Below are 72,089 nucleotides of genomic sequence, written 5' to 3' on the forward strand. Positions count from 1 at the left end.
CATTTGTGCACCGCCGCCGTCAGTTCAGCCAGTTTGCCGTGGCATACGGAGCTCCATCGCAGTCTTTAACACTGGTAGCATGCCGCGACAGCGTGGACGTGAACCGTATGTGCAGTTGACGGATTTTGAGCGAGGGCGTATAGTGGGCATGCGGGAGGCCGGGTGGACGTACCGCCGAATTGCTCAACACGTGGGGCGTGAGGTCTCCACAGTACATCGATGTTGTCGCCAGTGGTCGGCGGAAGGTGCACGTGCCCGTCGACCTGGGACCGGACCGCAGCGACGCACGGATGCACGCCAAGACCGTAGGATCCTACGCAGTGCCGTAGGGGACCGCACCGCCACTTCCCAGCAAATTAGGAACACTGTTGCTCCTGGGGTATCGGCGAGGACCATTCGCAACCGTCTCCATGAAGCTGGGCTACGGTCCCGCACACCGGTGGCCGTCTTCCGCTCACGCCCCAACATCGTGCAGCCCGCCTCCAGTGGTGTCGCGACAGGCGTGAATGGAGGGACGAATGGAGACGTGTCGTCTTCAGCGATGAGAGTCGCTTCTGCCTTGGTGCCAATGATGGTCGTATGCGTGTTTGGCGCCGTGCAGGTGAGCGCCACAATCAGGACTGCATACGACCGAGGCACACAGGGCCAACACCCGGCATCATGGTGTGGGGAGCGATCTCCTACACTGGCCGTACACCACTGGTGATCGTCGAGGGGACACTGAATAGTGCACGGCACATCCAAACCGTCATCGAACCCATCGTTCTACCATTCCTAGACCGGCAAGGGAACTTGCTGTTCCAACAGGACAATGCACGTCCGCATGTATCCCGTGCCACCCAACGTGCTCTAGAAGGTGTAAGTCAACTACCCTGGCCAGCGAGATCTCCGGATCTGTCCCCCATTGAGCATGTTTGGGACTGGATGAAGCGTCGTCTCACGCGGTCTGCACGTCCAGCACGAACGCTGGTCCAACTGAGGCGCCAGGTGGAAATGGCATGGCAAGCCGTTCCACAGGACTACATCCAGCATCTCTACGATCGTCTCCATGGGAGAATAGCAGCCTGCATTGCTGCGAAAGGTGGATATACACTGTACTAGTGCCGACATTGTGCATGCTCTGTTGCCTGTGTCTATGTGCCTGTGGTTCTGTCAGTGTGATCATGTGATGTATCTGACCCCAGGAATGTGTCAATAAAGTTTCCCCTTCCTGGGACAATGAATTCACGGTGTTCTTATTTCAATTTCCAGGAGTGTATATGAGATACATGGCTTCTGTAAACTGGAACAGAAAAGAATCGAAGAACTTGAGATATGGTGCTACAGAAGAATGTTGAAAATTAGGTGGACTGATAATGTAAAGAATGAGGAGCTGCTCCGAAGAAAAAGAGAGGAGAGGAATATAGGGAAAAAACGTTGACAAAAAGAAGGGACAGGATGATCGTACATCTGTTAAGACATCAGGGAATAGTTTCCATTGTACTAGAAGCAGCTGTAGAGGGTAAAAACTGCAAAGGAAGACACAGATTTCAATGCATCCAGCAAATAATTGAGGACGCAGCTTCCAGTTACTACTCATAGATGAAAAGTTTGTCACAGGAAATAAATTCGTGGCGGGCCGCATCAAATCAGTCAGTAGATTGATAACAAGACAAAGCTCATTACACCACTCTTTAGCCTCTGCCCTCCTGCTATTTGGAATCTTGTAAATCCCAGTGCAAAAGCTCTGCGTCGTCTTGGTTTTGCTATGGCTGCTCCTTCGTGTTTCGACTTCGCAGTTACATCATCAACAGTCAAGATCTGCATCATTACAAAGGTTCAAATATCCCTGATGGATTTGTTGCTCATCTTACTTCCAAATACTAGTCCACGTCCGAAGTAAGTATTAACTGTCCGCCACTTCCTGGCGGAACGCTCATTTTTTAACCGTTTATGTTTGCCGTCTGAGTTATCGACCGTTTTAGCAAATGACGCGCCGGCTGTCGACCGCGTTTTACTTTTCATTCGCCAAAGCAATATGGCGAAGGCCATTCAATTTTTAGTTTTGGACCTAAGTTTCTGAATGGTGTCCTTTTTTTACTCTTTCTCCACGTCCTTGTTTTTAGCTGTCTTCTCTTATGTCAATTGGGACTGACATATGGTCGTTTTCTAACTCCTCTCTGACTTCGTGTTCTATAGTTTTGACTTGGTCGCGCATGACCCCAGTTGTTTTTGCGCCCTAAAGCAAAACAATATCAAACCAAACCACATCCGAAGTCAATGAGTCCTTCCGATCGACTCATTCTACTTCTCTGCTGACAACACGACCCTCCACGCCTCCATTTATACTGGCGACCCGCCAATCGCATCGTCTTGCGTCCGACTGCGCACTTCACATGGTGTCCGGATGCTTTTGATCAGACAATGTATACGAACTCCTAGGTGCGTGGCAGAGATTACTTTGTACTAATACTGGCGATGTTCTGTCCCATTCCATGTGCGTACTGACTAATGACGCCTACTTGATAAAGACCCTAAATCCAGGAGAACCAGACTAGAACTGGTCTACACCATTGGCGACAATTGTGACAGCCGTCTATTCGAATGCGTCCTCTATACGTTTATCTTTACACGAGTTGTAAGTTGCTGGCGAGGTGCAGTTATCTCTCAATATTAATAAGTGTAACCTCCTGCGTATAACAACGCGAAAATCCCAATTAATGTACGAGTACAAAATAAATGCCCAGTATTTGGAAGCGGTAACATACGTAAAGTATCTGGGTGTGACTATTCAAAATGATCTCAAATGGATGATCAGATTACACAAGTAACGGACAAGGCGAAGTCTAGATTGCGGTTTATTGGTAGAATACTGAAGCAACGCAGTCCTTCAACAAAGTAAATTGCTTACAATAGTTTACTTCGTCCAGTCTTAGAGTATCGCTCGTCTCTATGGGACCCTTACCAGTTGCTTCTGATTCAAGAGACTGAGAAGGTCCAAAGAAGAGCGGCAAGATTCGTGAATGGTACATTTAGCCATGGCGAGAGCGTTACAAATCTCATAGAAAGTTTGAAGTGGAACACACTTGCAGATAGATGACGCGCTAAACGGAAGAGGCTGCTCACTAAATTCCGAAATCCGATATTCGCCGAGGATTTAGAGCATATATTATTACCACCAACTTTCAAATAACGCGATGATTACCATTCAAAGATAAGGGAAATTAGAGCTCGTACTAAGGCGATCAGACAGTCTTTTTTTCCCTCGCGCGATCCGCGAATGGAACAGAGGGGGGACTTCGGCGCCAATTGTGCCCTCCGCCACACACCGCTTGGTGGCTAGCGGAGTATATATGTAGATGTAGATGTAGGTACCCATAGTGGAGTCTGGAGGGCTGCTGTGACGTTTTAACAGTCTTTCATAGTTTTGAGGTCAGAAGTTGTGACCACACTGATCACTCCAGTACAGAAAGCATACAAGAATTCGGTAGAATCTTTTCCGTGGTAGGACGTGAAATTATGCTCAGTACATTTTATTTTGCAGGCGGGTGTTGAGGCCTAGTAACTCTTATTTAGACTGAATCGCCAAGGAAACTGGTACAGGCATGCGTATTCAAGTATAGAGATATGTAAACAGGCAGAATACAGCGCTGCGATCGTCAAGTGTCCGGCGTAGTTTTTAGATCGGTTACTGCTGCTACAATGGCAGGTTATCAAGATTTAAGTGAATCTGAACGTGGTGTTATAGTCATCGCACGAGCTAAGGGACGCAGCGTCTCCGAGGTAGTGATTAAGTGGGGATTTTCCGTGCGACTATTCAAAAAATGGTTCAAATGGCTCTGACCACTATGGGACTTAACTTCTAAGGTCGTCAGTCCCCTAGAACTTAGAACTACTTAAACCTAACTAACCTAAGGACATCACATACATCCATGCCCGAGGCAGGATTCGAACCTGCGACCGTAGCAGTCACGCGGTTCCAGACTGTAGCGCCTTTAACCGCTTGGCCACACCGGCCGGCCGTGCGACTATTCCATGATTGTATCGTGAATATCAGGAATCCGAAAAACATCAAATCTCCGACATAGCTGAGGCCGGAAAATTATACAGCAAGAACAAGACCAAAGACCACTGAAGAGAATCGTTCAGTGTGGCAGAAGTGCTGTCCTTCTGCAAATTGCTGCAGATTTCAATGCTGGGCGATCAAAAAGTGTCAGCGTGCGAACCATTCAACGGAACATCATCGATGTGGGCTTTCTGAGCCGGAGGCCCACCCGTGTGCCCATGATGACTGCACGACATGAAGCTTTACGCCTCGCCTGGGCCCCGTCAATACGGACACTAGACTATTGATGACTGGAAACATGTTGCCTGATCGGACGAGTCTCGTTTCAAATTGTATGGAGCGAATGGACATGCACAGGTCTGAAGACAACCTCACAGATCCGTGGACTCCGCATGTCACCAGGGGACTATTCAAGCTGGTGGAGGCCCTGTAATAATGTGGGGCGTGTGCAGGTGGAATGATATTGGACTCCTAATACGTCTAGATATCGCTCTGACATGTGACACGTACGCAGGCATCCTGTCTGATCACCAGCATCCATTCATGTCCGTTGTGCATTCCGACGGACTTGGGCAATTCCAGCAGGACAATGTGACATCCCACACATCCAGAATTGCTACAAAGTGGCTCCCAGGAACACTCTCCTGAGTTTAAACACTTCCGCTGGCCACCGAACTGCCCAGACGTGAACCCATTATTGGGCATACTTTGGACGCCTTGCAACGTGCTTTTCAGAAGAGATCTCCACCCACTCGTACTCTACGGATTTATCGACATCCCTGGAGAATTCATGGAATCAGTTCCCTCCAGCAGTACTTTAGACGTTAGTCGAGTATATGTCACATCGTGTTGCGCCACTTCTGCGTGTTTGCGGGGGTCCTACATGATTTTAGACAGGTGTACTAGTTTCTTTGACTCTTCAGTGGATCTTGGAGTTATTACAGTTTGCTGCTGGAGTTATTGAATAAACAAGTCAATTTTGCAATGTTTAATTAAAGCTAACGAACTACACTTGGACGCTGACGGAAAGTTAAATTTGTTTGGTGTGACTCTTGAACTGTTATAGTGATTTTCAGATGTTTTGCCCTGTGTGACGTATTGCGAAACAACGGGATGAAATAAGGTGCATTCAAGACATTGGATACTAGGTATGTACGGAGACGAAGAAAGTACTCGGAGGTTTTTACGGATGAAGCGAGACGCCCTGGTTAGTAGAAGGGGTGAGACTGGCATTCACATTTCATGTCAGTAGGCCTATCGGTACCGTAGCGAGGCTAAGTCCAGCTGACATGACCCAAATTTCAAGAAACACGCCAGTGACCTGAGAGGCATTTCTTTGAGAAGGAGGCCACAACCAAAAGTAAGATCAAGACTGATTAATGGATAATAGGCGACAGGGGAAAGATACCATATAGTTTTCCCAAGCTGAACTCGAGTATTTACGCAAAAATTGTAGTAATTATTGAGGTAAGGAGAGTAAGATAACTTTGCGTGAAATGAAGGATCTTCACTGGCCATTTTGTACCATCTTTCAAGGGGAGGCAGTCTGACGGTTTCGAGCGACAGGAAGAGCTCTTGGCTAGCTGATCAGTTAAAAGGATTTGTTTAAAATTAAGAAGTAACCCATGCGCCGTTTCGACATGAAACGTAGAGGGTGAAATAACGTCTTTGCCTGTAGCTCAGCAAACGCCTACTTTGCGTCTCGTTAGGCGGCAGCAGCGTACTTTGTCGCGCTGACGTACCGACGCGTTGCATTAGTTCGCTCTCACTTGTCAGTCGTTTACCACGAACAGCTGGAGGATGGCCACCCGAGGGCAAGGGCTCTTAGGCATCTGGAACATGGACGCTATGAGCAGTTGCTGGAACTCAATATTATTTCCGCCAGCCACGGTGGTCTCGCGGTTAAGGCGCTCAGTCCGGAACCGCGCGACTGCTACGGTCGCAGGTTCGAATCCTGCCTCGGGCATGGATGTGTGTGATGTCCTTAGGTTAGTTATGTTTAAGTAGTTCTAAGTTCTAGGGGACTGATGACCACAGATGTTAAGTCCCATAGTGCTCAGAGCCATTTGAACCATTTTCAATATTATTTCCAGCGTGTGGTGGCGCTCTTCTGTCCCAAGAAGCACGTCGCTCGGATTTGGTGGATGATAGCCCTGGAACTTAACCTGCTATTTGTGGCTACAGAATTCACGGGCTAAGTTGAATTACTGAATCATATTCATTGGCGACCGTTGGAAAGGCTTGGTGAGGACAGTAGTGTGTAGACTGTACAAAAGTTCGGAGCTATCCGCTGTATTGTAGGGACTTTTATGTGTTTTAGTTCTGATTCTTTACCGGTGGCTAACCTGCAATTTGTGTCTGTTCATCGCACGTTCATTCTTGCTCAGGGGGTTTGAGGGTTTTTTTTTTTCCTCGATATTTATACGGCCCTGGTGACACTGAATTTGGTGCATATGACTAATGTAATTGCTTGTTGTTTTAGTGGCACTCTTGTCACTGTTATTGTTTAAATTTTATTTATGCATTTTTTTAAGCAATCAGCCTGAGTCATTTGTATTTTATCTAAGGAGATCACTTTTCCAATTTAGCTAAGTCCTATACGTTACGGTTGCCCATTTTTTGTTCGACTTTTTTGGCTTACAAGTTTCAGTTTTGTTTACTACTGATGCATTAGCTTCCTTGGATCATGTGTTAACTGAAAATTTAGTGTGCGTTCTTGTGATGACTGAATTTTCAGACTGTCTTGCTGAAATTGTCACAGAAGGTCGACGCAATGCCAAGCTTTCAAACATTAACTGAAAATTGTTTACATTTCAAACATTCATGATTCATTGGCAGTTTTCTTCCATTTACTTGAATTAGTCCAAGTGTCCATCTCAAAAGGAAATTCATAAGAAATTTTTTAGTTTTCTGTAAGAAGTATTATTTTTTGTTGTCTGGCACCTTACCACGCCCAGCTCCTCGCAGGCTTCAGCGTATGAGAAAGCGTAAAGTATAGAGTCTCTTCGCATTGAAGATTGTGATTTTGCATACTTACCTCTGATTTCATTGATATAATTACTGTCTTAATACTCCTAATAGTTAAGAGAGTCAACTATATCAGTCATTTTAAGAGAATGTTATGCTTTGTATCATTTTGACACATTACACCCAACGTTATTTGGTGAACATCGAAAGAATAAATAGGGCTATGTTCTGATACTATGACACTATTCTGGGATGTATTCCAGTGATGATCTGTAACGGTTCGTTTGCTCATTTTTGACATTGTTTTTATATTTTCTGTTTTCTGAAATACTATTCTATCTGTTATACAATTATTTACCATTTTGACTACCTGTTTTGATTTACCCTCCGCCATCTCCCCCCCCCCCCCCCCCCTCGCCCGTACGGTGGCTTGCGGGGTCTCTACGTAGATGTAGAAATGAGTTCCGGCCAGAAACTAGTCAGTGAGTGTATAAAGAAAAAGTGAAATTTGCAACATTGACTAGTTTTTTGTTGTATTGATTGATGGAAGTTGCTGACCTACAATTATCCCAGAATGCTGGAAGTTCGCAGTATATTTGAGTGGTTCCAGCAACACTCCACACAATAGCACCGCACAAACCGACTACGTAGTTCCCGTTGAGCATTTCCGCGCAAACGGCAAAGAACTGCTTGGCGGGGATGCATTCGCTGCTAGCAGTAAAAGATTTCCAGTGTGAGATTTCTGAGTGTAATTAGCCTGTTACAGGGCCCATGCCATTGGTGTACTTGCAATGACTCTTTTTGCCTTGTGCGTCATAATGTATCATGCGCCCTACATTACGACTATTTTACAACTGTAGCACAGTCCACAAATGATGAAAGCTCGCCGGTAAACGTTTAATTGCTAGTTAGTGGTCATATACACTATCTGATCAAAAGTATTGGGACAACACTACGTAATGTCACGAGATCAGGATCCGGCAGTGGCGGTTGGCACTGTATTCTAAGTGGATAACGAGCAGCAGCAGAATGAACTGGTGGAAAGAGCTCAGTCACATCGAACATGGTTTAATCGCTGGATGTCACCTGAGTAACGAATCCATCAGGGTACCAGTATTCCAGCTAGCTCAACGACTGTGCGTAGATAGAAAGAAGGGGGTGCAGTGATCATGGAACCTCGTAAACTGCAACTTTCTGTAGTCAGTCGCAAGCGAAGCTGGAGGTGGCGCGAATAACAACGGGAAACGGGTGGTTTGGAGTGATGAATCGCACTATACCCTGCAACCATCCACTTGTAGGGTGTGGGTTTCACGAATGCCTCGACAACGCTATCTGCAATCTAGTGTACTGCCAATAGTAAAGTGCGGAGTTGCTGTCATGGTATGGGGGTGTTTCCGGCGATTATGGTGTAGTCCTCTACTATGCTTAAAGAAAGCTAAACCCAAAAGGAAATGAACACTTTTTAAGCACTGTGTATTGTGTACAGCAAGTATAGAAGCAGTTCGGAGCAGCATCTGTGAGGCAATGGTTTGAGGACAATAACGTTCATGAAATGGACTTTCGTTCTCAGAGCCTCGAACTGAAATCAATAGAATACTTTTCGGATGTGTCAGAACATCAACTTTAGCTATGGACTCAGCGTTTTGGCTCTCGAGGAAAAGTGGGCTACCATTTCCCAATATATATTCAGACACCTCATTGAAATAGAGAACGTCTAATCAAAACAATCAAAACACCTTTCAGCCTTTTAGATGTGCAATTGTTATTTTACTGAGCAATCGGTTTCGGCGATATATTACATTATCTTCAAGCTCCATGACCAACGTGTAGGAAGATTCCCACCTCTGGTCCAGTAAAAAATGGTTCAAATGGCTCTCAGCACTATGGGACTTAACTTCTGAGGTTATCAGTCCCCTAGACTTAGAATTACTGAAACCTAACTAACCTAAGGACATCACAAACATCCATGCCCGAGGCAGGATTCGAACCTGCGACCGTAGCAGCAGCACGGTTTCGGACTAGAACCGCTCGCCCACAGCGGCCGGCTGTATTCGGTTTGTGCGGTGCGATTGTGTAAAGTGTTGCTGGAACAACTCAAATACACTCATGCTCATAAATTAAGGATAATGCTGATACATGGTGAAACAACGCTCTGTTGGGCGGTTTGCGGGTTTAAATCACCTTGGGGTATGACCATGTGTTGCTTTTGACCTGCGGTCGTCGCGCGGTGGCGCTGGCACCCGTCCACATACTCAGAGGTGTATTGGTGCAGTAAAAATAGGGCCAGCATTCAATGACTGGATTCAATAGATTTTTGAAAAAGCTATTATCCCTTCGATCATCACTTGCCTTGCCAACTGTTCACTTGCTGACTGAACAGTCGGCACGTGATGATCGAAGAAATCGCTGTGTCAAAAATCTACGATACCGATCTTTGAATGCTGGTCCCTATTTTGACCAGAGGTGGGAATCTTCCTACATGTCGGTCAGGGGGCCTGAAGATGGCGTAATATATCTCCGAAACTGATTGCTCAGTAAAGTAAAATTTGGAAATTTAGACGGCTGGAAGGTCTTTTGATTCGACGTACTGTACCCAACGACCGAGATCCGGCAACCGTCTGTATAAAGATGGATATACAGAGCCCTCACTGAAATTGTCCTCAGCAGTGTTCAGTTCGTCGTAAGGGCGTAGAGTGGACACAAACCATACTGATGTACCAACAGGTGTCCATATACTTCTGACCAGGTAGTGTACGTCCCAGAATTTTGTGACACTCACTACTCACCGCTAGAAGCGGGTGAATTCCTGACGTGGAAGTGTGTGCAACTTTGCGGAAGGCCGCGATGTCACTAATCACCAGAGGTACAGTGTGGTGCTGCGCACAGCTCGCTGCCCGGGCCCAATACCTAGCGCAGTAGATGATCGGGCGGCATTTTCCCTCCGGAGTGTCGGCATCCTGCAGAAGCAGTCTCTCTGCGGCAGTAGATGCAGCGATGCCTGCCAGTGGCGTTCGACGGTTGTTGGGCCTGGCTGATGCGCACTTTACGGCTTCGTGGCGGCTGCCGGCGCCGCCTCTGTCCCCGGCGGGGGCGCCGAGCTCGCGTCTTTACTGCCGCCACCGAGCCGGGGGGCGCAAGCCGTGCAGATGATCCAATGGCGGGCACTCCACGGAGCAGCTCCCCCTGCAAATAAAATCAGAAAGTGGACAAGTACAACGTGAATAGTCAGCCTCGTACCGTGCTGCGTGGCCTGTGTTGTATCTCCGCCAATTAGCGAGGACGACATCCAATCAGAGGGCAGTGATATGGCGGTGGAAGCAATTAGACGTCTCGATATACCGGATGGTTATAATCAAACCTTACCGTTCGAGTACCAAACTGAGTGGCATTAATGTCAAGGACTTGGGAAAGAGAAACAATGCAGAATCAATTACATTGAAACTGCTACGGTACATCATAGTATTACATATCTGTACCATTACTGCTACACTGCCCATCAGTGCCCAGAAGAGTCTGAAAGCGCATGATTGCATTCTGCACAGCAGAACGAAGTATGTCTGTAGGAATGTTGGCTACCTCTCTTGATATGCTGCGTTTCGGATCAGCGCAAGTGTGAATGTTACCCTGGTAAACCCTGTCCTTCAGGGAGCCCACGATCAGAAATCACAGGAAGTGAGATCAGATAATCGTGGCGGCCAAACATTTGGAAACGATCGGCTGACAATTCGATCGTTTCCAAATGTGTTCCGGAGAAGCAGATGAACTTCACGAGCGATGTGCGGTGGGGCCGCATCTTCCTTGAAAGCTATTGTTATGGCGGAGTTTTGAAATTTGTAAGACTGGATGTCATGAACTGCTACTGCTATATATATGATGACTATTAAGGTAAATACATCATTTGTTCTCTATCAAAATCTTTCATTTGCTAACTATCCCTATCAGTACTTAGTGCCTTCAGTAGTTTGAATCTTTTATTTAGCTGGCGGTAGTGAGCTCGCTGTATTGCAGTAGTGCGAGTAACGAAGATTTTTGGTGAGGTAAGTGGTTTGTGAAAGGTATAGGTTAATGTTAGTCAGGGCCATTCTTTTGTAGGGATTATTGAAAGTCAGATTGCGTTGCGCTAAAAATATTGTGTGTCAGTTTAAGCACAGTCATGTATAATTTTTCAAATGGGACGCTTCATATGTCGACCCTTAGCCGAGGATACCTCACTGGAAACTTCTGATTTTTTTCTTGTAGTTTGTGTAATTAGTGTAGCTATTGTTTATTGCTAGCGCATAATTGTAGAGAGAATCTCCTTTGTAGTTGCAGTCTTTCATTGTTGTTGTGGAATGCATGTAGATTTGCACCAAGTATTTCGCCGCAGCGCTTGCAATTAACTAGATATTATTTTCAGTGCTATGTTAAGGTGTTTTCTTATTTTACTCTTCCAATTGTGTTTTTCTGTGTTATTGTGATAATAATGGCGTGTGAAAAACGAAATACTAGGCTCCAAAGTAAACTGAGAAATGACAGTGAAGACGAAAGCAGTGTGTTAGCGCCGCCGAGTAATGAATTAACTAATGTTCAAAATAGTAATTTGGTAATTGTGCATAGGGAAATGGAGCGGGCTGCAAATAATGGTGTAGGTAGTGAAACAATTAGTGAACAGGGAAGCATTATCGATCGATCGGTCGGCAACAGCTCGCCTCAGGATTCAGAAATGACAGGACACAATCTTGCAAATACTGCAGATTCAGGTTTTGCGTCCTCACCGTTTTCTCAAATAAATCAAGACACATTTTCTGCTCTTCAAAATGCGAATATTGCCGGTTCAAATGCACTGCCGAATAGCACTGAGGAACATGTTTCAGACACCAGTGCACTGTTATTACAGTTAATGCAACAAATGGGACAAAGGCTACAAAGGCCGAAGTGGCCGTGCGGTTAAAGGCGCTGCAGTCTGGAACCGCAAGACCGCTACGGTCGTAGGTTCGAATCCTGCCTCGGGCATGGATGTTTGTGATGTCCTTAGGTTAGTTAGGTTTAACTATTTCTAAGTTCTAGGGGCCTAATGACCTCAGCAGTTGAGTCCCATAGTGCTCAGAGCCATTTGAAAGGCTACAAAAGTTAGACACAACGCTTGAACAAAATCAGAAACAAATAGGACAAAATCTTCAAAAGTTAGACTCAATGCAACAAAATCTTCGGAAGTTAGACACCACACTTGAACAAACACGTGAAGATTTAACTACTGAGCTACATAACATTGAATCGAAATGTCAAAAAGTCTGTAATGACGTAAAAACACAAATTTGTGAGCATTTTCAACCTATTTTTTCGCGGCATGAAAATGCATTACAGAATCACGAAGCAGCCATAAAAGAACTGCAAACCATTGTTCATGAAAATCATGAGACCTTGTGGGCTAAAATTGACTCAGTTGCATTTACCGATTCAGTTACGCAACTTGCAAAAACTCAGGAAAACTTAAAGGACACAGTAGATTCGATTTCAACACAAATGGACACTCTGAAACTAGGTTCAGAAAAACACACTGAGGAAATGTGCTCACTATCGGAGAAAGTAGCCGAACTTTCGGATCAGTTCACTAACTTATCTACAAAGGTAGATGATGATCTGAATGACACAAGACCTGTAGCCTTCACGGACACTGAAGAGTATGAACAAATTAGAAAATTCAAACAAAATCAAAATCAAATCAATACACAGTATAAAAGAGAAATCCGGGAAGTACAAGATCAATTGGCACAAGTAATACAAGAATTATGTATTTCAGAGGACACTCGCACCCCAATACGGGAAGAGGGACATAGAAATACGGAACAACCACAAAATAATAACACAGCGCATTTCGGAAATTATGAAAGAAATTGGCAAGGCGCATTGAATTTTGAAATGGAACCGCCGAAACGACGTAACAATGACCGATATGCGACTCGCCGACATGATGATTTTGACTATAAGCTGTTCATTACTACTAAATTCAAAACATTTAAGAATTCTGGCAACGAGATTCATTCACAAGCATGGCTCCATCAATTCTCTCATTGTTTTCCTCCCAACTGGTCGTTAGAACACAGATTAGAATTTATGTGTGGCTATTTAGAGAATGAACCAGCTGTAAGAATGCGATCGGTCATTCACGATTGTCATAGTGAAGGAGAATTTTACCATGCCTTCCTCTCAGCATATTGGTCTCAAGCTACACAAGACCGAGTAAAACATAGCATCATAATGATGAAACATTTCGAACAATCTGAATTTTCCAATCTTGTGAAATATTTTGAAGACATGTTGCACAAGAATCAGTACCTGTCAAACCCATACAGCCCCTCAGAACTCATCTGCATTTGCTTAATCAAATTACCTGAACATTTACGACATATTATTTCGGCAGGACGTTGCAAAGATGACATTGAAGCTTTTCAGGGACTGTTACAAGAACTGGAAATTGACACTGACAATCGCGGAACGCGAAAACAGGAACACAACAATTACAGGTCACATCTGTCACAATTCCGCGATGACAGAAATAATACACGACAAGGCTATTCTTACAGCGTAAATCGTGACCAAAACAGACACCCGTATTACAACCACTGGCAGAGTAATAGTTACAGATAAAGATCGCATTTCCGTAGTAATGAATATGACAGAGACAATCATAGAAACAGACAATTTGGCAACCAGAACTATTATTATCACGGGAGACAGAATAAGTTCAGACGCAACGGTCCACCGTGCAGTGATAATTCAGGGAGAAATTCTCCACCACTTAACCGACAAGAAAGAAACTACAGGAACTACCGACATGACGACAGACGATATAATCATAACGACAGACCTGAATTTCATCAGAACTGGCGGGATTTAAACAGGCCTGGGCCCTCTGGCCAAGGTGAATTTGTAGAAGTTAGACCTCCAAATCCCAATAACGATGCGCGCCAACAAAGAAACAGACAATGACTCGCACCACAGGCAGCCACGTGCGCCGGCTGGCTCAGAGAAAAATAACATAGACGCTAACATTGAGAAAAATTTTAGCATTCTTTATCGACGTATACCACATGATAATTGCGTCGAAGTTGAATCACTGCGTACTAGGAAGAGTAAAGGTTTACACCACATTTCACATGTAAAATCATTTATTGGGAGATAATCTGCTTTTTAACTTAGTCTTTACTATAAAATTTTTCACTTTACATTACTAGTATGCTTTGTCAGACTTAGAATCTGTTAACATGCAACAATGTCTGAAGTTAAGTACCCAGTCAAGAACCAAGATAACTTATTTAAACAGAAATTACGAATGCATTGTTATAGTGAACAGATGACACAGTGTTATTGTGTGTGGACATTCTTGCAACAAGTTTCACGATGACGTAACGACTATCAGGCTTACTTACTTAGAACTTATACTGCTATTGAGATATTAATGCAACATTTTCGTTTACTTGAAAAGATACTCTTTATTTGAAGTACATTCGGTGAGATTAAAGACGACTTAGCATTTGGTTTCTTTGATAGCTACACGATTATATCACGACGCTATTAATATGTGACACAATTTACAATGTTGCTTTTGCGGTGTATCTGTTTTATATCTGCAAAGTTTTTCTAAATTATTCTGGAAAGTAAAACATGTTTTAGTAGTAACTTTTGTGGTATAGCTGCAATGAGACTGCCTTTCCCGTAGCACAACAATACATTACAGCACAGTACTTTCTTCATCACGGCAATAAGCGTAGTAACTAAGATGTCTATACGCAAAGCATTTCACTTTTGTTTATCATGAGGTAAGTACATTGACTTTTGCAGAACTTAGCTTTCGGAGGACGATAAATACGACACTTCCACAGAGATTATCTTACAACAAGACGCAGTTTAGCACTACAGTACACGTATTTGAGTGATTAATTTTGTACTTAAAACATTTATTTTTAAAGATATTTGAAGTACAATGATACAAAGGTTTTCCGGGATACATTTCATTCCATTGCTGTAATCTGTAATACCTGAGGGTATTATTCATTAATCCTCAGGGGGGTACACGCTTACTTTGTGTACCATGTGTGTGGCAAGCACAAGGAGCCCTAGCTAATATTTGTGTTTGCTTATACAACTTTACACATTGGTACCATATTTCTCTAACACAGAATTACACAGCTATCTGATCATTTAACTGAGGGAGACAAATATTTATTTTACTACATCAGTGACAGATGTTTACGTAATTACACAGTTGGATAACTTCACACTTATGAAATTGTATTTTGTCTGTACTTTGTGAAGAGTTCATATATTTTTTCGGAACCATTGTGATACTATGAGAGCTTTGAATGATATATTTGGTATGGGATCATGATTTTTAAAGTACATTTGAGGTAGATGATACTTTTGACATGAGCAGAGAATTTTTTTAGGTTTTGAAATTATTGAAGGAAGCTACGACGATTTTGAGATTTGGCTCAGGTTTCATGATGTTATGATGACGATGTGTATTACGCTGTTGCGGTATGTTTATGATCAATAAGCTGAAGCTATATGAGGAATCTGATTATGCTATGTAGTTATTATGATGAAATAGTGAAGATGTGTCGACGAATATGTATATATGTAATAAGGTAAGGAATAATGAGTAGTGGTTAGGGACTCTGGTGTGTGAGAAAGGTTGTTGGAAACCAGGGATCGTACTTTAAGAGTTATGAAATGTATGTACCTGCGTGAATGTATCACAATGCCGGCGAAAATTTTTTGGGCACTGTTATATTTATAGAATTTTGTTTCAACACATTTGTAATGCAAATTCTCGACCTGTGAAATTTTTATATGAGACTGTCACTGTAGTGGAAACTGCTGTCGTAAATATTTCGGTAAGAAAGGTAAGTGACCATGACGTAATGCGTTGTGAGCGGCCAGGTGTGCCAGCCGCCTTGAGAAAAAGCCATTAGGTGGAGAAAAAAAGAGACCATTAACCTCGTTATTGACATGCCTTTGTAGAAAGCATTGCAAATACGACACACTCAAACTTGAAAACATATGATTACACAGTGTAGCTCTTAATTTATGATATTTACTAAAATGCCTAATGAAATGATAAGAAACATTTTCCATCTATTGTCTTTGTAGTTGAGAGATTGCTCATTTTGTTTAATATCTAGTTTCTAGCTGCAGCAGTATTGGTTAAAATAAAATTTAATAGATGTACTAATATAAATATTTTATGCCTACAGATCCAGTAAATAATTTTATGATCTATTAAAAAAAACGAAGGAGCATAAAAAGACATTTCCCTTCACATGAATTGCATACGGAATTTTCTTTTTAACTACTTGGTAATTTTTTTGGTAGAATAACTTCTTGTGGTGCACCACTTTAATTACATAGACATTAAGATGTGAATAGACATTTCCCTTGTCTGCAGTGTTGTCTTTAGCGTAATATTTATTTCTGTTTGAGCTTTGTCATGTTTACTTATAAGTTATTGCATTTGCTGCTGCTGTTTGCCAGGCATAATGTTACTGAATTTGACTTTGTATTACGCTGTTAAGCCAGTTTTACTACGAATTTATTTTTCTTGTTTGCTGCACAGTGCCTTATATTAGTTGTAATATTGCAATTGTTTTGCCAATTTGAATTTTTTGTCATTGATGTTTGTGTTAATTGTTTTGTGCTGCTGCATTGCCTCGTCCCTTAGTATATATATCTGAGCTCAGTAGATTTAAGTTAGCTTAAAATGGGGTAGGCTATATAAGAGAATGAGTTGTGATGAATTGGGAGAAATGCATTGAGAAGCAATAAGAATATGGTTTTGAAAGAGGATATGAACAAAAAAAAGTAGGTTTTAGAGAGAACAAGTTTAGGTAGGATTTTCTTGGAAATAAATGATGTAAGATAATGGAAAATAAATAATGAGGTAAAACGTGGCTCTGAGCACTATGGGACTTAACATCTGTGGTCATCAGTCCCCTAGAACTTAGAACTACTTAAATCTAACTAACCTAAGGAAATCACACACATCCATGCCTGAGGCAGGATTCGAACCTGCGATCATAGCAGTTGCGCACATAATGAGGTAAGAAATATGTGAACATATAAATACAGAAAGCATGCTTGGACAGGATTTTTTTGGTGGAAACAAATAATGAAATAAGACGAAAGATCTATGGAATGAAGTTTTAGGTTGGACTGCAGTACCAAATGTCACACTGAAAACGAACCCTGTCTTTCCTTTTGTATTATTTTGCTATGTGTTTATGTACCATTGTGTATTTGTCTTTTTCCTGTCTTTAAGTGTTTAGCTAGTAAGATTTATGTTGTAGAATTTTTCAAATTCTATGTTATTTACCTTGTAAAGAAGCTTAGACATTATTTATTCTGTTTTGTTTTAATGCTCATGTGTGAAGTTGATGTTTCAAAAGTTATTCTGATCTTTTATGTATTTACTTATGTCATAATTCCTGTAACACTGATGTATATGTTTATTTCTATTCTTTTGTAAAGCCCCTATTACTACAAATGTTATCTGTATTATTATGTTTTTAATGATGTGCTTTGTACCTTTGTTATTGTGTTCTTATGTTATAAAATTGTACTTGACACCAGTTCATCACATTAAGTAACTTGTAAGTTACATTTCACTGCACACATTCGTGTTGGTCATAGTATATGGACAATATGTGAGAAGTAGGGACTGATAGTGTTTGCACATGTGTTAATAATTCAGCAAGGGACTGGATAACAGCATTGCTGGTTCTAAGGACATTTCAAAAAAATTTTTGTGAGTGCACTAGTGGTGGTTTATGGACTTGCTATAATCTCCGCAAGATTCTTCAATGGTGATTGTGCACCTGCACAGTCACAATAAATGACTGCTGGCCATCTCTACAAGGACTGCAGTGTGTCTGCATCTTTGATGACCCACCAATACCATTATCTCTACCAGGACTACAGTGGGTCTACGCCTTTGCTGACTCACCAGTACCATTATTTCTACAAGGACTACAGTGGGTCTGCATCTTTGATGACCCACCAATACCATTCTTCTACAAGGACTACAGAGGGTCTACGCCTTTGCTGACTCACCAGTACCATTATTTCTACAAGGACTGCAGTGGGTCTGCACCTCTGGTGGCCCACCAATACCACAATCTCTACCAGGACTACAGTGGGTCTGCACCTCTGGTGGCCCACTAATACCGTAACCTCTACCAGGACTACAGTGGGTCTACTCTGTGATGACCTGCCTACCAATATTCTTCAAAACTTCGAATGACTGCTGTGGGTTTGCTCTGTTGTGGCCCATTACCTGTCTGCATGTCGAGAGTCAGCACTGTCTTTCCATTGGAAGGACAACACTACTTCTTCAAGACTACATGGAAATCCACTACTTCCGTGTGCATTTTCTTTTACTGCTCAGACTTTGAGAAAAAAAAACACTTTAATTTTACTGTGATGGATGATCAGGACTGTCTTTATGGACAGTGAGAAAATTTTAGCTTTTGACCAACATTGTATCAATAAGTGTGTGCATTTGATTTCTTTGTTATTGTAATTGTGAAAAAAAATTTTAACAAATACGTATTGGCCAGTGCCCAAAAAAATTTGTAAATTTTTTGTGGGGAGCATGGGGGCTATGTAAGTAGGCTGTTTAGGTTTTCTTATTGGTAACGCCACGTAGCGCTCTGTATGAAAATCACTGGCTGTGCTGTGTGCGGTCTGTGGCTAGTTTGCATTGTTGTCTGCCATTGTAGTGTTGGGCAGCTGGATGTTAACAGCGCGTAGCGTTGCGCAGTTGGAGGTGAGCCGCCAGCAGTGGTGGATGTGGGGAGAGAGATGGCGGAGTTTTGAAATTTGTAAGACTGGATGTCATGAACTGCTATATATATTATGACTATTAAGGTAAATACATCATTTGTTCTCTATCAAAATCTTTCATTTGCTAACTATGCCTATCAGCATTTTTAGTGCCTTCAGTAGTTTGAATCTTTTATTTAGCTGGCGGTAGTGGAGCTCGCTGTATTGCAGTAGTGCGAGTAACGAAGATTTTTGGTGAGGTAAGTGGTTTGTGAAAGGTATAGGTTAATGTTAGTCAGGGCCATTCTTTTGTAGGGATTATTGAAAGTCAGATTGCGTTGCGCTAAAAATATTGTGTGTCAGTTTAAGCACAGTCATGTATAATTTTTCAAAGGGGACGTTTCAAGTTCAATGCGTCTCTCTCCAGTAGGACGGGTATGACATGCTGGCGAAGCATATCGCTGTAACGCTGGCCAGTGACACTGCACATCTTTGGTCCTTGAGCGTCAAAAAATAATGGGCCAATGACGAACGTAGCCATGAAGCCATACCATATGGGACACGTTCACCATGCAAAGGAACTTCATGCACAGTGACTGGAGGTAAAGATCCCCGCACTTGACCATTCTGTGTGTTTACTTCACATGTCAGAGAAAAATGAGTTTCGTCTGTCCGTAGGATGGTCCAGGGCCAGCTCTCGTCAACTTTAATCCCTGCGAGAAAGTGGAGAACGAAGTCAACACGTCGTTGTGCCTCCTGTGGTGCAAGTTTCTGCACAATATGGATCATGTACGGATACCATTTTAGAATGGTTCGAAGTACCTTTCGTATAGTGGACCACGGGATGTTCAACCGTCGTGACACAGCACGCGCACTGCCGGACGATCGGAAATTGCGCGCAGCGTTATCTGCCACAGCAACAGCGATTCCATCAACCACCTGTGGTGCAACCGGTAGCCGACCTCTTCCCGGAGCGACGCCCAGTTCTCCAGTTGATTCGAACTTCTTCATCATATTCCGCACAGCAAGTGGAAAAAAGGACCCTACTGTAATCCTTTCAGCAGATGATATTCTCGAAGTGCAGCTGTAGCATTACTGTTGTTTTGATAACGGAGTTTCACCAATAATGCCCTGCTCCTTTTTTCCAAGCTCATGTTAACGCCTCAACAAGTCCACTGCAACTGGTCAGGTGTGTGAGACTATGAATCACGATGACTGATCACGGCACCTGGTGGCCATAGTTGGAACTGGACGGTGGCGCTGTGGCGCATGGAAGTCAAGCACTCCATACTCTGGAGATTAATGCCGTGTTGTAACGTGTCAGATAGGAAAAGTTTAATTACAACCACCCGGGCCGGCCCTGGTGGCCGTGCGGTTCTAGGCGCTCAGTCCGGAACCGCGCGACTGCTACGGTCGCAGGTTCGAATCCTGCCTCGGGCATGGATGTGTGTGATGTCCTAAGGTTAGTTAGGTTTAAGTAGTTCTAAGTTCTAGGGGACTGATGACCTCAGATGTTAAGTCCTATAGTGCTCAGAGCCATTTGAACCAACAACCAGCCGGTAGGTAGGAACAGCAGAGGCCGTCAGGAGAAGCGACTTAGTAGTGCAACCACTTTCATTTATCACTGGCTTTAAATCCATGTGCATCTGCACAATAACTCTGCAATCCACAACTAAGAGCCTGGCAGAGGGTTCATCGAATCACCTGCAAGCTATTGCTGTATCGTTCCACTCTCGAACGACTAGCGGGAAAGACGAGCACTTAAATTTTTACGCGCTTGCTGTAAATTCTGTTTTGTTATGATCATCATTCTCCCTTTGGAGGGGGGCGCCAGAACAATATTTTCACACTCTGAGGGGAAAGCTAGTCATTGAAATTCCGTGAGATGGCTCTGCCAAAACGAAAAACGTCTTTGTTTTAATGATTACCACGCCAAACGCCTACCATGTTTGTGACACTCTCTCTCCTATTTCGCCATAACACAAAACGCGCTCCCCTTCTTTGGACTTTTTCGATGTCCATCGTCAATCCCATTTGGTAGGGATCCAACATCACACAACAGTACTCCAGAAGAGGGCGGACAGGTGTCGTGTAAGCAGTCTCTGAAACGTTCCCTTAGAAAAATTACAAATGACTGTGCTTAAACTGACACACAATATTTTTAGCGAAACGCAATCTGACTTTTAATTATCCCTACAAAAGAATGGCCCTGACTAACAATAACCTATACCTTTCACAAATCACTTACCTCACAAAAATCATCGTTACTCAAACTACTGCAATACAGCGAGCGCCAATACTGCCAGCTAAATAAAAGATTCAAAATACAGAAGGCACTAACTACTGATAGGCATAGTTAGCAAATGAAAGATTTTGATAGAGAAAAGCCCGCATCTCATGGTCGTGCAGTAGCGTTCTCGCTTCCCACGCCCGGGTTCCCGGGTTCGATTCCCGGCGGGGTCAGGGATTTTCTCTGCCTCGTGATGGCTGGGTGTTGTGTGCTGTCCTTAGGTTAGTTAGGTTTAAGTAGTTCTAAGTTCTAGGGGACTTATGACCACAGCAGTTGAGTCCCATAGTGCTCAGAGCCATTTGAACCATTTGATAGAGAAAAAACAATGTATTTACCTTAATATTGTTCAAAAGTCATATATATCAGTTCATGACATCCAGTCTTACAAATTTGCTGTTTCTGTCCAGATCATCCGCTCTCAGAATTCCGCCATCTGTCACCCCACATCCACCACTGCTGGCGGCTCACCTCCAACTGCGCAACGCTATGCGCTGTTAACATCCAGCTGCCCAACACTACAATGGCAGACAACAATGCAAACTAGCCACAGACTGCACGCAGCACAGCCAGTGATTTTCATACAGAGCGCTACGTGGCGTTACCAATAAAATAACCTAAACAACATACTTACATCTCTTTAGTAGAACTGTTGCCAGTAAATCGCAGTCTATTTGCTATTCCCACATTATTATCTCTGTCATCGTTTCGATTCGAGTTACTCGTAATTGTAATCACTAAGTATTTAGTTGAATTTACAACCTTTAGATTTGTGTGATCTGTCAGTTAACCGAAATTAAGCTAATTCATTTTGCACTCATGTGGATGACTTCACATTTATCGGTAATAGGGCCAACTGCCACCTTTTACAACATACAGATATCTTGTCTAAATCATTTTGCAATTGGTTTTGATCATCTGACAACTTTGCAAGATTGTAAATGACAGCATCATCTGCAAACAATTTGAGAGGGCTGCTCAAATTGTCTCCTACGTCATTTACGTGATCAGGAACGGCAGGGGGCCTATAAAAGTTCCTTGCGGAACGTCGGATATAACTTATGTTTTTCGCAATTATTTTCCGTCAGTTACTGCGAACTGTGACCTCCCTGAGAGGAAATCACGAATCCAGTCGCACGACTAAGGCGCTACTTCATAGGCACGCAGTTCTATTAGAAGCCGTTTTTGAAATCCTTCTGGAAATCTAAAAATATGGAATCAATTTGAGAACCCCTGACGACAGCACCCATTACTTGGTGAGAATAAAGGGCTGATTGTGTTTCACAAGAACAATATTTTCTGAATCTGTTTTCACTACTTGTCAATAAATCGTTTTCTACGAGGTAATTCATTATGGTCGAACACAGAATAATTCATAATATTCGAACGTAGTGTATGTCCCAAAATCTTACAGCAAATCAACGTTAGTGGTATGGGTCTGTAATTCAGCAGACTACTCCCATTTCGTTCCTTGGGTATTGGTGTGACTTGCGCAACTTTCCAGTCTTAAGATACGGATCTTTCGAGGAGCGAGCGGTTGTATGTTATTGCTAATTATGGAGCTATGGTATCAGCATAGTCTGATTAGAACCTGACAGGTATACAGTCTGGACCGAAGGCTTTGCATTTATTAAGCGCCTCCCTACACCGGGGATGTCACCCGTAATTTACTTCTATTGGCAGGGGTTCTAATTCGAATTCAGGAATATTCACTTCGTCTTCTTCGGTGAAATAATTTCGAAAATCTATCTTCAGTAATCCTGTGTTCCTGGCGCTGTCATCACTGACGTTGCATCGCTGTCGCCCAGTGGTGGTTCAAATGGTTCAAATGGCTCTAAGCACTATGGGGCTTAACATCTGAGGTCATCAGTCACCTAGAACTTAGAACTACTTAAACCTAACTAACCTAAGGACATTACACATAACCATGCCCGAGGCACGACTCGAACCTGCAACCGTAACAGTCGCGTGGTTCCGGATTGAAGCGCCTAGAACCGCTCGGCCACCGCGGCCGGCGCTCAGTGGAGGTTCTGATTGAATCTCGCTGCTGGTGTACTTCACATACCGTAAGAATCTCATTTGGTTTCCTGCCAGGTTTCGAGACAGAGTTTCGTCACGTAAACTATTCAGAGCATCTCACCTTGAAGTTCATACTAAATTTCGAGCCGCTGTAAAAGGTCGCCAATCTTGTAAATTTCACCTTCTTTCAAATTTGACATTCTTTTTTGTTGCTTCTGCAACAGTGTTCTGACCTGTTTGTGTACCTCGGGGGAACAGTACCAGGAGGGATCACTACCATCTCTTATTAATTTGTTTGGTATAAAGAGTGAATCACCTAAAAATTGTGTCGCCAATACTGCGGAAATTGTAAGTGGTACTGATGTGTGGTTTTCACAGAATGGATTGGTACTCAGGGGCTCGTCTGTTGGCCAATAAACGGATTGTAATAATACTTATAAAATGTATTTTTGTGGAAAAATACACTTTTTAAATCGAACAATACCTACTGGCATTAACAAAGTAAAAGTAGGGTAAATTAAAATGTCAGTGGGGCTTGTTGCAAGATTCCATTGCGAGTCGTTTACGAGATATATCATATTTTGAAAAATTTCCACACCGACATTTGTTTGTACCATTAACCTACGTAGTTGCTAGGTACGATGTTATTATGTTTGTTTACACTGTGCTCATGTGTTCCTTGAGCGCATTGCGACTTGCTAGTCAGTTAGTGAGTGACCATCCAGGCAGTAGGCCGTGAGTGGACGATGTGGTTTACCAACGCAGAATTAGTCACTGTATGGTGAGTGTAGGAAGCATGCAGTTCGTTCTTGTGCGGTGTATGCAGGAATATATCCCAACAGACGTCAACTAGCAACGCAGTTTCTTTATCAAATTCCTCAACCAGTTACGTGAAAGTGGCAGTGTAACCCCTAGACAACGTAACCGAAGGAAACGAGTGACTACAGAAGAGGAGGAAATTAATGTTATTGCTGCTGTTACAGTTGATCCGCACGTTAGCTCCCGCGCAATCGCATGAGCCAGGCAAGTGTCCTCCACAATCTCCACCCCTATTACGTCTCTCTCTGTCGAGAGCTGTATGGAAACGATTAAGAGAATCATGTTAGCTTCTGTACATAGGCATTAAGGCAGCATACTCCAGGTGCATCACGTATCTGATTTAGTGATGAAGCCACATTTACAAATCATGCCCCGGTAAAACGCAGGAACCTGCGCTATTGGCCTGTTGACAGTCCCCGTTGGCTTCGTCAGGTGGAACTTCAGCGTACATGGAGTGCAAACGTGTGGCGTGTGATAGTGAACCATCAGCTCACAGGCCCGTCTTTCATAGACGGAACACTGAACTCGCACAAGTATTGCATCACCTTAACGGACCATCTTCCACGGATGCTAGAAGACGTTGCCCTGCAGACAAGGAGAAACCTGTGGTACCAACGTGATGGCTACCCAGCCCGTAGTGCACGAAGTACTGTGGCATGTCTTAACGAATTGTTTCCAAATCGTTGGACTGAACGCAGAGGACCTGTACCTTGGTCGGCCCGTTCCCCAGATTTGCTTTTTTTTCTGAGGAGGAAATCTGAATGATGCTGCCTACAAGCACATACCAACGACAACCGATGACATGCAACGACGTATTACTGCAGCCTGCTCGGACATCGCTGAACTGCTTCCACGTGTTTAACAGTCATTCCGTACTACACTGGAAGGGTATACTGCCGCTGCCTGTGGTCATTTTGAACACAACCTGTGATGGTCAACTGATTCATTACCACTCAGAATCTACTTGTGCTGTTCTTTAGTGTGTGCTACCACAGATACTGTACGAGTGTCGGAGTGGGAATTTTTCAGAATACGGATCTCGTAAACGACTCGTACTAGAATCCTGCAACAAACACCACTGACATTCTGATTTACCGTAGTTTTAGTTTGTTAGTGTCAGCAGTCATTGTTCCGTTTAGAGAAGTGTATGTTTGCAACACATACCACTGACATTTTAATTTAGCCTAGTTTCAGTTTGTTAATGTCAACAGGCATTGTTCCGTTTAAAGAGGCGTATGTTTGCACAAAAATTACACTTTCTAAGTGTTATTGCAGTGTGATGATTGGCCAGCAATACGAGCCCATGGCTACCAATCCATCCTGTGGAAACCGCACGTCAGTAGCACTTTGCATTTCCGCAACATGTGCGGTGCAAGTTTTAGCTGAGTCACTCTGTATATCTCTCAACTAGCGCTGACACCATTTCTTTGAATTCAAACGACATCTGGTCTAAGCTTACGTACTCAGGCTAGAAGGAGTGGAGACTGCGTCTAAGTAAGGCATCAAGCGAATTTCTATCTGCTTTTTTAAATATGTGTATTTTGCGTTTATTTTCGGTTGGTTTGTATTTTACGGTGTTCAGTCACGCGACAACAACCTTGTGCTCACTAATCTCTGTATCCGTCATGATGCTCGCTGTTTGCTCGGGATTATTTGTTAGCACGCACTGTGTCTGGGAAGCCAGCTCCGTGTGATATGAGGGATTACTGTATAAGTTGCTAACACATGGAGCTGCAGCACACGTAAGACTAAAGTACTTGGATGGCGTACATACCAACTACGTGCTGCTGACGGGGTGTCATTACGTCCCCCCAATGCCGACGTCTTACCAGAAAGGTCGGCACTTGGCTCGATCCTGTATATGTTGTATACGGCAAAATTCCTCACTCTACGCCCGGTGAAGCTGTCCTTACACGATCATGACACAGTCTTGTGCCCCAGGAGCCTTGAGGGGAGTTAGAAGGGAAAAATATTTTTTATATATTTTCGGACTTTTATCGCATTATAAGATTTGCAATTTTCCGAATATATATATATATATATATATATATATATATATATATATATATATATATATATATATATATATATATATATATCAGTTATAAACTCACATGGGAAGTATTTTATTTTATTTTTTAGATATAATCTACAAAATGCTAAAATTTTTACGTGCGTTACTTCAAGATCTAATAAAATCAGTATTTATTTTTTTATTCTTTTTAGAAGTCTGTGGATTGCTGTGTTTTTAGGGTCATGTTCAGAAGATGATGGGCACCACGTTGAGGAAGTTGAAACAAAGTTCGAGAGACAAGAAACTTTCTGATGGTAAAACCATAAGGGGGAGGGTGACAGAAAAAATGATTGATGAACTACAGCATTATTATGGGATGGCCATTAGAAATAATACTGAGGCTTTGTTGAAAATGAAGCAGGCAGTGGCAGACTGTCAACTGATGAAAAATCAGTACACCACCGTTGCCCTCCTGGCCTGATTCATGGTTCAATTACCGCAATGCCCAGTACTCAAACAGTTCATACAGCCATAAACATTACCATCCCAGCAGCAGTCATGGATATCATAAAACCCATTTACAGAGACCTGTCAAATCCTGAATTATTGAAGAAGTGTCTGCATGGTCAGACTCAAAATCCCAATGAGTCGTTCAATAATCTTATATGGACTCGCTTACCAAAACATGTTTTTGTTGGAATGAAGACATTTAGTGAGGGATCGGTAATGCTGTTATTGGTTTTAATGATGGTAACATTGGTAGGGTGAAAGTGCTACAGCATATGGGAATTAATCCTGGAGCAAACTGAACGAATCGACAAGGTTCGCATTGATAAGGCAGAGTATGCAGCGCAGTCGGCCATTAAGGAGTCCAGAAAGAAGATAAGAAGAAAAAACTTGGAAGAAGATCAAGAGTACGCTATACAGTATTTTGCGGGGTGCTTCTGAATGACTAAAAAAAATTAATCATATATTAAGTGAGTTACAGACTTCTGAAACTTTAGAAGCCGTTCCTGAAAATTTACATTTTCTCTTGCATTTTTCCCTAAATCCCAGAAACCACTTCGAGTAGAGTATTCAAATTTTCGAGGAGTAATAACATATATATCCTGAGTCTACTGAACTAAAAGAAGAACATAATGTTATGTATATTTAAAATTATTTAGGATAACGTACGAAAAAGTACACCAAATTTTAATCGTGTAATTAAAAAATTGTATTTCCAAAAGCAGTGGCTGAAATGCTAAAATTTTTACGTGCGTTACTTCAAGATCTAATAAAATCAGTATTTATTTTTTTAATCTTTTTAGAAGTCTGTGGATTGCTGTGTTTTTACCGTCTAATGTCCTGTAAAAGTTTCATGTCAGTGGCTACCGTGGTTCCTGAAATACTGGGAAGCCAAGTCACTAAATTTAACATTGTCGGGCTATGGCGTTCCAACTCCCCTTGCGCGGATACCGCAACGACGACTTCAGACGGTGATAAATCAATGTGGCGGCTGGGGAAGACAACGAAGAGTGTGGTGCCAGCAGCTCTCCCTTCCGTCATCGTCAGAGGAACAGCCGTAAACTGAGTTTCTGGCGTCTCGAAGAACGGACGTCTGATGTGGCGCCAGCAGAAGTGTGTGGCAGAGCCGTCGGTCACGGCTCAGGGACCTACATCCAGCTGTCAACCCCCACTCTATGCCGCCCACCCGCGCCGGTCTTGCTACCTTCAAGTGCCTCAGACGACCTCTCCTCACGTATGCAGTACTTGCTTGCGGTCGCAGATTCGAATCCTGCCTCGGGCATGGATGTCTGTGATGTCCTTAGGTTAGTTAGTTTTAAGTAGTTCTAAGTTCTAGGGGACGGATGACCTCAGATGTTGAGTCCCATAGTGCTCAGAGCCATTTGAACTATTTGATTGTCCACCAAGAAAACATCACCTGTTTCGTGATGTATCTTTACTGAATGAACGCTATCGAGAATTCCTATGTTATTTCTACCAAGAGACTGCTAGCTGTGCAAATATTCACTTTAGAAACCTGGGCCACATTATCTTTCAACTAATATGATGCGATATAAAACAAATAAGTAAGATATAAAAATTCGCAACTTTGGAAGCAGCAATAGGCTTCACCAAATTTACAGCAATAAAAGACTGCCATACGTAAGGAATAGGTAAAAACCCACCCAAGAACATTGTAAGTACAGCACAGTGTTAAAACTCCTTCTTAAATTGGGTGTTTTCAGTAAAGAAGCTAATACCGTCCGGGAAACCAGTACTGTACATAAAGTACTCCGTATCGACCTATTATTGCGTTGTATTGATTACCTCGTTCTGGACTGGTATTTTCATTTAGATACCACTGGGACGATTGCTTACGACGGACTCACAATATGTTGAGTTTTTGTTGATCCATTGTGGATATGTAACGGCGGCTGGTCAAGTATTTAACAATGAAATTGGCCAACAGCCGTACAGTTCAGATGTTATTTTATTTTATTTTTGCTACCAGTTTCGAAATTCCATTATGCCATCTTCAAGCCACGTATGCATCTCTCAAAAATAAACGATATTAGCATACTGGCCCATAAGTTCCTGCATCTTGTGAATTCTAAACTGTATCCCAAGTGCTTCCTTAGAAAACCTGATTGCAATCACTGCAACTTACATCCTTCTGAATCTGCATAGTGTATTCACCTCTTGGGCACCCTCTACATTTTTAACACTCATACTTACCTCCAGTAAACTGGTGACCCCTTGATGTCTCAGAATGTGTCCTATCAACCGATTCTTTCTTCTTGTCAGGATGCGCCAAAAATTCCTTTTCTCCCGAATTCTATTCAGTACTTCCTCATTAGTTACGTGATCTACCCATCTAATCTTCAACGTTCTTCTGTTGCACCACATTTCATAAGCTTCTATTCTCTTCTTGTCTAAACCGTTTATCGTCCACTTTTCACTTTCTTACATGACTACATTCCACACAAATTCTTTCAGAAAAGACTTCCTAACACTTAAATCTGTACTCGATGTTAACAAATTTCTCTTCTTCAGAAACGCTTTTCTTGCCATTGTCAGTCCACATTTTATACCCTCTCTACTTTGTCATCATTAGTTATTTTGCTGCCCAAATAACAAAACTAATCTACTACTTTAAGTGTCTCGTTTCCCAAACTAATTCCCTCAGCATCACCAGATTTAATTCGACAACATTCCATTATCCTTGTTTTGCTTTTTTTGATGTTCATCTTGTATCCTCCTTTCCAGATACTGTCCATCCCGTTCAAATGCTCTTCTAAGTCTTTTGCTGTATCTGAGAAAATTATAATGTCAACAGCAAATGTCAACGTTTTTATTTATTCTACTTTAACCTTAGTTCCTACTCCACATCTTTCATAGGTTTCCTTTACTGCTTCCGCAATGGAAACCAATGGAAGACCAATAACACTTTTAAGCATAGAAAAATAAGAGAAGTACGCTCGTGTTGCTCTCAATCAAGTTTTTGAGTTATTCCTGATCAAAGGTTTTATAACTAAAATGAGTAGTCATTTGATAAATTTTGACAAAATACCAAACATATAAATTTAAATAAATAACTATTTTATTGGGTTTTTAATTGTTGTACATGGCCCCACTTTTTTATTATGCTTGGAAAGGAAATTAAAAAGAAATACATGTGTAACAAGTTCATATTAGTCCTCTAGTTCGGTATTTTCTTCCATCAAAGCGTCCTTTAGAATGGCCACATGAAACTCACTGCAGCAGCAATCCTACACATACTCAATGACTTTGTGAACGTTCTGGATCTTTTGCTTTTTTATGTGCATTTAACGAGAGGGATGTCATGCAGTTGTAACTAGTCCAGTATGCTGGTTTTGGCCAACATTAGGTCGGACCAGTAATGAATGCTAACTAAAAGTATAGCCAGAGTTGTTGGAATCGTAAATGATGTAGTGATTTTATACTCAAGTGAATTATCTCATTCCTGTGTTTAATGACGTTTCTAGGGAGACAGTTGTCCTTTTGTAGAAGTTATTTAACTTCACATATAAAAATAGTAGATAAAATGAAAGTATCTGCATTCTCCATCAATTATTTTGGCATCTACGTTCTTTCCAGAGTAGTTCTTATAAGACGCTCCTCGGAATCTTTCTTGCTTTACTATATTTCCCTTTGAGCTTTCAGGGTGCTTAGTTTGCTTTCAAATTTATACACAGTAATGTAGATTTTATAATGCAGCTTTGCGCTGTCAGTTAACAGTGTCTAAGTTTTGTCAAATGCAATGCATTCATGAGTTCTCCACTAACAGGCACCAAAATACATTGCCAAGTCAATAACAAGGTAACATGAAGTATTTTATTAAAAAGGCGAATTTTCGTAGTAACATTGTGAGGGCATAAATGCCGGTGGCCATCTTGTCCGAGGTCAGCCATGAGCCAGAGTCGGAACAGTGAACCCATGTGTATCAAAGACCGGCGCCTGGGTTGCATTTCTGTAGTGTTGAGAAATTTTTGAAGTACGCATGATGGACTTGTGATATTTCGCGCATGTCGGCGGCGAATACTGAGAAAATCTACGGCCATATATTCGTGCGGACCTAGAAATATTTCTGAGATTTAGCAAGAGGGCGGACTTAGAACAATTCACATGAGCTGAAGGAAAAAGCTCTGAAATATTTTTGCCATTTTTTTAAAGTTTTGTACTTGTAATTAGAACTGGTCTGAGGCAGTGTAGAACTTTAATTTCGAACACACTTCGTGGGAACTACTCGTTAATAGCACGGTTTACTGCTTTGATTTGTTTTATTTAAACGGTTTAGCACAATTTTTACGTTGGGACGAACTATAAAACGAAACAATAAACTCTGTTTTTATATGAATCAAAACATCAGTGATTTGCGAATATTATACTCATCACATAGTAAAATGCTGTCAGCCTGTTTTTTTAATTGTGTGACTAATCATCATGGTGATGCGACAAATGTGCTTGGTGGTTTCCTTTTATTAACGTAGCCAAAGAGCGAAAACCAACCATGCATTCTAAAACACTCAGGAAGAATTTAAACCAGCATTCGTTTTACTCATTATTATTTCAATTTATAACCTGTGCAAGCACAATGGGGCTCGAGAGCAAAAATTTGCTGTAGAAACATTTTTATTAATTTTAAGCACGAACGTCGCATACGATTAATCGCGACTAGGATAAAAAATACGTCAAACAAAAAACACGGAGTACGACGCAAGAGGATGTTCAGTTTAACGTGGAATCAGAACGACATTCTTGGGGAATGTTCATATGATTGAGAGGTGAAGGCCAGGTTAAAGGCAGACTGAAATAATCCGTGGTCCTACCAGGATTAGAGACAGCGACCTATCGGTTTCCGGGCACAGGCTTTACCCGTGTACCACCAGGCTCGAGTCCTGATAGATTTAAATTTTGTGACAGACCGGGACTCGAACCTCCCACATTGGTAGGAGAGAGGCATTACGGATTGTGTGATATTGTGGAAGGGGCAGAGATAGGGCGGTGGTTCGTGAGGCGTTGTGTGGACAGCTTAGTTTGTAGAGCGATTACATCTACATCTACATTTACATTTATACTCCGCATGCCACCCAACGGTGTCTGGCGGAGGTCACCTTTCGTGCCACTGTCATTACCTCGCTTTCCTGTTCCAGTCGCGTATGGTTCGCAGGAAGAACGACTGTCGGAAAGCCTCCGTGCGCGCTCGAATCTCTCTAATTTTACATTCGTTATCTCCTCGGGAGGTATAAGTAGGGGTAAGCAATATATTCGATACCTCATCCAGAAACGCACCCTCTCGAAACCTGGCGAGCAAGCTACACCGCGATGCAGAGCGCCTCTCTTGCAGAGTCTGCCACTTGAGTTTGTTAAACATCTCCGTAACGCTATCACGGTTACCAAATAACCCTGTGACGAAACGCGCCGCTCTTCTTTGGATCTTCTCCATCTCCTCCGTCAACCCGATCTGGTTCGGATCCCACACTGATGAGCAATGCTCAAGTATAGGTCGAACGAGTGTTTTGTAAGCCACCTCCTTTGTTGATGGACTACATTTTCTAAGCACTCTCCCAATGAATCTCAACCTGGTACCCGCCTTACCAACAATTAATTTTATATGATCATTCCACTTCAAATCGTTCCGTACGCATACTCCCAGATATTTTACAGAAGTAACTGCTACCAGTGTTTGTTCCGGTATCATATAATCATACAATAAAGGATCCTTCTTTCTATGTATTCGCAATACATTACATTTATCTATGTTAAGGGTCAGTTGCCACTCCCTGCACCAAGTGCCTATCCGCTGCAGATCTTCCTGCATTTCGCTGCAATTTTCTAATGCTGCAACTTCTCTGTATACTACAGCATCATCCGCGAAAAGCCGCATGGAACTTCCGACACTATCTACTAGGTCATTTATATATATTGTGAAAAGCAATGGTCCCATAACAGTCCCCTGTGATACGCCAGATAGTTACTTTTACGTCTGTAGACGTCTCTCCATTGAGAACAACATGCTGTGTTCTGTTTGCTAAAAACTCTTCAATCCAGCCACACGGCAGGTCTGATATTCCGTAGGCTCTTACTGTTTATCAGGCGACAGTGTGGAACTGTATAGAACGCCTTCCGGAAGTCAAGGAAAATGGCATCTACCTGAGAGCCTGTATCTAATATTTTCTGGGTCTCATGAACAAATAAATCGAGTTGGGTCTCACACGATCGCTGTTTCCGGAATCCATGTTGATTCCTACAGAGTAGATTCTGGGTTTCCAGAAACGACATGATACGCGAGCAAAAAACGTCTTCTAAAATTCTATAACAGATCGACGTCAGAAATATAGGTCTATAGTTTTGCACATCTGCTCGACGACCCTTCTTGAAAACTGGAACTACCTGTGCTCTTTTCCAATCATTTGAAACCTTCCGTTCCTCTAGAGACTTGCGGTACACGGCTGTTAGAAGGGGGGCAAGTTCTTTCGCATTACCCACGCGATGCAAAGGTCACGCAATCCGGTCTCAGTCCAGCGAACAATTATTTTAGTCTACCGGAAAGTTTCAAATAAAGTGTGTTTTTCAAAACAGAAGAACAGCCTAGGCAGCAAACTGGTTTCGCTTCAGAAAGCTGTAGGGGCTGTGGATCCGTACATAGAAGAGGACTGTTTTTGAAACAGCAACTCCAGATAACGCACGTTCGTAGAGCTGGGGAATAGTACTGCCAAAGTACAATGGGGTACCTCAGCAGCAGGAGGATGCGAACAGTTGGCGGCTGCCCACCAGTTCGTCCAGTGGAGGAGAGAGCCGCAGTAAAGCCGTGGCCACGGCCCGCCGCCTGCGGCCAGGGCGCACACCCTGCCGTGTCCGGCACGGCGCGGCCAACCCTTATCTGCGCCGCCGCCGGCCGCTAAGCCGCAATTAACGAAATCGCGGCGGCCGCCGCCAGCGCCTCCACTCTGCGGAGCCGGAAAGCCGGGAACCTGCCCTGCCCTGGTCTGCCTCTTCTGATTGGCTGTCAGCTCCTTCGCCCGCAACAATTACTGGACCGCAGCGCCTGTACGGCGGCAGCGCTGATTGGACCGATTGTCGGCTGGGTCTTATCGGAGCAACCACACGCCCTGGCCTCACGCGTGCGGGACGAGACCGCGAAAAGCCACACACACACACACACACACACACACACACACCTGTTTCAATAGGAAACACCGAAGCCCTTTTAACAAATAAATGCCTCTTGGGAATGTAATCATTTTCTGCATCCGTCTATTTCTTTCGATTAACTAATTTTCTACCAGTCAACATTATCAAAAGACATTTCACCAAATTGCTTAATGTGCTTACAGCACGCTGTTATGCACATGTTGTTGTTGTTGTTGTTGTGTTCTTCAGTCCTGTGACTGGTTTGATGCAGCTCTCCATGCTACTCTATCCTGTGCAAGCTTCTTCATCACCCAGTACCTACTGCAGCCTACATCCTTCTGAATGTGCTTAGTGTATTCATCTCTTGGTCTCCCTCTACGATTTTTACCCTCCACGCTGCCCTTCAGTATTAAATTAGTGATCCCTCGATGTCTCAGAACATGTCCTAACAACCGATCCCTTCTCCTAGTGGTGCCACAAGCTCCTCTTCTCCCCAATTCTGTTCAATACCTCCTCATTAGTTATGTGATCTACCCACCTAATCTTCAGCATCCTTCTATAGCACCACATTCCGAAAGCTTCTATTCTCTTCTTGTCTAAACTATTTATCGTCCATGCTTCACCTCCATACATGGCTACACTCCATACAAACACTTTCAGAAACCATTTCCTGACACTTAAATCTATACTCGATGTTAACAAATTTCTCTTCTTCAGAAACGCTTTCCTTGCCATTGCCAGTCTACATTTTATATCCTCTCTACTTCGACCATTATCAGTTGTTTTGCTCCCCAAATAGCAAAACTCCTTTACTACTTTAAGTGTCTCATTTCCTAATCTAATTCCCTCAGCATCACCTGACTTAATTCGGCAACATTGCATTATCCTCGTTTTGCTTTTGTTGATGTTCATCTTATACCCTCCTTTCAGGACACTGCATATTCCGTTCAACTATTCTCCCAAGTCCTTTGCTGTCTCTGACAGAGTTACAATGTCATCAGCGAATGTCAAAGTTTTTATTTCTTCTCCGTGGCTTTTAATACCTACTCCAAACTTTTCTTTTGTTTCCTTTATTGCTTGCTCAATATACGGATTGAATAACATTGGGGATAGCCTACAACCCTGTCTGACTCCCTTCCCAACCACTGCTTCCCTTTCATACCCCTCGACTCTTACAACTCCCATCTGGTTTCTGTACAAATTGTAAATAAATAAATGCACATAGTAATACGAAAAGAGCTACTTGTAATGACGTCTTTACTATGAATGTAACACAACCATACCAAATATCTTCAACATTTCGCGGCCCTGTCAGTAACTGTGTAAATATTAATTTTAATTTTAATAATTAACAGCCTCAGTTGCACCGTTAGCCCAGAATTCACTTAGGTTTCTGTTGTGTACATAGTTCCGCGTAGTCAGTGCGTACACAACTTTCCCACTAGAGCACGCCCCGCTAAGCACAACAGGGCAGGCGCAGCACTCATCCGTCTCCACAGCACGAGATGGCGCTGCCTTAGAGACAGACCAAATTCTGTTTCCGCCAATCCGCGTATTAATATGTAACGCAGCCAATGAGATTGCTGCTAATGTAGAACCTTTTCTCCTCGCAGATAACACTCGCGCAGTGATACCTGCACGCGCGAGGTATTATAACGAGTGTACAGACCTCCGATTAGTCAGTCTGCATTTGTCTGCACCAGTCTGTATGAGTCTGCATTAGTCTGTACCGGTCTATAGTCAAGTTTCAGTCTGTCCCTAACAAGATTATCATATTCCTGTACACAGCCATGAAGATAAATGTATAGACACTTTGTCAAGTATCAGAGATATGTGAGAATAAGATTAACGTACCAAGACCAAAGGAACTTCAGATTGTCAACTGTAAATAGCATCCAGAATCAAGTTAAGTAATTTTATGCTTGTTATTATTTTAATAAATGTATGTGAAAATTAATCAAGTTCTGCTTAAAGTTGGTCACGATCAATCTGCTACTATAAGCGTGGAAGTGGCATTTCTATCGTCTGACCGAACGGCAGAAGATAAACACGCCACAATAAGACCACGAGATGTATTGCTGACACTCGCCTACTTCGTTAGAGCGACAAGTCAAATAAACTGATGGTGTGGGTACGGAAGGTCTTACAGTACGCACACCACAGTTTCAGTCGGGATAACCCAATCTTCATCAGAATAACAGTAACTACCGTCTCTCCATAGTGGACATCGTCAAGCTAAAACTATAAATCCATAAATTATCGTCAGACTATAAACCTTATCTGGAACTGCCTCGGCCCCACTTCGCGACCGCGATGCAGCAGCCATGAGTGCTTTACTGGAACTGACCATAGCGTCATGAGGCCCGCCTAGGCGGACACAACACCTTGCTCCTGCGCATAAACTGTATGATAGTTACTTGTTGCGACAAGGCGTGAACTTAACTCCTGACCTTGAATTTACAAGTAAAGTGAAATAAAAGGCATAGCTGAGGAAAAGAGGGTATATGTTAACCTGTGCAGAACGTACTTAGATCGACTGTCTTAACATTTATGAAGTATTCATTGGTCATGATATGAGGAAGACATGTGCTTACAAGGTATGGCCTATCTAGGTTTTGTGCTTAAGCACGAAGTTTAATCACCTAAGAAGAACTTAGGAGTGGGAATTGAATGATAATATAAAGCCAACATCGTCATTATTACGACTAGTCTAGAAGTTTTTAAGACGTAATTGTTAAGCACTTGCTTAGCTATGGTTACAACGCATGAACATCTTATTGACTTAGCACACAAATGGTCATGATTGAACACAGGAAGAAGTCTATATCTAATCTGTAACATCCGGCAATCCGGGCCATATAAACTACATGGTCATTATTCAAGATTAGTATATTTGACCTGAAATGGTCTAGAATCAAATTAAAAACTAATGCACGTGCCTGATTGAGCTTCTTGGCGAAGTTATGGGGATGAGTTGCAGAAAACACTATAGTAGGGGATAATGTGGCGGTAATGGGATACTCAATTTGTGTTCATGGAGGTGATCCACACACATACTGTAAAAACTGTGAGTGGACCACTGCTATCATAATACGGGCCTGGAGACCACTGCCATTGAATTTAGGGAATGACAGCGGAAATATGCTTAAAGCTAAAGTGTAACTTGGCGAACATCGCTCCAGTCAACACACTTAAAAACTATTGACCGACATGGGTCAACTGTGCTCTAAGCTAAAGTGTGACTTGGCGAACATCGCTCCAGTCAACACACGTAAAAACTGTTGACCGACATAGGTCAATTATGCTCAAAGCTAAAGTGTGAGTTGGCGAACATCGCTCCGGTCAACACACTTAAATTAATTAACCGACATCGGACCCGTCATCCTCCCATAATTTAGAATAGTTCTTTAAGTACACATTGATCTTATTTATGGATCTGTAGTTTTAGCTTGCGATGACCACTATGGAAAGACGGTAGTTACTGTTATTCTGAAGAAGGTTGGTTTATCCCGACTGAAACCTAGGTAAATTCAAGGCAAACGGTGCAACTGAGGCTGTTAATTATTAAAATTAAAATCACAACGATACAAAGCTCATACGATAAAATATTAGTCTCCTTCATCTCCTTTCAAAAGGCTACAACCGAACGAGGTGGCGCAGTGGTTAGTACGTTGTACTCGCCATCGGAGGACGACGGTTCATACCCGCGTGCGGGCCAGATTTAGGTTTTCCGCGCTTTCCCTGCGTCGCTTCAGGCAAATACCGGGATGGTTCCTTTGAAAGGGCACGGCCGATTTCTTGCACCATCCTTCCTAAGCCGAGATTGCGTTCCGTCACTAATGATCTCCCTTATCGACGGGACGTTAAATTAATCTCCTCCAACCCGTCAGAAATCTACAGCCTATGCAGAGTGGCTACAGAAGTCTTCTTCCTCTCCATGTACGAGGAACATCTCATCTCACTCATCACTTTTCTTTCTTAATAGGATGTTCTCGCTTGGCTTCTCGTTTTCCACCTTACAATCTTGCCTTCGAAAATGTTTTGTAAAGGGATATAATGTCTAATTAAATGTCCAATAAGCTTTCTTTTGCAGTGGCCTTTAACGTTCATCAGTTCTTTCTTTTCCCCTGTTTCTCCCAGAACCGTACCATTTGTTTTTCTGTTAGTCCAGTTACATCTGCATCAACGTCTACGTGATTACTCTGCTATTCACAATAAAGTGACTGGCACAGGGTTCAATTAACCATCTTCAAGCTGTGTCTCTACCGTTTCACTCTCGAATTGCGCGCGGAAAAAGCGAGCACTTAAATTTTTCTGTGCGGGACCTGATTTCTCTCATTTTATAGTGATGATCATTTCTCCCTATGTAGGTGGTCCCAACACTTCTCGCAATCGGAGAAGAAAACAGGTTATTGAAATTTCATGAGAAGATCCCATCCCAACGAAAAACGCCTTTGTTTTAATGATTGCCACTCCAATTCATATATCATGTCTCTGGCACAATCTCCCCTATTTCGCGGTAATACAAAACGAGCTACCCTTCTTTGAACTTCTTCGATGTCATGCGTCAGGCCCACCTGATGCGGATCCCACACCGCACAGCAGTACTCCAGAATAGGGCGGACAAGCGTGCTGTAAGCAGTCTCTTCAGTAGATCTGTTGCACCTTCTAAGTGTTCTGCCAATGAATCGCAGTCTTTCGTTTGCTGTGCCCACAAAATTATCTATGTGATCGTTCCACTTTAGGTTATATGTAATTGTAATCCCAAAGTATTTAGTCGAATTGACAGCCTTAAGATTTGTGTAGCTTATCGCGTAATCGAAATTTAGCTGATTTATTTTAGTACTCACATGAATAACTTCACACTTTTCTTTATTCAGGGTCAATTGCCACTTTTCACACCATACAGATATCTTATCTAAATCATTTTGCAATTCCGACTTTAAAAGACGGTAAATGACAGCATTATCTGCAAATGATCTAAGACGGCTTCTCAGATTGTCTCCTATGTCGTTAATATAGATCAGGAACAATAGAGGGCCTATAACACATCCTTGGGGAACACCGGAAATTACTCCTGTTTAATTCGATGACTTTCCGTCTGTTACTATGAAGTGTGACCTTTCTGACATTAAATCTCGAATCCAATCGCACAATTGAGGCGGTATTCCTTAGGCACGTAGTTTGATTAGAAGACGCTTGTGAGTTGTTCTATTTCTCCTCCAGAACGACAATTCCGCAGAATCGCAGCGAACGTTCCCCTGCTTTGCTAACGTCCATGTTTCACATACGTACTTCATGACACTCCAAACGGAGACATATACAAATACCTCTTAGTGTCGAAGCTGTTGTGCTTGTTCACCAGAAAGTTCGTCCTGTTTCTGAAGCCGTCCATGGGCAGTGCTATTCCTGTCTTCAATTTCTTCAGACATCTATTGTCATTGCTACCGAGATAGCGAAACTGTTTATTTTCTCGAAGTTCTCACTGCCTATTCTTATGTAAGTCTTAGCTACACCTCCTTTCTTGTATGTAACCACGACATTTGTCTTGTTCGTATTTATTTTTAGTTTGAGTGTCATCTCTTAATTTAAAACCCTATCCATCTTATTTACTTAATTCCCTGAGTGTGTCACTATTTCAGTGTCATTGGAAAATCTGATGCAGTGAATATGCGTACAATTAATTTTGATTCGATTCGTCTTTTTTTCTCATTCTTATTATTGCTCCTCAGTAAACACATTAAATCAGTGATGTGATGAAGCACACCCGTGTCTCACTCCCCTTTTGATTTTTGTATCTTTCTTGCTACCAATCCAGAATTAGTCGTCTGTCCTTCCAATCATGTCATACTCTGCGCATTGCTTCAAAACAACAACCTGCAGTCAACAGTACTGAATGGCTTTTCTAGGTCAATAAATGCTATACATGTTTTTTTTCTGACTACGTCTAATCTTTTTTCCAAAATTTGACGTCGTGCCAATATTGCTTCCCTCGTTGCTTCCCTTTGATCTGAAGCCAAATTCGTCATTCGCTATGTTTCAATCTATTTTCTTTTTCAGATTTAATGGCAGATTAAAGATGTGTGTCAGACCACGCCCTGAAAATGTGACCTTTGCCTTTTGTTGAGAAGTGGTCTATCAGTTGACCTGCCCAAGCATGACTCACGACCTCCTCCCACAGGTTTACTTCCGCCAGTACCTCATCTCCAAACGTCGAAATATTACAGAACTTCCTCGCTCTTTAACTGTTGTTGTTGTTGTGGTCTTCAGTCCTGAGACCGGTTTGATGCAGCTCTCCATGCTACCCTATCCTGTGCAAGCTTCTTCATCTCCCAGTACTTACTGCAACCCACATCCTTCTGAATCTGCTTAGTGTATTCATCTCTTGGTCTCCCTCTACGATTTTCACCCTCCACGCTGCCCTCCAATGCTAAATTTGTGATCCCTTGATGCCTGAGGACATGTCCTACCAACCGGTCCCTTCTTCTTGTTAGGTTGTGCCACAAACTCCACTTCTCCCCAATTCTATTCAGTACCGCCTCATTAGTTATGTGATCTACCAATCTACTCTTCGGCATTCTTCTGTAGCACCACATTTCCAAAGCTTCTATTCTCTTCTTGTCCAAACCATTTATCGTCCATGTTTCACTTCCATACATGGCTACGCTCCATACAAATACTTTCAGAAACGGCTTCCTGACACTTAAATCTATACTCGGTGTTAACAAATTTCTCTTCTTCAGAAACGCTTTCCTTGCCATTGCCAGTCTACATTTTATATCTTCTCTACTTCGAACATCATCAGTTATTTTGCTCCCCAAATAGCAAAACTCCTTTACTACTTTAAGTGTCTCATTTCGTAATCTAATTCCCTTACCATCACCAGCGCCGTAACTACTGACTGTAATATTTTTGATGGATGTGACGTGAGGCTAGTATTCTGTAGTTACAAGTCGCTTGTCTCTGCCCTCTAAGTCGTATCCTTAAAAAAAGCATAATGTTCTACGTTGAGCATTATAGATGGTGCAGAACTGGTACAAGAAAGTCACATGACCACCTGTGACTAAGTCATGGGAGCGAGGTGGTGAACGTGTGTATATGTATGTGCTAATCTACTGAGTGAAATCAGCGCATTTACATGAGTCGACGTGGAGACGTAACAGAGGGGTACAACGTAGCTACCGTTCTCATTATAGTATCGTCCAGAGATCGCGGTGCCACACCACTTACAGATACCGCAGACTTTAGCGACGTTTCGCGACAATACAGAACGATGTATCAGACACGCTCCTGAAGATCACGCCTCACCTCTCAGCACAGCAGCGCCCTCTCACCGGAGGTCAACGTAGAGCCGAGCACGGAAGCGCTCTGCTTCAATTTGTGACCTCGTCTGAAGGAGTGAACATTGTGGTGTCACCGCCAGACACCACACTTGCTAGGTGGTAGCTTTTAAATCGGCCGCGGTCCGGTAGTATACGTCGGACCCGCGTGTCGCCACTGTCAGTGATCGCAGACCGAGCGCCGCCACACGGCAGGTCTAGAGAGACTTACTAGCACTCGCCCCAGATGTACAGCCGACTTTGCTAGGAAAGGTTCACTGAGAATTACGCTCTCATTTGCCGAGACGATAGTTAGCATAGCCTTCAGCTAAGTCAATTGCTACGACCTAGCAAGGCGCCATTTATCCTTTGCTATGTATCTAATGAAGCATGTACAGTAACAGGACCAATGTTCACCAATTGTGGATTAAAGTTAAGTATTCCAGCAGCTACGTACTTTTCTTTATAGCATTCATTACGTATCCTGTTTCAGACCTCACGCCAGCCTGCGTGAGTTTAAGTGCGTGCCTTCCGGTTACCCGTCACTGTGGACTGGCTGTCTTGTCAGTCCACAACAAACATCTTAGTGTAGGACTAACGAGTTGTTAAAACTTCTCATGAACCTATACTGTTGTAAATGTCGAGCATTATACCACAAGACAACAAAATGGTTCAAATGGCTCTGAGCACTATGGTACTTAACTTCTAAGGTCATCAGTGCCCTAGAACTTAGAACTACTTACACCTAACTAACCTAAGGACACCACACACGTCCATGCCCGAGGCAGGATTCGAACCTGCAACCGTAGTGGTCGCGCGGTTCCAGACTGTAGCGCCTAGAACCGCTCGGCCACCCCGGCCGGCCTTCAAGACAACAGTTTGGTAATTAGTGCATCAACTGATGCTCTGCTGTAGTTGGAGTCACGAACGAGGGTGGCCGAGTTTTGACTTGTTCTGCGCACCTACGTCTCGTATGATACGACAGCCAATGAGCGTTCAGTATGTTCTGAGCGCTCTGCTGCGAATGCCGTAGCTGATGCGAGCATTAAACGTGATCGTAACGAGTTGTTTAGTGAATTTCGATTCCATTTGTTGCGAGTTTTCATCGGTACTTCTGGTGGTAATTGTTAAATTCTGCTTAGGTAAGCGAGAGACATACTCTGCAGCTTTCTTCAAGCGGGAAGCACGCGCATGCGCGTATGCCAACTGTCGCTTGGAATCGTCAACAATGCAATGCTCGTCTGTGCCTTCACACGCGCGAACCGCCATCGTTCGTGGATTGGACTATAGTCAATGACAGTAGTCAATTATCAAGCACTCCTGTGACATGAAACTGTGTCAAAGTAAATCTTCTAGTCATTTTGTACCATTCTCAACTATGTAATACGTCATACAAACAGACAGAGAGGAACCAGGGACCATTGTCCCATCTCGATAATGACGATCGGTTTTAAACAAGCAGAGGTTTGCGCTGTCAGTGAATAAGCGGTCATTTCAACCAGTTTACGACCAAACATCGGTAAGGGCTCTGAATGGTTCAAATGGCTATGAGCACTATGGGACTTAACTTCTGATGTCATCAGTCCCCTAGAACTTAGAACTACTTAAACCTAACTAACCTAAGGACATCACACACATCCATGCCCGAGGCAGGATTCGAACCTGCGACCATAGCAGACGCGCTGTTCCAGACTGTAGCGCCTAGAACTGCCTGGCCACTCTGGCCGGCAAGGGCTCTGACATTTGGAGCCACGTAGCCCGCAATAGTCTTATAAGGTATTAGTTTGAAGTGTCCCGGACGTGACTACTTGATTTTCCAGTCCGATTAATTACAAAAAATTACTGCAATAAATAATAACTGCGCAGCCATAAACGATAATTAACACGTGCAAGAGTGAGATGAAGGCTTTAGCCGCTTTTTTTATCAAACTTTTGTCTTGCTACGGTTAAAATACATTCGCCTGTGGGACTAGTCGGCTACTTGGGTTTTTCGACCGTGGTGTTTGTGACACTTTTGCAAGTGCCTTAGGTATTTCCGCCCAAGCGATTTGGCACCGTGGGTTTTCCGACCATTTACCCCAGCAGATGACGTGCTGTCACCGTTTGTCAGGCAGTGACCTCCCTGACAGCCTAGTTTAGTAGGCCAAAGGTACTCGAATTCTATACACTATGAGTAATGGAATTAATTACACCACTGAAACAGAAGCCATATCTCCTCAAGCATAGTCATCGCTACCGGAAGCGCAGAAAGTGTGATGATTACACGAACTGGTTCTGCGGGAATTCCGAACGGAGGTGCCGAGGCCGTTTAAAAATCGCATTACATTTCTTACAATTTCCACTTTATATCTAAAAATTCACCTATTGAGTAGAAGGAGTTGTCATTCAGAAATTCTTTTAATACGTTTTTAAATGCTATTTAGTAAATGACCAAAGACCTTTTTGTCAGCATAATTCACCCCTTTCTGGGCCAAAGTCAGATTTAACCCAGAATAGTGATGGTCATCCTTTCTTCCAGTGTTGTAGCTATGCAATCTACCATTATTTTTGAATTTACATGAGTTATTAATAACAAACTTTTAAGTTAATATATGTATTCTGAAGGTACTGTGAATATCCCAAGTTCCTTAAGTGGATGTGTGCAAGGTGATCTTTGGTGGCTCCAACTATTATCCTGATTACACGCTTTTGATCAATGAATACTTTTTCTGTTAATGATGAATTACCCCAAAATATGATGCCATATGATAGCAGTGAATGAAAACAGCCATGGTAGTCTAATTTACCGATGTGAAAAATTTACAAAACCCTAATAGCATAAGTAGCTGATCTCAAACAATTCAGCAGATCATCATTGTGTTTCTGCCAGTTCAATTTCTCATCAGTAGACACACACAGAAAATTTGAATATTCTCTCTTTTAAGGAACAGACTTCTGTTCAAAGTGCATATTTTTCAATGGTGTTATGCCATTTACTGTACAGAACTGTATATGCTGTGTGTTATCAAAATTTAGCGAGAGTTCATTTGCAGAGAACTACTTAATAATTTTCAAAGACATTACTCACAATTTCCTTAGCTAAGTCTTGTTTATTGGGTGTGATTACTGGACCTGCATCTCCAGCAAAGAGAACTAGCTCTGCATCTTCATAATTATGAAGCGGCAAGTCATTAATGTATATTAACTACAATAAGGGATCCAAGACTGAACCCAGTGAGACACCATTCTTCATACTTCCCCAGTAAGACGATTCTGCTGATTTTTGTAGACTATATGTACTGTTAATTTCAACCTTCTGCATTCTTCCGCTTGGATATGAATTAAACCACTTGTGCACTGTCGCACTCGTACCACAGTACTTAAGCTTACCTAGAAAAAATTCATGATTTCCACAGTTAAAAGGCTTCGGGAGATTGCAAAAGCTCAGTGGGTGATGTTCGGTTATTCAGAGCATTTAAGATTTGATCATTGAAAGGATGTATAGCATTTTCTGCTGAAAAGTCTTTCTGAAAACCAAGCTGGTATTTTGTTAGTACTTCATTTTTGCATATATGTGAGGCTACTCTTGAATACATTACTTTTTCAAGAATGTTGAATAAAGCTCTCAGAAATGAGATTGGACGGTTGTTGTTACCATCAGACCTATCCCCACTTTTATGGAATCGTTTGAAAATAGCATATTACAGTTTATCCAGAGAAATACCCTGTTTCAGTGAGCTACTACATATGTGGCAGAGAAGTCTACTTATCTGTTGGGAACAAGCTTTTAGTAGTCTATCGGAAAAGCCGTCAATTCCATGCCAGCTTTCACTTTTGAGTGAATTTGCCTCTTGATGACTGGGTGTCGTGTGATGTCCTTAGGTTAGTTAGGTTTAAGTAGTTCTAAGTTCTAGGGGACTGATGACCATAGATGTTAAGTCCCATAGTGCTCAGAGCCATTTGTTTTGAGTGAATTTATTATTTTCCTAATTTCAGTAGGAGAGGTCGGCTGAATTTCAGTTTTATCAAATTGTGTAGGTATTGCCTTCTCCATATACAGCCTTGCGTTTTCTACTGAACATCTTGATCCTATTTTCTCTATTACACATAAAAATGATTGTTAAAAATATTTTCTACTTGTGACTTTTTGTTAACAAACTTTTCATTGAGTGTCATACAAATATATTCTTCCTGCGATCTCGGTTGCCCTGTTTATCTTTCAACAATATTCCAAATTACTTTAATTTTATTATCGGAGGTGCTAATCTCAGAGAATCATGGCTGAATAGCAAAACATTTGCGCGCTAGATGAAGCAGATGTGCAAATTAAGAAACGAAAGCATAACAGCAGGAACAAAGTCCACGAGGAAAAGACAGTGCTGTTTTCCAGCTTTTTAAAGGGTAACTTCAAGATCTGAAAGATAAAGGTTCCGATTTCGTCGCAAATATGCCAAATTACGATAACTCGAAGACTGCATTTTGTAAAGGAAGAAAGGAAGTTATTGGGACGACATAGAACCTTGGACTATTTCTGAAATTCAAGTGAGTGAAGACGATTTGATATTAACTGGAAGTAAAAGTTCTTTGAAAATTGTCGATTGGTCTGTTCCCAACAAGGAATGCTGGTGATCGGTTGTGAAGAAGCGGAGAAAATCCGACGTGAGAATGGAACTGTTCTTATGGACGGGGCATCTGACACCATAGACGTTGACATAGGATGCAGAGGAGAAGGGACGAAGGTATTTCGTGTTTTACTTTGTTTACTCCCAGACAAAAGTCTAAATATGAAGAGGTTGAAAAATCAGTCAACCAGTTCCAATCAAACGTTTATTAGCCCCTGATCTAGGTTTAGATATTTATAAAATGAAGTAATGGGCCTTCTTACAAGATATTTTTACAAATATCGAAACCTAGGTGAAGGGCTATTTAACCTTTGTTTGCAAATGGTTGGCTGATTTTTCAACCTCTCCAGATTTACACATATGTTGTTTCGCAGCCATGTTTAAGATTTTGAAAAGTCTAAATATCTATGAAAATTTGTTTCTGTATTGAAAAACAAGGTGCCTGGGTGGTCATCGCAAACTGCACCGCTACAATTAAAGTTGTGAAAACAGTGACCCCTCAAAACGCTCCTTTCCACTTCCAGTTATCACTTGAATCGACTTCTGTGGAAGGAAATACAAGAACTGGGATTAATGGAGGAATTAAGGGACAGAGAAGATGTCAGATTGTTGTACCGCATGTGTGCTGCAATTGCACATCTTCCACGAAATAGTGTTGATGACGCGTGGGTGGTAATAATGGGGGAAATGCGCAGATGGGGCGAAAAGGTCATGTTGTTGTCGTGGTCTTCAGTCATGTGACTGGTTTGGTTTGATGCAGCTCTCCATGCTACTCTATCCTGTGCAAGCTTCTTCATCTCCCAGTTCCTACTGCAGCCTACATCCTTCTGAATCTGCTTAGTGTATTCATCTCTTGGTCTCCCTTTACGATTTTTACCCTCCACGATGTCCTGCAACACTAAATTGGTCATCCCTGGATGTCTCAGAACATGTCCTCCCAACCGATCCCTTCTTCTGGTCAAGTTGTGCCACAAACTCCTCTTCTCGCCAATCCTATTCAATACCTCCTCGTTAGTTACCTGATCTACCCATCTAATCTTCAGCATTCTTCTGTAGCACCACATTTCCAAAGCTTCTATTCTCTTCTTGTGTAAATTATTTATCGTCCACGTTTCACTTCTATACATGGCTACACTCCATACAAATACTTTCAGAAACGACTTCCTGACATTTAAATCTATACTCGATGTTAACAAATTTTTCTTCTTCAGAAAGGTCATAAAACTCACAAACTGTATGGTCATTCAATGGATGCCAGGTCTTAATACACCAATTAAAATATGGAACGTTTTTAACCAGCGGCGGAGGACCAACAGTGTTGTTGAAGGTTGAGACAGAAAAATACATCTCCTCAATCAGTCAAAAATATCCGACCGTATACTTCCTGAAAAGTTAAACTGAAGGAGGAAGCATTAAATGCATTATCCGAAGTTAAAAAAGATTCCACTGGCATTTCTTTTAAAAAAAAATTTATAACAACACACAGTGACTCGGGGGATTTAAAAAAATGTTTAAAACCTCTGGATTTCTTGTAAAAATTGAGTTAGGAGCTACAATTCATAAAATAAGAGAAAATATTTAATCATTTACTGAAGTAATGTTGTAGAAATAAAGAAGGTAGAAAATAATAGATAATAAAAAATAGAAAAAATGAAAAGGTAAAAATATAAAATAAAGCAATAGAAAAAGCATTTAAACATGGCTATATAGCATGTTTGTAGCAAGTCCTAGGGTAGGATAAAATATTAAAAGATGTTCTAATTAGAAGATGGTCGTCAGAGCCTCCCCCACTGTTGTGGGGTTCCTTTGATGCTCAGAAAACCCATGGCTAAAATATTTGTGGTCGGAAACACCACAGTGGCGTCACGGGTCCAAAGCCCACAGTCGGAAAGCCCACGACACCGACGAGTTGCGCTTGGATGCTGACAACACACGTGACCTTGTATGCAGGCAGCGTCTGCCGCCAAGTGTTGTCTTGCTGTGCGGCAGTAGGTCGAGGAGCAGCGGAACGTTGCTGTAGTGTACACCTGGGAAACGAGCGATGTTTGGCCACGACAGTGTCGTCCCCCTGTAGCGGCCCCGCGTACTGTGAAGTCGGAGTGACCGCTCTTACTTGCGGGGTGCCGAGCGGGATTAGCCGAGCGGTTTAGGGGCTGCAGTCATGGACTGCGCGGCTGGTCCCGGCGGAGGTTCGAGTCCTCCCTTGGGCATGGGTGTGTGTGTGTGTGTGTTTGTCCTTAGGATAATTTAGGTTAAGTAGTAGTGCGTAAGCTTAGGGACTGATGACCTCAGCAGTTAAGTCCCATAAGATTTCACACACATTTGAACATTTTGAACTTGCGGGGTCGGGAGTTCTTTAGGGAGCAGCGGTGCGGCCCAGGAACCGAGTGGCACAGAGAGAGACGAGCGGTCCGGATGGAGTTTTGCTGGCACCCGGGAAGACATTGCCTAAGGTCTATTGACGTGGCTCCGGCTAGTACTCTGCTCAAATGGCTCTGAGCACTATGGGACTTAACATCTGAGGTCATCAGTCCCCTAGAACTTAGAACTACTTAAACCTAACTACCCTAAGAACATTACACACATCCATGCCCGAGGCAGGATTCTAACCCGTGGCCGTAACAGTCGCGCGGTTCCGGACTGAAGCGACTAGAACCGCTCGGCCACCGCTGACGGTCCCAGTACTCTGTGCCATGTACGCAGGATTACTCAACCATGCTCTCAAAAGTTGCTGTGTGCAATTAGCAATCTGTAGATCTTGATATGAATATCGCGTCTTATCACGGTGAATTGGTCTTGTTATGTACTTCTTTTATTTTGAAACTTGTGTAGCACATTGTTCATCAACTTCTACAGGTGACTGCATACGCAACGTCGTTATCACAGTGACCTTGCCTGTCTTGCTCAGTTTCATTGTTCTGACAGTAGGAATGATTTAGGACAGATTCGCATTTGTACTGCTGAAACATTAAAACCTATTGGTCATGGAGCTGTGTCTATTGGTTGCTGATAGTATCAACTGGTTATGAAACGCTCTCCCCGGTGATAAGAATTATCTCATAGCGGGGTAAGCTATGTATAATGCATCACGTATGGGGGAGACATAATGATAAATCTTTTGCTCTGCTTGTCGCAACTGAGCGACGTGGCGCAGTGGTCAGCAGAGTGGACGTTCATTCGGGAGGACGGCGGTTCGGATCCCCGTCCGGCCATCCACATTTAGGTTTCCTGTGATTTTCCCAAGTCTATTCAGGTATATGCTGAAGTGGTTCCTTTAAAAACGGCACGGCCGATTTCCTTCCCCATCCTTTCATAATCTGAAATTGACCCCAGTGACCATACCGTCGAAAGTATGTTAAACTCTAATCGTGCGTAATCAGTTGTGTATCAGAACGTGCACCGCACACATAAACAAGTAACCCAGAAGAAGGGACGGGGGACGGGAAAGGTGCCACTAATTACGTTAAGTTGACAAATGGGTTAATTTTTGGTTCGCGACGGATAATGACTTGATTACCGCTTCAGCATAAACCCGGATAGTGCACTTGTAATGTTTTATTCATCATGATCGGGACCATATGGGGTCTACTGTACCACGGTCTAACACAGTGGTTCGTACTGGCAAACTGAGACAGTGACTGAGAGAGGGGATTAGTAACATAGCAGTCGGAGATTGCCAAGAACTTTCATATGGTGTTTATTAACTGACAAAAAAAAAGTTTCGTTGAACACTTAACATACACAAAGAATAAATGAAACTGGTCGCCACTAATGGTGATAAGAACAAATTTAGCATTCGAAGACACTCCACTTTAAGTGCACGTTCATAGACCAGACGCACTAATACAGTATGGATGGGCACGTGGTAGCGCTCTGTGGCGGCATACGAAAGAATACGAGACATTAGTGCGTACGTCCTAAAGGCTACAACCAAAAGATTTCTCTTATAGAATTCCAGAAGCATGTCACGCTACGACGAATTTGACAGAGAAGTAAACTGTGTCGGCAGAAAAGATATACAGTGATTCATGAAGAACCGAGAAATTTACCACGGGTTCTGACACCCGATAGGGTTTCAAAGCACAGCTCTTGTTCATTGAGTAACATCACAGAGGCCTATGGAGTGTCTTAAGAAGAGGAGGGAGAGTGTTGCCTCACCTATAATGATGCAGAACAAAGGATTACATCAACACAGGAACGTAATCCTTGCTGGAAATGGCCCCATACAACAAAAGCATAACACGAGAGCACGTTCGCCGCGGGGTCCTGTCTGTGCGGGTTCAGCTATGAACGGAAGCCTCACCTGCTCCGTCATGTGGAAACTCAGCAGATTTATATGTATGGAATATAGATGTGTGCCCACACATGAAAATATTACTTCCTTCCGTTCAGTATTCATATTACCGGTTGGTGCAACATAAAAAAAACAGCAAGTCCTGTTACAGTCTCTTATCAAAAGACGTTCCATTACAATAAACACTTGCAACAAACAAATGTACTTTAGAAAAGCCTTAAATATGTATGGGTCTTGCAAAGACCCGATAAAAACTTTTACAAATACTTTTCTGCACAATTTGAGCATAGCAAGCAGGGTGCAGATCACAGGGATGAGGCGAAAAATTACTTTCAAATAACTTAACGTGTTTATCAGTAATGGCCGACGATAAATGTTATGCATACTCAAACAAGATTCTGTCAGTCTGATTGGTGCTATAAATTATATAAGTACTTGTAGCATGTGCAGGAATTATTGGATGAAGGAGGCCTCTTTTGTTTGCGTATTTAGGACTTACTTAACTGGTAAAAATAATTCTTCTTACGTAATAGCGCTGATTCAAGAATAACAAGGAATTTAGCTGAGTACTTTAGCTATTTGGTGACTGAAAAGTGAGAATATTTCTTTCGAAGGCAAAGAGTCGAGAAGACATCGATCGCTTATGATCTAAATGCCTTATGAACTGCATAATAGAAATCATTAAAGCTGGAAGAAAATTTATGGGATAGGAACTTCGAAAATTATTTACAGAATATTTGCGAAACAAGACTTACCAAAACTAAAACAGCGATGTAATTGTTCTTCATTACGTGAAAGGGGACAAACTTGTAAGGTGTTTATAATTTCGCACCTCACAAGCACTCATCTATATACTTAGCCGTGACCTACAACCACAATTAGATATCATTTGATAGGTTGTACATCGTATATATGAATATTTAAAGAAGACTGACAATGTCATGTACGCCTTCTAAATAATTGTTAATGCTTTTGCATTAAATCCGACGGCGTGTCTCTATTATGAAAACGGCTTACTGAATGATTGCCTATACTAGTAGAGGTTGGAACACCAGTGTAGATGAAACGGCAGGCGGAATTCGAGCCCTGGGTGGAAAAAAGCCTGCACAGGTGTGTTGGTCCTGCTTCAACACAGGAAGTAGCAAGACGGACGTTGGGACACCTGAGCGCTGGAGCACAATAGAGTCACGGCCGGCCGAATTGTAGCCGGACCGGAATAATAACCGGGAATTCTGCAAATCTTTGACGTAGCTGAGAGGAATGAGGAAGCATCACCCCGGAAATCACGTAGGCTGGGTTATTTCCAAGGATTTTTACTCAGAAGCGTACCATTGTACTAGCATAGGTATTCCCTCGCAAACTTTCCGTGCTGGACGACAAAAGACTAAAATATGGTTGGTCGGCATTCGGAAGAATCTGTAGAGAGGGAGAAAATCCCAGGGTTTCGAGAGTATGATTCGCCCTCTGCAGTTACGAGGGAGGCGAGCCGAGTCTTGCTGGGAAGCCAGTGGTAGAGAGGAGGAGGTCTTCCGTTTTTGAGCACACGTGTGTCACGGTCCCTCAGTATCAGCTTTGTTGGTACAGGCGGACTTGCTGTCTCTGCTCCCACGAGAGTTTATAGTTAAAACGGTTAGACACTGTACTGTTGCGAACTTGTACGATTCTGGACTTCGCCTCCTGGTTGGAAGTCGTCATTGAGTACGCAGCGTTCAGTGATTGAGAGCACTTCTTCTGCCTATACTTACGTTGAGACGTTATTTGATCTCCGTCCTTGTGGTTGGGAGTTCGCGTTTCTTGTCTGTAGAACACAGAGAGGAGAAGACAGTATTAGAGTATATTGGTCAGACGACCGCCTTCTGCCGTCCTAGTGTTTGAAAGAGTTTTATTTTGTAGCTAGAGTTCTGTCGTCGCAGACATGCACGAGAACCATCACTCCGACGAACCGGACGCAGTACATATGGTGATATTGTTAATTGTTTCAGCTTATTAGGGCTACACTGCTAAACAGCTGTGATCACGCTAGTTTATTTCCACTGAGGTTCCACAACACCACAGATCATCTTTGAAAGTAGTGTCCTCTAGTGTTTGGAACGTAGATGATGTCAGTTATTTTGCGTTATTTATGTTAGATCGCGTGGCCATAAAAAGAGGCAGAGTTGGTTGGTTGGTCAGCAATTTTTAGTCAGGAAATATAGACAATTGTAATATAAAGGCTTTTTTTAAAATCTATAATAAATGAATAATGAGAAACAACGTTTGTCATTTAGAAGTATTAGTTGCCTTAATCATTCATTTATGTTGAGGTTGTAATTTATATGTTGAAGAGCATTAAGAGCTCTTAAGATCTGCTTCAGGGGGTAGTCAGACGGGGCCAAATGACCATTTAAGCGTTCAGTATTTTCCGCGTCGCGCACATGCATTTTACACCCGCCTGGAGTAGCGTCTTGGAAACTGTGAACTGTAAAAAACTATGACCCTATGAGCGGCACCTCCGTAATATACAAGATATTCACTAAATTACTCTCTGTCTTGTATGAGGGACAACCGCAGCCGTAAGTGGACACCTTGAATGATAACCGCTTAGCTGCTCTTGTAAATAATTTACTTAACGGATGTTTCGTACACAAGAAGCCACATCATCAAGTTGCAACTTTAATGTCAGGATTCACCAATTTAACCTGGTGATGTGGCTTCCAGGCTACGAAACCGGTCGGTAAATAAATTATTTACAAGAGCAGTAAGTAGTTATTATTCGAGATGTATATTCACTAAATTGCATAGGAAATCCATCACATTCTATGTAGGTACTGATCGTGATGATATTGACTAAAATGATGTTAAACATGAGTGATGTCTATCTCCTGCGCTTTCTAGTGTACATCTGAAAGATGTACAAAAGTAGATACTTCACTTTCATCCAGGTATTCCGACTCCTGTGTATAGTGCATAAACCTGCCCCTTACATAGAGATGGTACAAACTTCTAGCGGGAAAAAAGACTACAAAAAGGAGTGTACTAGTTAGGCAGAAGGCATAAACAATAGAACCTGAAGATTCTGCTGAAGTGGTCAGCATACTGCAAGTTAGTTTGCACACCACAATGATTTACTAGACGCGGTCTGTTCGAGTCGGAAAATCTTCGTTTTCCTGTGGCCCTTCAACTGGATCACCTTTACCTTATCGGGATAGGCGGGCCTAGGGTTTTAAACATATTTCGAACCGTGGTGCAACAGCGAAATAGTTCCTTCCCAAGAACTAGTGCGAGTGTTTTAATCCAATGGGAAATGAGTGATTCTATAAACAGCGTTTACGACGATTCTACTACTCCATTTTCACATTTAGTATCCATCGGTACAGAGCAGTAAGCCACCGGGACACGTTATAAGTTATATTCATTTTTTAGAGGAATTCACGGGAATATCATGCTGAGTTGTGGAAACGGAAATGACATCCAGTTTTTTTAACGTTATATAGTACTAGAGGTTCTGAAATTACGTCTCATTTAGTAGTATTTAGCTCCTAGAAAGATTTCCTTCACAAAAATTATGCCCTCAGGATCAACAAACATACAAAACCGAAAACTTAGATATATGATTATACGTAAAATACTTACGAAACTGTTACTTTACAAGTACTAAGTTTGATCTTCAAACTGATGATGGAATATTAAATCTTTATTTCCTTCTCATCGCCTAGAAGATACTGCAATCACAGTGAGTACAGTATCTGTTCTATTGCAAACCGTTTTTTTCTGACATGTTAATGAAAAGTTTTCTAAATTCATTTCGTGCAGTTGGAATCAGTTTCCGTGATAAGAATATCTCAGTTTCTAGTGTCCTTGTTTTATAACTATGATAAATCTGTTTCATTTACCAAGAAATTATTCACGACTCAAGTTGTACCTTTTCATGTGTTGAATTTAGAGGCGCAGGACATTAAAACATGTAAATATTTGAAACGTTGAGTCCCTGTCAACGTATACCCGCCCATGTACGTGTAACCGAAAAATACGCACTGCCAGAATATCAGGCACAAGGCGGCTCCGTCGTCGCAGAGATGCACAGGGGTTTCAACAACAGACATCACTGCCTTTATCAGGCACACTGAAGCACGTAAAGAGGTTGGTCGATCAGTTTAGAAACTTATTGTACAAAAGTCATGTCTTATTATGAGTGCATGACGACTACTGACAGAGAATGAGATTTTCACTCTTCAGCGGAGTGTGCGCTGATATGAAACTTCCTGGAAGGTTAAAACTGTGTGCCGGACCGAGACTCGAACTCGGGACCCTTGGCTTCGCAAGCAAGTGCTCTACCACCTTTTTTATCTTATTTTGTTCTATATTGTTCATTGACTTTGTTCGAGGCGGACGTCCGACGACATCCGTTTTGGATCTACGTTGATCCATTCACCCAGGGTTTTTTTTTCCGGAGGGTAGTTTACCCTCTGACCAAAAACGCTGAGCTACCGTGCCGGCTGACCATCTGAGCTACCCAAGCACGACCCACCACTCGTCCTCACAGCTTCAATTCGAGTCGCGGTCCGGCACACGGTTTTAATATGCTAGGAAGTTTACTGACAGAGAATTACACTAACAAACTAGATACAAATTAGACAATGAGAATAAACATATTAGCCTTCGTTAATGTACACGAGCACACGAATAACAAAGGAAAATTAATTAAATGAAGTTGTAGAGGGTTTCTGGTGTCAATAGTAAGAGGAACGAAAGTCATATACCCAAAAATGTGATAAAAGCTTTCTTAATTCACGTGTTAATAGTAGTAACGAGTATGAATTCAAAAACTGTTTATGCTGTGTCCGCCGGTAGATGTGGTACACAGCCTCACTACACACAGGTAGTGCTTCACATAAAGGTCAGTCTCCAGAGACACACCAAATAGCTACGGTCAGACGCCATAGAGGGCGCATGTGACGAACTGTGTTACGCTTCCGCCGTACGACATTCAAATTTACCCATCCCTTACAGTTATGGGTAGACCAAAGTCGATGCAAAAATAACTCGACTCCCAGGGGGCGCAGTAGGTGCAGGATATTTTGAACCTTCGGCTGGACGCCTTGTGGTGTTGAGTATTTGCTAAGTAGAAGTGTATTGCGGCTTGTAAGGACACAGATCGAACACTATATATCAATTGCTGCATCCACGCAGTATTTGTTGACCATAACTGTTGTAACCTCCCCACAAAAATTTACAAGACAGAAATATTATTTAGGAATGCCAATGGACATAGCTCTATGTGTAACCTCTCCACTGAAATTTTAAAGACAGAAATAATAAATGAATAGGAGTCAAACGTAACCTCCCTAGCAATTAAATTTAATGACAATAAAAGTGAGAATCGCAATCTGACTCAAGTATAAGTTCTTCATAAAAATTTAAGGTCCATTCAGTGATAAGAAAATCTCAGTGATAATAATGATTCAATTAAACCGAAATATCGGTCTTTGGCCCTGTGAAAAAATCAAAATTAAATTCTTACCTCATTGCAACACCTAGTCAAATTTCTGCTCTTGTTGTTGCGCACCGCTTGGAGGAACTGCATTGCAAATAATAATATTCCCTTTTTTTTCTTTTGTAATCTAATTGAAAACTGAAACTTTTGTTTAAGGGAAGTGGAACGAAATAGTTACTTCAATTAAATGAAAATTTTATGTAAAATTGCTTTTGAAATCAAAGTTATTATTGGGGGCACTTGTTGAAAATTAGTTACAATAATTAAACTTTACATTATCCGATGATTATCTTAATTAACAGTATACCTCATTCAGCATCTTGACCAGTGTTGTCGCCAGACCTCATCACGCAACCCCACTGGGCTGCTACCACTGATCGACCGCTCTGCATGACGACTACTGGCGTACCGCACGCGACGACTACTGACAGAGTACTGCTCTCAACTAGACAGAGCTACAGACTCGCAACGACTGACTGACAGACTGAGAACCGCTCGCAACACTCGCGCGGTCAAGCGCATACTCTCTGGTCACAGATGCTACAATGCCTCGCCATCGCTGCTATGTTACATACGTGTTTCACTGTTCTTTCTAGACATTTCATTGTGCATGAAGAAAAATGATGATGAGTTGTGGAGCGTTTATTTGAGCCAATAAATTTTGCAAAGGAACCAAAATTACCTTTCACTTGTGTGTAGATATGTTTGTATTACCTTTCACAGGCACATGGATATGTTGAGATGTTTTATATTAGTGATTTTCAGATACAGCGTTTACATTTTCAGAAGAGATACACCACTGAGTTTAAATTCCTTTCTTTTTTTTCTAAAAACAGTAGCAGCTATTTTTGACAGTGCTGAAGGACATGGAGCTCAGAACGTTTCATTTTGTGGTGCTGTAAAATAGCTGAGATGTAGGTGAGAACACCACACAGTCAGGTATCGGATTCACCATTATACTTCACCTGCGCCTGCACAAAACGGTAATAACGTAACGTATCAGATAACTGAAAAATAACGTGATGCTAAATACATCTCACCTCAAATCTTTGGAGCACTAAACAACGAGATGCTACAATTCACGTCCATACTAACGTAATAAGCAATATTTAGTTGAGAACAATCAATTATAGCGAAGTTATTGAACTACGTAAAAAAATCGGTAAAAAGTGACTGGTTACCGTTTGTTCATAAGTTCAGTAGTTGTCTAGTACTTACATGCTTAAACGAGACATTGTGATATAACTCAAAGGAAGATACGTTACAACAAAAGGCGCGTAAGTTTATCACCACACCGGCCGCCAGTGTTGCTTTCAAACTGCGCGCTGTTCACAGCAGGACCCTTACGGGATTGTGGGGCCTCAGGGCAGACACGGTAGATGGCCCTCAAAACACAGACTGTATGACATGTTACCGTCTGCCGTCGTGGAAATAGTTGGGAAATGAAAATTCATCCGAAAGGAGACACATAGTAGCAATCGCCTAGTGTCAGTCGCAACTAATTTCTCCACTTTACGGTATGCTGAAAATTTTTACTTTTGGACTGTACAACTACAACTGAATGGTTCAAATGGTTCAAATGGCTCTGAGCACTATGGGACTTAACTTCTGAGGTCATCAGTCCCCTAGAACTTAGAACTACTTAAACCTAACTAACCTAAGGACATCACACACATCCATGCCCGAGGCAGGATTCGAACCTGCGACCGTAGCGGTCGCGCGGTTCCAGACTGTAGCGCCTAGAACCGCTCGGCCACCCCGGCCGGCACAACTGAATGAAACACAATTTTCGCGCCATACGCGTTTCGCCTTCATTCTCTGCAAGGCATCTTCAGTAACCTGGAATATGTACATATTTTTACTATTTAGTGTGTGTGTGTGTGTGACCAGAAGTAAGTGATAAATGAGGAAACACATACGAGTACAGACTCCCTACCACACTTGCGAGCAAACACAAATGAGTACAGACTCCCTGCTACACTTAATAAAAGCAATCGTAACATAAAAATCGTTGCTCTCACACATACAGCCACAAAAAAATCTTTCTCTCTCTCTCTCTCTCTCTCTCTCTCTCTCTTTGTGTGTGTGTGTGTGTGTGTGTGTGCATGTGTGTGTGTGTGTGTGTGTGTGTCTCTGTCCCTCCCCCCCCTCTTTCACCTTTTGGTCACACACACACACACACACACACACACACACACACACACACACACACACATGCAGATCACAGCTATCTCAAAAATTACACTCAAAAGTGGGCAATAACATTCGATCTTTGGTAACAGCATCCGACAGTCGGCAACACAAACCAAAACATTGCATCAAAACAAGTGTTCAGTTCCTAGTGTTGTGAAATGTGGAAAACAAAAACCCCAAGTGGCAATTGTAAGAAGAGGAACAGCACCAAAAACGGAACAGAAACGTAACATGCAGAAAATCGTCACGCAACCTGTAAGTAGAATTTGAAATACTATTACGTCATAGAAACAAACCAACCACCAGAACTGTTTATAACGTATAGGTACATTGCCCCAAAATGTAAACTAAATAGTAAAAATAAGTACAAAGTCGTCTCTAATTTTTTTAATTTTTTGCTGGAGGAGGAGAACGAAATTTTTGTGAACATACTTGCAACATTTAGCTGTAAATTGGTGTATAAAAGTATTTTCTTTTATTTACAGGTGAGCCATAATGGACCGCGATGTAGGTGTCAAGCTGCGACAACGGTCGGTGATGGAGTTCCTTTTCAAGACTGGCGATGACTCTGCCACATCGATTCACAAGAAGCTGCTCCTTGTTTACGGGGAGGACACAGTGAATCGCAGCAGTATCTAGAGGTGGTTGCAGAAGTTTAAAGAAGGCGATTGCTCTCAGCTGGACAATCCACGATGTGTTGGACCATCGACGGCAGTGAGTGATGTGAATATGGAGAGCATTGATCAATTCATCCAAAATGACATATGTGTGACGTCACGACAGCTTGCTGAAATAACTCGTTTGTCATTGGGTAGTGTGATATCACTGGTACAGTCACTAGCGTACAGAAAAATCTGTGCTCGTTGGGTGCCTAGGTTATTGACAAGAGAAATGAAAACGACGAGGAAGTATGTGTGCGAGGGTCTCATGAAGACCTTTACCGAAGAGTCGAAACAGTGGTTTGACGGCGTCATTTCCCAGGATGAAACATGGTTGTTTTTGTGCAAAACCCAATCCATGGAGTGGTGTCATCCAGGTTCCCCTCGGAAGAAGAAACCAAGACTTTCACGAACAGCAGGCCGAAAAGTGATGGCTTCCTTCTTCTGGGATCAGTGTGTAAGCAGGCTGTTTATGTTTTCTTATTGGTAACGCCACGTAGCGCTCTGTGTGAGAATCACTGGCTGTGCTGTGTGCAGTCTGTGGCTGGTTTGCATTGTTGTCTGCCATTGTAGTGTTGGGCAGCGGCAGCTGGATGTGAACAGCGCGTAGCGCTGCGCAGTTGGAGGTGAGCCGCCAGCAGTGGTGGATGTGGGGAGAGAGATGGCGGAGTTTTGTAATTTGTCATGAACTGCTATATATATTATGACTATTAAGGTAAATACATTGTTTGTTCTCTATTAATATCTTTCATTTGCTAACTATCCCTATCAGTAGTTAGTGCCTTCCGTAGTTTGAATCTTTTATTTAGCTGGCAGTAGTGGCGCTCGCTGTATTGCAGTAGTTCGAGTAATGAAGATTTTTGTGAGGTAAGTGATTTCTGAAAGGTATAGTTTAATGTTAGTCAGGGCCATTCTTTTGTAGGGATTTTTGAAAGTCAGATTGCGTTGCGCTAAAAATATTGTATGTCAGTTTAAGGACAGTCGTGTATAATTCTTTAAAAAAATGTGGAGACATTTTCATTGACTTTTTGGAGCCTGGCTCCACAAATAACCGGGACCGTTACTGTTTGTTATTGGACAAGCTCCGACGTGCTATCAAGACTCACAGACCACAGCTTCATGGTCAGCTCATCAGACTACACCATTACAGTGCCAACCCCACACAGCCCTTAGGACGCAGGAGAAAATCAGGAAAGTGGGTTGGAAAATTGTTTCTCATCCTCCCTAGAGTCCGGACTTGGTTCCGTCTGATTTTTACCTCTTTGGTCGTCTCAAGGCCCACCTGTAAGGATAGTGAGAAAGAACTTATTTCCTGTGTCAAGCAATGGTTTAAAAGCCAATCCCCAGAATTTTAGCAATGTGCATTTACATCATGGAATGAACGTTGGGCCAGATGCGTCACAGCTGATGGAGGCTACATTGAGTAAGTTCAATGTAGCGCTAAATGATACAATTATGTTCACAAAAAATTTCATTCTCCTCAGGCAAAAAATAAAAAAATCAGAGACAACTGTACAAAACTTTTTGAACGCCCTTTGTACATATATCAGGCCACTGAAGATGCCTTGCAGAGAATAAAGGCGAAACGAGTATGGCACGAAAACCGTGTTTCATTCAGTTGTAGTTAGACAGTCCAAAAGTAAAAAATTATCAGTATACCGTAATATTAAACGCAACTGAGGAAGACAGGACTACACAAGTTAAAGATGTTAATGTCTCCACTGTTCCACAGTCTCCCAGTGGTGGCTTGAGCGCGTATCAGCAGACAGCGCCAGGAGCTTACATTCTGGTACCGCCAGCACTGGCCGTACTATTAGACTGATCGGCAACGAGATAAAGTAACATAACATATTAACGACTCGGTAGAAATCAGTGAAAGAGTGGGAGCGTGTTGCCAGATGTCTCCCTGTCGTGGACAGAGCTGGACGTCACGTGACATGAGGTCAGAGTGACTATGGCACCAAACGGGTCTGGCCCTGCAACACGAGGCAGTTGAAGGAAAGGGAAAATACGGTGTGTGTCAACTAGCGAATATTTTAGTGGTGTTATTCACTGCAACATGTTTGGGAGGCAACATTTGGAAGACTCTACACAGAGAAGAATCATCGGGAATGTGGAGAAAGACGAAGAGTGACGAGTGTAGCCCAGAAGCTTGGTATTGCTCACGGCATTGTGTCTCGTGCATGGGCAGCGTTCCAAGCCACATTGTATTGTATCGCTTTTCCTTCAGTAAGGATTTTTGTGATTTTAAATTTATGCATGAGCGTAACATGTTTTCACAGAAAGGACACATCACGTTGCCAGCAACAAAAGAATATAATTAGCTGTAATATTTGAAAGAAGGTATTTCAGTTTCCAATCTTTTGTTAGTGAATCTGTAAGAGATTACTTCTTTACTCATGTGAGCTTGACTTCATTCTCTCAGAATAATTAGCTTCAGGCCCACAAGTCGTCGTTACAAAGCAGCAAGCTTGGTGAGGTGAAATCATGTTATCGTCAGGTGTGAAAACAAAGAAATAGCTTGCATAGTAATAACATAGACTGCAACTTCGGCTTACAAATACTGAAAGGGAAAAACAATAGTGCGCTTATGGCGCGTGATAGTTGTGTCACCAAAATGATTTCTTCCAGCTAATTTACAGGTCAAGATTAAAAAATAAATAAACTTTATTAATGAGTGTAAGTTGGGCTTCATACGATGGTACCGAAATAATGAGGAAATAGTCCAAATAACATTATTATTGAACACAAAATGCAAGTTACAGGAATGATACATTACATTACATTATCGAGGCTTGAGGAAGAGGAAGGAAGGCTTCACAGTTCTACTATTGTAAACGATCTCAAAAATGTCTTTCTCAGATGTTTAAGATACAAAGATATACTTGATTTTCTGCTTAAAATAAAATGTTTTGCTACGCAGCCCCCTTGAACGACGGAGACAGTATTTATAGAAGTACACGGGTGCGCCATGTACTTCCCCTCTCCACTCGGGAATCTCAATAGTCGACATACAGCAGTCCAATTACATAGTCATTTTAAAAGGAACATGGAGTGGCTTTGTTAAAACAACTGTCTAGTTATAGAATAATAATTGTGTTTTGAGAACATCTCAGTAAATCAGTACGGTACAGAATGGTCTCTTCGTCATGACACTCTTGCAATTGATTTGAGAACTCACTTATAATTACTTACTTATACTGGCCACACAAACTGCAGCTGGTCCTTGGCCTCACTCATTCCGGCCTTCCACACCTTCCTAACTGCTGCATTTTCATCTCCCAGACCCAGTATCTGCGTGTCTCCCATGGTATTATCCTTCCATCTCGTTCTCAGCCGTCCTAGTGGTCTCGTTCTTTCGGCTTCTCAATCCATCACTGTCTTTATTAGCGCGTTCTCCTCTCTCCTCCCTACATGTCCGTACTACCTGAGTCTTTTAGTTATCATACTTGCTACGATGTCAAGTAATGTGTATAATTGTCTTAGTTTACTTGTTTTCTTTATTCTTCATAGGTCACTTGCTTTCACTGGCCCATATATTTTTCTCAGTACTTTATTTTCAAAAGTGATGAGCTTATTCTCCGTTTTTTAGTTTCTTTGTACAGGATCCGTGTCTCGCTTGCGTAGCACGCTATTGGTTTGATGATGATCTGATATATACTTGCCGGCCAGTGTGGCCGTGCGGTCTGGGCGCTTCAGTCTGGAACCGCGTGACCGCTCCGTTCGCAGGTTCGAATCCTGCCTCGGGCATGGATCTGTGTGATGTCCTTAGGTTGGTTCGGTTTAAGTAGTTCTAAGTTCTAGGGGACTGGTAACTACAGAAGTTAAGTCCCATAGTGCTCAGAGCCATTTGAACCATTTGATATATACTTATTTTTCCCTGGCTGAAAAGTAACTTAGATCTTATATGTTATGTATACCTCTTAGACATCTTTCCCCAGTTCGAATTCTCGTTACGACCTCTTGCTCTATATGGTTTTGTTCTCTGATGTGTTCTATCTTCTGTATTGTTAGGTTCTCTATTGTTAGACTGTTTGGTCCTAACTGAGCTCTTATTCTTATTACCATGAACTTCGTTTCATTCTCATTTATACTTAGACTTACTTTTTTAGCTTCTTCCATTGTCTCAAGGTCTTCCATGTTCTTTCCTGTCACCACAATATCATCAGCGAAAGCCAGAACATTTATCTTTTTCCCTGTGCTTACTCTTTCAGATTTTCGTATTACTCTCCTTCGGCTGCTGTTGAGTGCCAAACTGAAGAGAGCTGGTGACATAATATCTCCGTCTCTCTCCTGTTTTTATATCAAATGTTTCTGAGAACTCCCCCTGTACTTTCGCTCTACACTTAGATTCCATCACACACATTTCAGTTAGCTTTGGTTGGGAACTACAGATCGGAAAAAAGATTTACAGTGCAACACCAGGTGTCATGACTTAGGGTTTAAGTCTGGATTTAGTTCTACGGTCAGGAATATAGTCAAGTAAATTTGTCCACACCCATTTTGACAACAAAGGTATGGCAATTTTAAATCATATAGTATTAAAGTAATTCTAATAAACTATCAAGAATTGTGGAAATTAATTGTTGAAGTCAAGAATCTGTACGCTGATCTTGTGCAAGGTCGTCTTCAGTGCCGTAGTTCATGGTCCATCCAAGATACACACTAACTCTAAAAATGTCTTCTTGTTCTGTGTCTCTAGTATCAGTTACTTAGATACACTACTAGCCATTAAAATTGCTACACCAAGAAGAAATGCAAATGATAAACGGGTATTCATTGGACAAATATATTATACTAGAACTGACATATGATTACATTTTCACGGAATTTGGGTGCATAGATCCTGAGAAATAAGTACCCAGAACAACCACCTCTGGCCGTAATAACGGCCTTGATACGCCTCGGCATTGAGTCAAACAGAGATTGGATGGCGTGTACAGGTACAGCTGCCCATGCAGCTTCAACACGATACCACAGTTCATCAAGAGCAGTGACTGGCGTATTGTGACGAGCCAGTTGCTCGGCCACCATTGACCAGACATTTTCAATTGGTGAGAGATCTGGAGAATGTGCTCGCCAGGGCAGCATTCGAACATTTTCTGTATCCAGAAAGGCCCTTACAGGACCTGCAACATGAGGAAGTGCATTATCCTGCTGAAATGTAGGGTTTCGCAGGGATCGAATGAAGGTTAGAGCCACTGGTCGTAACACACCTGAAATGTAACGTCCACTGTTCAAAGTGCAGTCAGTGCCAACAAGAGGTGACCGAGACGAGTAACCAATGGTACCCCATACCATCACGCCGGGTGATACGCCAGTATGGCGATGACGAATACACGCTTCCAATGTGCGTTCACCTCGATGTCGCCAAACACGGATCCGACCATCCTGATGCTGTAAACAGAACCTGGATTCATCCGAAAAAAATGACGTTTTGCCATACGTGCACCCATGTTCGTCGTTGAATACACCATCGCAGACGCTCCTGTCTGTGATGCAGAGTCAAGGGTAACCGCAGCCACGATCTCCGAGCTGATAGTCCAATCTGCTGCAAACGTCGTCGAACTGTCCGTGCAGATGGTTGTTGTCTTGCAAACGTCCCCATCTGTTGACTCAAAGATCGAGACGTTGCTGCACAATCCGTTACAGCCATGCGGATAAGATGCCTGTCATCTCGACTGCTACTGATACGAGGCCGTTGGGATCCAGATCGGCTTTCCGTATTACCCTCCTGAACCCACCGATTCCATATTCTGCTACCGGTCATTGGATGTCGAGCAACGCGAACAGCAATGTCGCGATACGATAAACCGCAATCGCGGTAGGCTACAATCCGACCTTCACCAAAGTCGGAAACGTAATGGTTTGCATTTCTCCTCCTTACACGAGGCATCACAACAACGTTTCACCAGGCAACGCTGGTCAACTACTGGTTGTGTATAAGAATCGGTTGGAAACTTTCCTCATGTCAGCACGTTGTAGGTGTCGCCACCGGTGCCAACCTTGTGTGAATGCTCTGAAAAGCTAATCATTTGCATATCACAGCATCTTCTTCCTGTCGGTTAAATTTTGCGTCTGTAGCACGTCATCTTCGTGGTATAGCAATTTTAATGGCCAGTAGTGTATATAAATATCAGGAGGATCAGGGAGGAGATTAGTGTTTAACGTTCCGTCGACATCGAGGTCATTAGAGATGGAGCACAAGCTCAGATTAGGGAGGGATGGAGAATGAAAGCGGCCACGCTCCGTCGAAGGAACCATCCTGGCATTTGCCTTAAGCGATTTAGGGAAGTCATGACAAACATGAATCAGGATGGCCGGACGAGGGTTTGAACCGCCGTCCTATCGAATGTGAGTCGAGCGTGCTGACATCTGCGCTACCCCACTCTGTCATGTACTTCAGTCGGTTATTAAGAGACACATCCATGTCAGTGCCCAGTACTCACAATCAGTTATCTGGTGTGACAAAGACTGCTTACTCTGCGCACTGTTCGTTCAAGTTATCCACATACAACAAATGTTTAACTGCAAATAGTATAGACTCTTCTGCTAGTCCATGTGGAGTCCATGTATAATCATGATTCCAAGATTTTCTCCTAATATCACAAGTTAACTACTGATGTACAACTGACTGGTCATGTATTTACAAACATTAATGAAAGGTAAACAAAATTAATCATTAGTGTAGATCGAACAGTCCACGGGTATACTGCCGGTTCATAGTGTCCAACGGGCACAATATTTCGGCGATCAGACATGTCGCCATCGTCAGGTCTGCTGACGAACTGAACTCCTACGCTACGCAAATGCACGGAGCATCATACTCCGGTGTGTTGTAGGGTGAGCGGATTATGCCTTTCCTACTTCTGCCTGGGTGAGTTTGTAGCAGTCCTCTCGTTGGAATCTTCCTCGCGGTTGCGTTTCTTCTTTTTACTGCATCTGGCTCGTTAAAAAAAATGGTTCAAATGGCTCTGAGCACTATGGGACTTAACATCTGTGGTCATCAGACCCCTAGAACTTAGAACTAATTAAACCTAACTAACCTAAGGACATCACACACATCCATGCCCGAGGCAGGATTCGAACCTGCGACCGTAGCGGCCACGCGGTTCCAGACTGAAGCGCCTTTAACCGCACGGCCACACCGGCCGGCATCTGGCTCGTGTTGCGGCGTACCTTCACTCCAGCAACAGGTCTGGCCACCTTGTGGTCGGGCGCCAGTGCAATTGGTTTCCCAAGTTGCGTATCAGCTCGTTCTCTGACGGCCGTGTAAAAACGTTGCGCCGCCTGCCGGAATCGGTGCTTGAACAGCGGGACTCCTGCTACTCTGTGGAGTTCTCCGGTGCTGAAGTCTCGTGGCGAGTGAAGCGCTAACCTAAGCGCCTTGTTCCAGACCGTCTGCAACTTTGCGACGAACGAGTCGGCCGCGTTGCCCCACACCACAGCAGCGTACTCTAACACAGGTCCGATGAGTGTCAGGTACAGAGTTATGCCACAGTGTGGGGGCAGGGTCCTCGCTGGGTTGAGTAAAGGGTACAACAAGCGCAATCTGCCACGCCCTTTATCCCGTACTTCCCTGATGTGCGCCTTCCACGTCAGGCGCCGGTCCAGAGTGACGCCTAGGTAGCGTCCAGTGTTCGACCACGGGATGGTGCCTCCCATGATGCTGAGTGGCTGGAGGTCGGCAGGAATCTTCTTTCTGGTGAAGAACACAGCCTGACTTTCGGCTGCGTTGAACTTGAGCCGCCATGTGGTGGCCCAAGCCCCGAGGACGTCGCAAGCCGATTGCAGGCGGTGACGCATCAGCCTGGCATTGATGCTTCTGCCGCAGAGCGCCGTATCGTCCGCGTAGAGCGCAACGTGCACGCCCTGCCTCCTCAGAACGTCGGCGGTGTACAATGAGAAGAGAGAGGGGCCGATGACGGACCCTTGCGGTACTCCAGCAGCTATGGGGCGTGTTGTCGACGTCCCGTCGTCGGCGCGCACGTGGAAGGTGCGCCCAGCCAAGTAGGATTTGAGCAGGCGGGCGTGTGACACCGGTAGGCCTTGTGTAAGTAGTTTATACACAAGGCTGTCGTGCCACACGCTGTCGAAGGCTCTGGAAACGTCCAGGAGTACCGCCCCAAGATACTCGCGACGCTCCAGCGCGCCCATCGCCTGCTCTACCAGTCGAAGCAGTTGCTGCTGCGTGGAGTGGCCCCTCCTGAAGCCGAACTGTTCGTCAGGGAGCAGGCCTTCCTCCCCGACGTGTCGCCACAGCCTCCTGACATACAGCCTCTCGAAGGCCTTCGAAACTGCAGGCAACAAACTGATGGGCCTGTGGTTTTGCGGCAGCCGCAGGTCTTTTCCGGTCTTGGTGACACCTACAACTTCCGCATGTTTCCTCGCAGAAGGGAAGCTGCAAGTCCCGATCACGGAGTTGAAGATCTACGTAAGTTGCCGCACGGCGCTCAGCATCTCGCTGCTGATGCTGTCGCACCCTCCTGCCTTCCTTCTCTGCAGGCGAGCGAGCTGCTGCGCGACCTCATCCTCCGTCACTTCCGCAATGACGTCGTCCACGTCTCTGAGCGCCAGGTACACAGGAAGGCGCTGTTCCACCAAACGGACGCGTTCTTCGTCCACGACGACCTCCACCGGCGTGAAATTGGCGACGTAGCAAGCACATCGACGTTACGCAGATTCCGACGCCCACGTCTTCGCGACCTCCGGCGCGCGGGCGCGGACGGCGAAGAGAGCGGCCCGCGGGGGGAGGGGATTTAAATCGGCCGGCCGCCCTCAGGAGCTCAGTTCGTCAGCGCACCTGACGACGGCACATGTCTGATCGCCGAAATATTGTGCCCGTTGGACACTATGAACCGGCAGTATACCCGTGGACTGTTCGATCTAGACTAATGATTAGATATTTCTTAAGATCATTATGGGAATAGAGTTTCATTAATAGCCAATGCATCTAGTACAGGGCGGACATTACTACCATATTTGGCTTCTCCTAATAGATGGCTGCAACAAAGTGATGATGATGTCGTGTGATGAGGGCCTCCCGTCGGGTAGACCGCTCGCCTGGTGCAAGTCTTTCGATTTGACGCCACTTCGGCGACTTGCGCGTCGATGGGGATGAAATGATGGTGATTAGGACAACACAACACCCAGTCCCTGAGCGGAGAAAATCTCGGACCCAGCCGGGAATCGAACCCGGGCCCTTAGGATTGACCGTCTGTCGCGCTGACCACTCAGCTACCGGAGGCGGACTGCAACAAAGTGATAGTGATAGTTCTAAGCGCTTCCGTTCTAACATATGTCTTATCTCACTGGCAAGTGCTTCTTGTTTTGTCCATGGGATGGAGTATACGTTTTGGTAGTAAGTTTTGTATGGAAACTTTTGCATGTGATATTGATAAGTATGTATGATATTTCTTTTCACAATGTGCACATTCTTTGAAAGGAGACTGTTCTATTCACCATGACAATTTTCAGGTAGTTTTGGCCATAAATGTGAATGAAGTTGTGAGTGTGATAAATGTATTCAGCCTCTGTCGTATTGATATAACCATATTATCTGTAAGTCTTTTCTTGAGACCACAGATGTGGTCAGAGAGGTTACTTCTTTTGAAGAGAGTACAAAGCCGTGTGTGTTAGACAGTCTGGCTATGTACTTGCTCTGAGAAGGATGAAAACTGGAGCGCCGTGTAGTGGAGGCAGCATTATTTGAAAAGGATTTTGTATTAATTTATTTTGAGGAAAAATTTTGTGGAACTTAGATGATATGAATGCAAGAATGTCGGAAGATAAGTTTTCTAAGGTACTCTAGCTTTTTAAAATAATAGTAATTGTGCAGTTTTTGATTGTTAGAACATTGTATACCGTTAAAGTTTACTGTAAGATGTGTTATAGTGAAGCACATGGATTTGTCTTATAAATGAAATAAGTGTCAAGAAAAGTAATCGTACACAGGAAAATTATACAGAAAGTTTTTTGATAACTTGTGTAGATGCGAAAAATTTATGAAAGAATGTACTGTTGGTAATGAAGTATAGTTATACTTGGAGTCTTTTTCTCATTTATCAGTCATTAAGTTTAGTTCCTCATTTTTCGTTCTTTATCTTTATGAGTGCGTTTTGCATACTCGCATTGCTCGTCGCGAGTTGTGAGCTGAAGAAGCATTTTTATGAAAAGTGATAAGATACCGTCTTGCACTGCACATCGCAAGTACAGTAAATGAAATTTGTTTCTTGACAGTTTCATCATTATCTTAATAGTAACAGATTGCACAACAGACAAAACGTTCCTTTCGCACAGGTAGTCCAACAAATTTAATTATCGTCAGTATTCATGTCCACTGTAAGATACAGTGATCGTTAGAATGTATCTGTGAAAATATCATACCAGTTCAGAGGTTTCATATCAGTAAAAGATGTCGGAACTGCGCTATCTTGTGAGCTTTCATGCATTATCATGAAACCAGATGCTTTAATTTATACGTTCATTTTCTGTGTAATTACAATAATAGTTCTGGTATAGTGATTATCTACAAGATAAAGATTGACAATATTCATGGTCATCATTTTAATCTGTGTTATTTTGTTTTGCAGTCACATAGCAGTCGTAAATTCTGCGGAAAACGGATTGCTGTCGCGCAGACGAATTGTTTGGTGAACTGGCTAGCCTGTATTTCGCATCGTGTAACGTGTGCTTCACATATTTTCGTTCTAAATTTTACACAGTTCAGTTGCCCTGAACTGAGATTTTCTCATTTTAACATCAGAATAAGTTTTATACATATTTATCAGATACTATCCAAACACATACAAACACGGGTTTAACCATAAACTTTCAACTTCAAGAACAGGTCTTTGAGTATGGCCAGCTGTTATGAGTTAAGAGTTGAAGATTCAACGACTTTGTCGTTTAAGTGAACTTCGTCATTCTTCATGGTACTACAGTTAAGAGGTTGGATACTCATTTGTGAAGCTTTTCTCTCAATGAACTTAACTTTCAAGCCTGGGCAGTATTTAACGTGTTCAGCTTCTGTCTTTATCAAACCCAAAACAATATCTTCACCATCGACGCTCAGGTAGCACTTGCCGAGGGAGGAGTCTATATTGTGTCCTTCTTCTTCAGAAATTACATGCTGAAAATACATCAATTATTAATCCATTTAAAAGTAGGAACGGAGAGAGTGTAGAACTGTGTGAACAGCAGAGTGGATTGACCTGCGCAATCGTTATTATTGTCCTCCTTCACCTTCGAATCCTCGTGTACTAATGCAGTATGTACTGCAGAATGCAGTATGTACATGAAGAGTTATAAGTCTGCCTCTGGAATGTGGATTAACTTTTGTCGTATGTCCAGAAACAGCTTTGCTTTAAGTACTCGTAGCACATCTCTGTGCAAAATAGGTTCATCCCAATATCTGGTTTTATTTAAATACTTGTCGGAATATAATTGAAGACTGCTTTTTCTACTGTGGAATGGCTCCGTGTTCATCACTTGTTTGTGGAGTTTTCCTACACGCACTTCGGCCAATACTTCGACAAAAACGCTTCGTCATATTGCTCATAGATTTCATAGTTTTCAGCCGTTTCAGTTTCCTAAAGCGCAACCTCCCATTGGATAAAACCTCTAGTGAAATGTATTTTCTGTTGTTCTGACCAATAAGTAGTTAACACTACGTTAAAATATTTTATGAACGCGACAGGGTGAAAATTTTTCTTATGAGCTGTGAAAACCTGAAACTGTCGGTGTTTCGATAAACGTTTTTCTAACAAAATGGATAATAAAGAAGTGGGTGCCCCCACCTCGCACAACATACGGCTAGTTGTCAGACCAGCGTCATCTGCCTCTTTTCTGTGCATTATCTACTACGGTGCCGGAATATTATAGTCACCACTTGTCCTGGTAATGGATGGCAGTGTGTCATGTTCCATTTCTCTGACACCAGACAACTTTTGCGGCTTACTGCTAATCCGAGAAGTGACGCCGTTCAGGCAAATATTTTCTGGCAGTGGTTTTTGTGGTGTCACCACCAGACACCACAGTTGCTAGGTGGAGCCTTTAAATCGGCCGCGGTCCGTTAGTATACGTCGGACCCGCGTGTCGCCACTATCAGTGATTGCAGACCGAGCGCCGCCACACGGCAGGTCTAGAGAGACTTCCTAGCACTCGCCCCAGTTGTACAGCCGATCTTTCTAGCGATGGTTCACTGCCTACTTACGTTCTCATTTGCCGAGACGATAGTTTAGCATAGCCTTCAGCTGCGTCATTTGGTACGACCTAGCAAGGCGCCATTATCAGTTACTATTGATATTGTGAGTACCGTCAAGAACGACGTTCATCATTTATGAATTAAAGTTAAGTATTCCACCAGCTACGTCCGTTTTTTCTAAATTCTAATTTCCTTGTCCTATTCCAGACCTCACGCCAGCCTGCGTGAGCTAAAACGCGTGCATTGCGGCCTCCTCTAGTAACACGGTGTTGGCTCTCCTGCCAACCACAACATTGGCGACGAGGCAAAACCGCGTTCTTATATATTGCCCTGATTTACTTGTGTAATGGCTTCGCCACAATCTCCAGATGTACTGTTCGAATTTTATCGCATACAGAATCAGCAGACGCAGGCCTTACTGGATGCACTTGGACAGCTCGTCCAAGGTCAACGTGCGATGCAAAACGATGCGGCAGCAGCCACTCCACCGCTAACACAGCCACAACACGCAGTTGCACCAACTTTTCGACCTTTTGATGCTGCACTGGAAAGCTGGATGGAGTGGTCACGCCAATTTGGATTCCATCTAGCCGCCTACAGAATTCAAGGTAACGAGCGGCAGCAATTTTTGTTATCATCAGTTGGGGTGAACACGTACCGTGTGATAGTAAAATTATTTCCCCGGCGCGACGTAGCAACTCTGTCCTACGAAGAAATTTTGTCTGCATTAGATGCATATTTGAAAGAATCAGTCAATGTAGTTGCAAAACGGTATACCTTCTTTCGTACAAAACGCACCGCAGGTCAGACTAATCGGGAGTGGGTTGCAACCTTGCAAGGCCTTACTAGGGATTGTGCTTTTGAGTGACAATGTGGACTCCCTTATTCAGATACTATGGTATGTGATGCAATTACACAGAACGTTTCTGATGTTCGTATAAGGGAACAGATTTTGAAACTAGTCAATCCTTTCCTTCAGGAAGTGATGGACATATTGGATCAGGAGGACACACTTGACTTTGCTCAGGAATCATTTGAAACTTCACCAGCCGTGTGTCAGGTTAACTGGCCCACTGGGCGAGCTGCACGGAGCAGTAAACAGCCCTCCCGCCCGGCCGCGCCGCTGCCGCCAGGCTCTCAGCCACGTGTGCCGCGCCAGCAAGCAAATGCAGTGCTCAAATCCTGCCCGCGGTGCACTACTAGACATTCGCGTGAGAATTGCCCGTCACGCCAAGCTATTTGCCTTTATTGTAATAAAAAAGGACATGTTCAGAGTGTTTGCCAGAAAAAGCCCAGAACGGAAGCTCAAAACCATTCCAGGACCTTTGCTTTGCGCCGGAATCGGAATCGAACCAAGGATACTCAGGCTCGCGAAACTTCGCCCATGGAAATTCACGTAGTTCATTCCACTCCGCCCAGTGCCACTCTCCCTAACAGTGACTGTGTTCGTCCCACAAATAGTGTGCGTCGACATCGCCAGAAATCCCGTCAAGCCGCAAGTGATTATATACCAGTGTCACTACACGTTGCACGAGACAGTCACTCTTGTCGTCAGCAGGACAATAAACTTTTTGTGGACTTGGACATTAACGGCAAAGTAATACCATTCTAGCTCGATACTGGGGCTGCAGTTCCACTGATCAATCAAGACACTTACAAACTGCTGGGCACACCTACGTTGCATGCCGCAAATGTTAACTAGCAATTCAGATCAAGAGATCCCTGTGTTAGGACAGTGCAGCCTTCTTGCAACA

Source organism: Schistocerca americana, chromosome 6 (genome assembly GCF_021461395.2).
Source record: "Schistocerca americana isolate TAMUIC-IGC-003095 chromosome 6, iqSchAmer2.1, whole genome shotgun sequence".
Taxonomy (NCBI): domain Eukaryota; kingdom Metazoa; phylum Arthropoda; class Insecta; order Orthoptera; family Acrididae; genus Schistocerca; species Schistocerca americana.